The following is a 70,351-nucleotide window of genomic DNA, read 5'->3' on the forward strand; positions in this document are numbered from 1 at the left end:
CACCAAAACAAACCAATCCAACCCCCCCAGCCCAATCCTTTTTCTTACAAGTGGTTTTATACATGGCTTTTTTTCAGCAGGAGACACAAAACCCCCAACAAACCCCACCACAATCTCTTCTGACTGGGACCAGAGTACAGGGATTTAGAAATGGCGTCAAGCTCAAGGAATGGTACCTGAACTTGTGAATGTTTGCACCTCACTGAGCACTGGTGACCTGCACTCTCTGCACATTGTCAGCCTGCCATGAGTCTGCAGCAGACCAGACTTGGCTCAGGCCCAGTTTAACTTGTACATCTTCTCCAAATCATAAACTTCCTAAAGCAATGCTTCAGCCTTAGCAGGCTGTTAAAGTTCATTGGATTTCCATGTGTTAACTGAAGAAAAATGGTCCTTATAAGTACAGATCAAAGAGAAAAGTACTTTTTAACAGTTGTTTATTGACCTTTCCCTATCTGAACATCCTCTCAAGAGAGCAAACACATCCAACTTCACACCACATCACATATTTGTTAACTTCCCTAATTTGTGCAGAAACATTCCTGTTCATTTACATCTCAGATAAAAATTACATTTTTTTTTAATCTTTAAGAGTTTCTCAAATTAGTAAAAATCAAACCCACACCACTTTTCATGGGATACATAACAGAGGGGAACAAGGAACAACTGCTTTCTGGCTTCCCTAAGAGCAGAACCCAAAAATATTGTCCACCTTGACAAAGATTTCCAGCAGTCTTGGACAAACTACTGGAGAGCATCTTTGTATCTCCCTGAGCCCTGCTGGTGAAGATCTGCTACGAGCCACCAAGTGAAACTCCAGAGATGTATTTGTCTACACTGTGCATATTTCTCTACCATACAGATGCAGCAAATGTTTGTGTTCCTTTCTGTGCCCTTCCCAATTAGGGTTTTATGTATTCCTAATGAATAAAATTAGCTTCCTTTGCTTTAACTTCAAAGTTTTCTTTTTTTTTTTAATCTTTGTCTGTGACAAGTAATTACTATATATTGTAGAGTTGGTGCATGTTTTTCTATCAAAATATTTATTTTGATAAAAAAACAAGGAAAGTGTGGGTGGCAGGAAAAAATGCATTTTCTGCCCAACTCTAATTATATATGTATATACACACATATGTGAAGAGTAAATGCACTGTTTTGCATACTTTGTTTTTGCCTACCCATCCATGGTAATTAAACCCATGTGTATTATATTTATTCCCTTGAGTTCAACCCTCCCTTTTGACAAATCAAATGATTAAACATATACTTTACTTCTAACAAGACTCTGTGCAACGCTAAACTGCTGCCACTTAGTTGCAAGAGCTTTCCTTTTTATTGTAAACACTTTGCTTTCTTAAAAAACAGCCAAATGTCTGTGTTCCCCCTCCCCCTCTCACTTGTGCTTTGATGAGCAGCAGCTCTAAACCAGCACCACTGGGTTGCTCCGGGGAGAGCATCTCCCTTCCCTCAGCACTGGAACTCCAGTGGCAGCTGATGGACACCTGAGGGATTGGAAGGGAGTTAAACAGCATTTTTGGGGCGATGCAGGAATCCCTAACTACACCCAGAGCAGAATGAGAAGTAATGGTCACCTATGCAGGAAAACCATGGCACAAAAGGAACTGTGGCCATTGGAAAGGCCCTTCCTTCCCTGAGGAGGCACCTGTACAGATCCCTGTGCCAGAGCCTCCTGCCAGAGGAGGACGAGGGGAGGCTGGTGACAGCACTTCCTGCTCACCCTCAGCACGTTTGGCTGGTTTCAGTTTCCCTGAGGTTGGTTATAATTCCTTCCCTTTCTGAGGAAGCTCAAGCAGCCGTTGGACTGGCAGGGCAGCTGGAGCACGGGGCTGCCAAAGCAGTGGTGCTTCGGGAAGCCTTCTGCAAAGGAATTATGCAAGAACTTCATACTTGGAGACAGGCTTTTCAAGAAAACTCACTGTGATTCTGGAGACAAACAGAAGAGCCTCAATGGCAAATTAAATGCCACTTCAAGCTAAACCAACACAGCCCACTGGGATCCAGCTCCTGGGCTGGTGCTGGAGCTAATAATGCAGGGGCAGAGCAACCAACACAACTGCCAGCAGGAGGGTGATGCTGCAACTCCTGGCCACCAAACAAACCAAGGAAATGTTTGCTCCCATCATAGATAACCAAAGCTGACATTAAAATAAAGCCTTGAGATCCTTAGAAAATTCTTTATGAAGACAGCAGTGGTTATAAGTTAAAGTAACCAAAAATCTGTATATCCTTCCTATTGATTTGTAAGACAGACAGTGTGTGGAGGGAGTTTGCATACTCTGAACATTGTAAATTGGCAGAATATTTGCCAGGCAAAGAATGAGAACATAGCTTCAGGCATTCATCCTGTAAGACCTTTCCTTCCAAGAACAGAATAAATGAGGGGGTGGGGGGAGTTGGAGAGAACTGACAATTTAAGCATTCAAGTTCCCTGTATTCCCTACTTTTATTGGGAAGGAAAGTGGCCACATTCTCCTTTTTACACTTCCTCTCTTTTCCATGCAGGGTCAAGGCCTGCAGACCCTTTAGCCCGTCCCCCTGACATGTACAAGGTTGGCAGCCCAGCTGACCAGATGGTCCATAACAGCAGAGCTGCACCCACAGCTGTCCCAGCCCGAGCACAGCTGTGGCCTCTGCACCCCACCAGTGTCCCAGAGCGGGCTGGGGGGGTACTAGACATGATCCATTCCCAAATTCCACACATTGTAGAAGAAGACATCTTTTAGATTTGGGGACAATTACAGTTCACGTGATGGACAAACACAGGTAAAGGTTAGAGGAAAGCCAACGCTTGAAAAAATCACAGGTGTTTTTAAAGTAGTGACACAGGAATTTAGAAGTCAGTAGTCTCAAATAATTGCCTTATTACAGGCTGCTGAAAATCTCCACATTTCAAATCCTCTGCTAACAGTTTCCTGGTTAGTTCCTAGTACAGATTAGAATGTATTACACTAACTACAGCTTTGACACTCGATATCCATAAGGTTCTATATACACATCTGTAAGGCAGGACAGGTTTGCCTCCTTGAAGTGAAACACACAGGTGTGACACTCCACAAGGATTTGCCTTTATTTACAGACAAAAATCCCAGACACATCCCATGTGCAGCAGTGGCCCTGATCCCACTTTCCCTGAGATATGTTGTCCCTTTGTTTGCTGCTGACAAGCGTAAAGAGCCACTTTCACTGCAGATAATAATGGTTAATTTATCACACAGAGCAGTGCTGACCTCTGTGCGTCCCTGGCCCTCCATCACCTTCACACCTGCTCAAGCTAATTGTTAGAGCCAAGTGTAAATGAAAATCAACTGGGCTAATAATGAATGGAGGCCATTACTCGCAACAGCACATTGCTCTACAGAGGTTTATCAAGCTCTGAGAGAACCAGGCCCTGAGCCACAGCTCCCTGTTTATAAATGAGAACAGGGCAAATTCTTCAAGCCAGGAAAGAAGAGGCAGAACCCCTCCGTTTGCCACTGTTTTTATAGACCCTCAGCACAGCAAATAACACACTGATGGGAGCAAATGTGAGCCAGGAATCCTGGTTCATAAAGCAACAGCAGTGTTCCTAACATTCTGGAACAGGGAAAGAGTCTCCTGATTGGCCATCTGACATGATCCTGGTGTCCTGAGACTCATGGGTACATGTATCCTGACTGATGAACAGGCAAAACACAGGGGAAAACCCAACCCACAAGTCCCTCATAGATCACACAAGAGACTTTCCCTGCACAGAGAACCTCCCACTTCAGAAACTAAAACCTCAAGCAGCATTACTTTGCTCAAAAGAAAACCTAGAACTCCAAATAACTCGCTACTTTTCAGCAAATCCTACATTTTCATCAGTTTATCTTCAGACAACAAGGACAGAAATTCTAAAAGTATCACAAATACTCATTCTCATGAATAAAAAATAATTGTAAAATTCGGGACGGGGAGGCTGTCTGTCACTTCAAAACTGAGAATATAGAGGATATAAATAAAGATGTAAGAGCTACTAAATACTCTTTAGGATCCCTCCCCTATAATTATATTCTCATACAAAAAGAATTGCAAGGCCATCAGTGCATTTTATGTCTCCTCCAACCCCCCAAGAGAAAAAAGACAATAGTTACACTCAGAATCATGCAACAGATAAACAAACAGCTCGATAAAGATTAAAATAAAACCCCAAACCAAATAAAATTCCACTTCCAGCTTCTCATCCACATTCAGATTATTTTTCAAGCAAAAACTCAGGACTCAGAGCCAGCAAACGCTGTGTAAACAAGCTTTAAACACATCTGAACTGGGTCCTGCTGCCTTCAGTGATTACAGGAAGAAAAGCAAACACCTGTCTTTCTGTAAGGCTCTCATTACTCCTCTGTACACACCATCACAATTCTGACTTTTACTCATTTAAAAGGAACAAAGAGTATGTATTAAAATTGTCCATAATCTGGCAAAATAATTTTATTTACCTAGCTGAATCATTTGTACTGAAAGCAAATGCATACTAGTCCTTCACAGAGAGTATCACAGAAGTGGAGCTTCTGATTAATTCAAAAGCACTTTTTCAGAAAAATTAATAAAAAGAACGAAAACTTGTATAATACTTTCCACCACATATACTGTATTAATAATCTGCTAGATGCCTTCAAATTAGTAAAATAAAGTGCTTTCTTGCCTGGATCTACAGGACAGAATCCACCATCCATAAAAACACATGGAGGAGCTGCAAAGAGTTACTGAACACCAGATTGCTTGTGGGAGGGCAAAGGCCAAAGAAAGAAGGAAACGAAAACTTGAAGGTGTGACATTTGGATTTTGGAGGGGATTTTAAAAGCCAACAAGGTCAGTAGTACTGTTGAAATCTCCTGCACACCTGTCTGGGAGAAAACTGTCTGTATGTGCTCACATTTCACAGGTTCACACTGCTGGCCTGATTCTCCAGATTCATTTAGTACATTTGCTTGGCTTATGGTTTTGCTCCCTATGATATTTTCTCTTGTTTTTACACCCTCAGCAATACAAAGCCAGCATAGAACTGTGCACTATGAGTGTGGCTTTTATTGCACTGCAAGGCAAGAATAAGAGCAAATCCATCCAGTCCAGCCTGGCCAGCTGTGGCATGGACAGTTTGAACGGAGTTCATGGGATCTCAGCACACCAAACACCTCCATGACACGCAAAACAAAAGCTCAGACTGATGTTCCCTTTTCCTTAATGGGAAAATATTTTTCAGTATTGCCAAGTCTTATGAAAAAAATGTAGTTCACTTTGCCCTTCTTGTGGTGAGACCTGTTTTATGACACAATATTGTACTCTACACTAACTAGTGCTGGTGATTCACTGCTGAGGGTCCAAAAGTTGGTTTGACAGGAAGGTATGAGGTGCAACACTTTGATGGAGCTGTGCCCTTTGCCTCAGAATATGTGAGTGTGTTTATGAATAATACTGAGCTCTCTTCAGTCCTTTCCAGGAGTACCCTAAAAGACTAAAGAAATGTCAGCACGTGGAACAGTTGCTGATTTCCAGAGAAGGTTCTTTGCCATTTCATGTTGGTTTCATATGGGAGAGATTTTCAGAGCCCCCTGTCAAAGAAAGAGGTAATTATCTTTTACAAAAAGGGATAGCAGACTGCTATTCTCCATCAATTGTTCTTAGACATCCTATTCCTTTCCCACATTTACTGACTGTAATATCTAGCACATTTTCTATAATTCAGTTTAAACTCTGTGTTCTTTGCTCAGTTTTAGCTGACAACTAAAAAAAAATTGCTATAAAAATGTTGAAGGAAGAGAAAAAATTCTGCAGAAAGTTGCCAACAAACTTTATCCCAAGCCAGCATTGCCTAATTCCCCCCCATCCCTGTGACCAGCCCTAAGGATTTTCCCCGTATGTAAAAAATGCTGAATCAGGATGCAAGGCAAAGTCACTTCTGTACAAGGAAAAGGCACACACATTCCATTCCAATATGGAGATCTCAAAACTTTCTCAGCATAAGAACAGGTCTTTATAAAGAGCATTTAAGCAGCTGTCTCATGATAGACTTGATCGTCCTTTTGAACCTGTTAATTGGTAAATCCACAGACTCCACCCACTCTATAAACCACATGCTTAAAAAAGAACTTCCGTTTTTCACCATTTTCCCTGGGATTGTCACACTGACTGACTGATGACACCCTTGACTAGGGGGTGGGGTACTTTCCTCCCATCCCCTCCCACCCCCAAGATGCACATATTGCTATCTGAGAAGGTATTCTGATTTTAGAGGTCATCTCAGCATCTCCTCTGGCCTCCTCCCCAGCTCAGCTGAGGAACAGTCTCTGCTCACATCCTCTCCCTGCTCTGCTCATGCTCTGGCAGCAATGCTGAGCAGGGAGGAAAAGGCCAAGTTCATCTCTGCAAGTCCTTTCTCAGACATTTTTCAGGAAGACACCCAGGCCAGATGAGGATCCGCGAGTAGAGTAGAAAAACTCTTCTGCACAAATGCCCAGGGCACTTCAAACACCACAGCAAGAATTCCAGCCATCCACAACTTATGGAACCCAAATATATGTGCCACAGTGAAGGAGTCTGATAAAGCAAGTGCTATGCTCGTGCTAGCAAATATTTTGTATTATATTCCAAGAGCAAGATCATTCTGAATATATAATCTGATTGTATTTTTAACTTTTATACCCATTAAAACTTCAAAGTATTTTATGAATAGAAAATTTATGCTTCATGTCCCATGAAGCTGTGCTAACCCTTTGGAGAACTGATCATTCCACTAAACAGAATTTTCCCTCTCAGTAATATTTAATACAGTAGAGAGCCTGATTGTGATAGCAAAAATATGGTTTAGTTTTCTAAAAGGAAAAACACTCAAAAAGTTCAGGCTTGAGCAACTGTTTTCCTACACAATCAAATTAAAAAGATAGAGAATAAAGCTTAGAGCAAGGTTCTATTTAAATAGCACTGCATACTTTCATATTAGTGAAAAAATGTATACTTTGAAGAGGGAAGCAAAACAATCATTTAGATAATCTATCTCAGAGTGTGTGATTCATTAGTGGTGGGGGGATTCAGTAAATCCAGTGAAGGGGGGCAGCCAAACCAGCTGATGCAATCACAATGCTTACCCATCTAGTAGACACACAGCATTTAAGAAAATTTACAGGCAGCCACATTAGCCAGTGTTCCCAGCCTTTACCATTTGTACAATGAACTCAGCCTTCAACAGACAGAATAATTATGCTAATAGAAGGAAAACTTTCCAAAAAAAAAAGGCAGCCAAATCTAAGAGACCTGTCAATGCCAGTGTCATCAGTGGAGTGATAACTAGTAAAGAGCAGATATCAAAGGCTGTCTTTTTCTTCCCCTCCATGCTCTGTTCTGTTTGAGCCCATGGTGGTCACAGCTCCTTTAACAATATTTATAATGAAGGAACAACGTTGGAGATGTCAACCCTGATTATTCATAAAGGCTCCTCCTGCCCAGCTCTCCCCTCAGGCGAACTGTAAAAGTACCTGATTCCCAATTCTCAAACACAAAAGCTCACAGAGCTTGAAAGCTGAGCTGACTAATAAAGTTTGCATATCCCTAAGAACAAGAGCACACAATGAAGAAGAAAAGGAATGGCAAGATTAAACAAAAACAGTAAGCTTGGATGGGAAATAATAAAAATTTAAAGAGGCAAGAACTTGGATACCCCCCCCATACTCCTATTCATTTACATTTCAGCATGTCCTAAGAAGCATCTGTTTTATCTCCTGACTGCTGCATCAAGGTATAATATACACCACAAAACTTATATCAAATTTTGGAGTTGGAATGAGGAGAGGTTGTGAGCAATATAACTTCTAGGTCATTGAACTTCAACTCAGGAGAATCTAGAACAAGGGATAAGACTGACCCAGCAAATAACTCAGGCTTACTGTGCCACTTCGGGCCTTTACTGGTATTTGAAACACCCAGAAAGGTGGGAAATGCCTCCAAACAAACAGGAAACTGGGCTTACCATAGTACCAGGAGCTGGCTTTGCCTGCATCTCTGGTCACCTGTCACCCAGCAGCAGCTTGGGGCTACCCTGTCAGAGAGTTTTGGTACTCACACATGGGACTAAAAGAAAACAAGGCTTTGTCCCTCTGCTCTGCCTGGCTGACAGTGAGACTGACTGCTGGAAAGGGTGGGAATCACCTGCCCAGGACAGGCATGTGGGAAGGAAGAGAAATAAGGGGAAGAAGTCCATGCTAGTCCAAGCAGCCAGGCAGCTGCAGGGAGCTGAGCCTCTGACAGCCCATTCTTGAAGGTGACTAACACTGCAGCATTGCCCCACGTTTTTAGAGGCCTGCCTAGTCAAGAGGTACAGGGGTCTCATGAGCCAGCACCTCCTGAGGAGTGTGGAGCTGTTGGACTGCACACAGGAAGGTGCTTCAGGCAGACAGCAATAATAAAAAAGCTACAGGGGCATTTTGAGGCAGGAGTAAAAAAGTACAGAATCATCCAGCAGAGAAGGCTCTGGGATGAACTTTCTAAACTGGAGGGACTGGCAGGAGATCACGTCTGCACAGTTCCCTCAGTGGTGGTACTTGATGGCACAGTGGTCCCAGGGTTCAGAACTCACAAGCTGCCCACACACACACATGAGAACTGCTGAGAGGCTCCCCTGGCTCCCAGAGCCACAGCTGGGACAGTGTGTCCCTCCAAAGGGAGCCCAGTGGTACACACATCCTATGTCTCTGTCTGTGACTGCTCTGCAAGGTGTACCTCTAATAAAAATTGGCTGTCACCTCATTTCACAGACTGGAACAGTAATGGATGATGGGAACAAACTGTATCAGCAGGATAACACTTCCAAAAGACCTTCAAAGCTGTGTGAACAAAATGGAAACAATGAAGCAGAAGATATATTAAGTGGTAACGTTTTAAAACAGATGTTCCAGTGCAAATCCACTACTAGTGATTTATTTTTTTTGAAATCACACATGCACCAGACAACCCCTTGAAAAGCAAATGACACAGAACTAGCACAGCTAGTTCAGCACTCAGGGTAACCAAAATACCACACAAAAGGCAATGGGGAAACACTTGATCCATGTATTTCCTTCAGAGCATTTGGGAGCAGCTGCCCCACTCAGCACAGGCTGTGCTTACAGAGAGCCCACAGCTCTGATCCATGCACAGACATGATCCCAGAGTAGATCTCATCACCAACCAGTTTAGACCTTGCCAAGAAAAGCATTTGAGCTTTACAGATGGAAGAGATAGCACTGACAAAGTAAGCTGAGTAAAAATTGGTAGCAACTACACAGGCTCCAGACAGACTAAAAAAAACCCCCATTTTTAAATAAGAAATTCACATTATCCATGACAACTTTTGCTGACTGGAACAGTCTCTCTGGAACAACTGGAATAGTCCTTCCTACCAGCAGCAACCAAGGACCTGCTCTTGAAGTGCAACTGGAGATATTTTCCTTTTTGTGACAGAATCTCCTGTTCTATGAAAGGAAATAGGCCAGGCCTGTCTCAGCTGAGTTTGCCAACACACACACATAACCCTTGGGCATATTTGGTTGGAAGGAGAAAAAAACAGGTAAAATTTCAGACTCCCACAGCCTAGACTTTGTTTTCTGTTACCCTTAGAGCTCAAGTTATGCCACCTCAGATGATGGGGAAGCCAAAGTACTGTCTCTGGGACTCAGCAGCTTTGCCTTTACACCAGCACTGAGCTGCTGTGATTTACTGCAAATCCCACAGGGAGGAGGAGGATGCTGTGGGTGGTTTACCCACAGAGGGCATATTCTCTATTGGCTGTGTAAGACAGTATTGCAAAAGGTCAAACAGAACCTTCCTCTGAAATCTTAATTCATTGTTTGCAAATGTGTCAGGGGAAACTGGGTTTCTCTCTAATGCCCTGTGCCTTTGAAATGTTGTAGCTACCTAATTTCAGCCTTCCAAATTCCCTCTGTTGACTCCCCTACATATAGTGGAAGATTAAAAAAAGCATTTGTATCTCATTATCAATGAGATACTTTTTCTATCACAACTGTGTCACCCTGATCTAAATGAGAGACAACTCCAAGAACAACTTCAGCATTGAAAAGTCCAGAGAGCTTAGAAACTGGTGAAGCATCCTGGTTACATCTTCCAAACGAAAATAACTCTGCTCAAGGATCAAAATGACCCATTTAAAACATCCCAGTTGTATCTTTCCAACAGTTTTTCTGGAATGACAAGAGTCTGCCATGCCTGGTTCCTGCAGGAGTTACGGGCCTTTGTCTGGCTGGGTAAACAGCTGTGTCCTCACTCAGTGACCTGCCTGTGTTCACCATGTCACTGTCCTCCACAAGAGGAATTTTATTCATGTACCTTTGTCATCTGAAATCAGAACAGAACACATTCATCTCAACATGATCTCAGTGTAATTTTAGGAGGAACGTGTCCAGCCCAGTGTTCACAACACATATCTCACATCTCCAGCAAGAGGGCACTGCATGGAATGATGAGGGACATGAAGGACAATACCTGACTCAGCTCACCAGCCATAAGGCCATGGCCTTTTTACTAATTAGCATGATTTCAAAAATAATTGGCCTTCTTGCCTGTGCCACAGTGCATCAAATGAAGTTGAGTGCTAAGAAAGCAGAACAGTAAACTCATTACTGTTTACTCATTCACTGCCAAATTGTTAAAAGAGGTCGTGTAAAAGGTCAAGAATGATACTACACTACATGAGAGCTTTAATCTGAACACATAAAAATAGGCAGCACCTAATTATGAAACCAGAATTAATAGGGAGATGGTACAGAAGAAGATAAGCACAATACAGTCAGAGAGGAGTAATTAACCAAAATAGTCATATATCTTGGAACAAGATATATATATATACCTTTCCAGCCACTGTAGTGTCCTGCACATGGATTTTATAGCACACCTCACTGCCATTCACCACACTGAGACCTGCAGCTATTTGTTATTCTAAGCCTCTGTAGCCCAGGCAGTAGTAGCTGAGGACAGAGCAAGAAACTCATGGAAAGCTTCAGTGGGGAAATGAAGTAAGTTTTTAAAAATCATTAATTTCCTGGTCAGTCACTGTTGGTAAACTTAGCTTTATAGCATCTGCAGCAAAACATGCAGACATATGTGACTGGAGGAGCCAGCTCTCCATTTCCTAAACCACACATTCAATTTAGATTTAATAAGACAGTAATTGCACATTAAGTACTCATTGATTACCTAAAATATATTTATTAAGAAATAACAGCTCTGTAACGCATCTCTTAGATACATATCTATTACAAAGCTGTTAAACAGCAATAAATGTTTATCTAAAAGATTAGCATTCGGCTACACAAAGTACACATCCTATTAAATAAATTCAAGGGAAATACATGGGGAAGACAATTAAAGCCCCTGTCTGCTGGCCTCAGTTCTTCTGAGCAATGCTGCTCTCCCTGTGCCTGAAGTCACAGCACCAAACCTTTGAGTGGCAAGCCTTTTCTTGAAAAGATGTAAGAAATTTTCAAGAAATCTCCAGCCTTTCAAGAAATGCTTCCTAGAGCCTCATTTGTTGGTGAGAGAACATCACCCTTCCCAGCCCTGACTCTGGGGCACAGGGGAGAGGGCTCTTCCTACCGTATTCCATCCCTCAGTGCAGACAGGTCCCCAGGTTTCCAAAGGGGCTCAGAGTGAGGACTTTGGATGCAGAAGGAATTTGTGCCTTGTACCCTCGTTTTTGCATCGATGAGGAAGGTCCACGTCTCTGCTGAACAGGGACACACCAACGAGGTCAGCACAAAGGGAGGGGACAGTCAGTGAGGTGAAGAACATTGCAGTGCCCAGGGATAAATCTCACAGCCACAGAAATAACACTCCAGCCACACCTAACCTGGATCAAAGCCAACAGACCCTGGCAGAGGGCTGGCAGAGCCTGGTGAAAGATGCCAAAACAAGTGCCAAGGAAGAGCCTGTGGAAATGAAGTGTGTGTGACAGAGTGACAAGGTCTCCACACAGACATGAAATACTGAGCCAACACACACAAAATGGAAACTTCACTCTGAACATTTTCTATAAGCCCAGAGAATTGCTTTTTAGATACAAAAGAGCTACTGGAATGAAATGAGGTACATTCTGTCCAGTGGGCACTCCCTGGAATCACATCTGAAGCACCTATGTAGGGCAGCATAATGAAACTTTATTTCTGCTGCTCACAATTCATCAATTTTCTGGGTAAGTCCAAAACTCCTACAGACTCACTGGCCTCCTGCTGCAGCAATTAACTCACTTTTCCTACTAAGTTACTAATTAATTTTAAAAAGCCCTTGTTATTGAGCAATGCATATACATCATTAACATCAGAGAACTCTTTTATTGCATTACTGTTTATTAAAACACAAACTTAGAAAAAGGAAATTGGAAAGAATGAAGATTATAAAGCAAAAAACCCAGAGATGGGTCTGGAACATAGGCAAACTCAGTCATGGAAATTCTGTTTGAAGCTTCGCTGTCTGTTTTATTATGGATTCCATAGGCAGCTTCTAATTTAGTGCAGCTGTTAACACTCCTGCTACATCAAAAATTCCCTCTGCTGAACTTTGGTAGAGGTTTTTGTGTTAGACGAGAACCAGTCCTTTCCAATCTCACAGTTTCCTAATTACGGTGTTGCAGTTCTCATTTGTACTGTAAACCTGACCAGATTTTAAAAAAAGAAAACAGTGGTGATTTACTCCTGTTGGTAGCAGTGTTTCTAGCAGCAGTTTTTACCTGCAGTCACCCAGTGCTACATGAGAGGTGTGCAGTGCTGGTCAGTCCCCAGACTGGAAATGGTGTCTGGGAACATTGCTGTGAAATGTGTTGCAGTACCTTCTGTGACAAACCCCTGTGAAAGCTTTGATCTTCAATCACTATCCAAAGCGTTAATACTCGTTTCTTTTAACTATGTACTTTTAGAAAAATTAAGATAAACAAGTTACCTCAGTTACCAACAAATGAAGGGTAAAAACCCACCAGAAGGATTAACCCACTAATTGAATGTTTAAAGCTTTAAATAGTCAACTAACTCTAAATGACTGACAAAAAGGCTTTGTTTTAGAACGGGGCTGATAAACAAGGCAGATCTGTTTTTGTTCTTCTCTGTTTGCAATAACCACCTTTCTTTCCAGTGATATCCACAGAAGTATTTCCCTTTGCTCTAACAGAGCGAGTTTATTGCAGACAACACAATTCATACCTTTTTCCAGTAAAAGTGGTTCAGGGCTCCTCCAAAGCATTTGTTCTGCAAAGTGACATATTGTGACAAATCCAATGATAATGGGGAAATATGGGAAATCTGACAGAAATATTTTACTCCTCATTGCCACTAATGAGAATAATAACAATGAGAGACACCTATCAAAAAATTGCAGTAAGCAATTTATTTGGTTGAAACACAGGCAGTGCTTTTTCTTTCCCCACTCCCCTTTCTCTTACTTTGCTCAGAGCAGGCTTTTCATTTTTTTCTTCATTTTGCTTTATATTGTCAACCAAGAACAGAGTTCCTGAGGAGACGAACAGGGGGTAAAGAAGACAAATCTGTCTCCTTTGTGTGAGAGCTGTAGGCCAGAGTTATCAACTCCTCTGCTATTCAAGACAGATTTGCATATCCAAGGCCACCCGAGGCAGGGAAGGCATTTGGAGTATGATATTTTTTTTTTCTACAAGAACACATTAGGGAGCTAAGCAAAATAAGGAAAATCCAAAAAAGATACAAGTAACTCCTAAAAAAAATCCCTAGCAAACCACCACAAAACTTTGTGGAGGGAAAAAACCCTCCCATTCAGGAATTTCTTCCTTGAAAAAAAGGACATTTTACACATGATCTCCAAATATAATTTTTTCAGAAACTTCACGGACAGCAACTTGGCACCAACCTGCACATTGGCATCCGTGTGCTTCTGCCTGTGTCTTAATCCAACCCCACTTCCCAGGAGTCAAGGATGAGGGAGCTCACAGTCCCCAGAACAGGTGAGTTATTCCCAGCAGCCTTGGAGCACAGACACAAAGCACTGTGTGGGTACATTGTGCATCAGCTCTCCCACCAATACCTGCTATCTGGTGATACTGGAGCAATGCCACTGGTAGGGGACAAGATTCCAGAGCAGTCAATCCCTGGTCACAATGCTTGTCTTCCTACAGGTGTAATTCTGGAATTAATGACCACGTAATATCAGTGCAGTGTTTGCAGAAATTATTTTTAGAGAGGTTCTCAAGAAAAATCACAATTAATACAAACATATTTAAAGTTAACTTTCTGTATATCACATACATATACTATATACATGATATACATGATGCTATATGGAGACAGTGTATACATTCAGTACTTTTATTAACTAACAAGAAGTCCCAGCTAATTAGCTGCTAATCTATTCTGCTGCCATATTACCCATTTTCACACTTGCTTTAGTCCAATATAGAGCTACTTTTGGACTTCATTTTGCTGTACTTCCTCACAAAATCAATTTTTAATGCAAAAAGCTGTCTCTCATAATGGCATAGGAGAACTCTGGCAAATCAAGGTGCAATTAAACCTGAATAAAGACAGCAGAATTTCCTTCCACAATACACAGCCCAAAGACCCAGAGGTCCCAATTCTCATCTAGTGCCCACATTGCAAAGCCCTTAAAAAAAAGTATTTTGACTTCACCAGAAGATGATGTGCAACATAATTGGTTCTTGATCTAATGAATACTATAACCAACTACCTTAGCTAGACTTGAAACCCTACTCGCTGCCCAAACTGAAAATGCCTCCTCATGTACCATGAGACAGCGTATTACAGAACAGTATTTAGCAAAAAATAATACACAAAAGCAAAATTTGTTTCAGCAATCTAAAATCAATGTTCTGAGTCCAAAGCTTTTAGTCTGGGATTTGCTTGGCTTAATAAGGAATGGTTGTAGATGTAATGATTTTATGAACATTTATCAGTAACATGAGAAACTAAGCACTTCCTAGAAACCACTAGACCTAGTCAGAGCCATATTTTCCATGACAGAATTCTTAGTGCATTGATTATTTATTAATTTATTTAGACATATTTCCCAAAACATATAGACAATAAGAACAGTGATGCTTTTAGTTCCAGTCCTCTGGTTCCACCTGCAGAGCCAGTATGCCCTGGTTTTTTCAGTTCTGGAGCTATTTTCCCAGGCTTTCTCTGTACAGCATTATTTCTCTGACATGAATAGGCACAAAGAGTGCACACAGAGAATATGAAGCAATTATACCCATCTCTCACCCCTTCAGGAACTACCCCAAATCAAAAGTATCACACCAAATGGTCTCTGCATTTGATACACTGGATTTTACTTTAGTATGTCACTTAACAAACATTGCTATCTCTGCAACAGGTTAACAGAATATGAGCCCTATTTAAATTGATAAACTTTGCACACAGGTGGTGATCCCAAATTTTACCCTTAAAAATAACAAAGCAAACAGACTGAAATTAAAGGCTGCAGTACAACTGCAGCAAATTTGGATTAAATTATCAAATACAAAAACAGAGGTTATTGTGGTAAAAACCAGGACCTGTTGAGGAACAAGGCATGAGCTGCAATTCAAAAGTTAGAACAGTAGAGTCACGTGAGTCAACCCCCAAACCAGTTTGATTTTTTGCTTTGGAGGTTTTTTTGTGTGTGTGTTTTTTAAACCAGATATTTTTGTTTCTTTTTATCTGCATTTTGGATTCTTGGGTTTTATGGGGTAGTGGGACACATTTTTCAAGTTTTTCTCTATAACAGGAGTTCTGAAGGAGTGTATTAAAGATATCTCCCATTCAAAACCAAACAAAACCCTCAAAAGCCTTCAAAATCACTGACATACATGGTACAGAAGTGGAAGAAGAGAAAGAAAGCCCCACCACACCCTCAGAGACCCACTGAAATACAAGTCACAGGTGTTCACAGCCCAGCACATGATCCCCAGGCTTTCTTGTATGCCCAGGAATTTTAGTGGTGCCACAAACACCAATGTGAAGGTAAGAGGAGAGGTTTGCTGTCATGCCCTGGCAGGGAGCAGTGAAGCAGCACAGCTGCCCCCTCTGACCTCTCCAGTTGCTGCTGGCACAAAAAGCTCCAGGCTGGCAGATGTTCATATGCAAGAGGATGAGAAACTGCAGCAGAACAGAGGAACTTGGAGCAGCCCCAGCTTTGCCTCACCTGTTTATCCACCACCACATTCCTTCTCATACCAGCCTTTCTCACAGGGCACATTGACATGAAGGAAGCACCAAAATGCCCCTGTTCTCTCTGAGAAGCTCCCCAGGACTGGTGTGAGTGCAGTGAGACTCCTCCTGGGGTGCCCAGACTGGACTCTCCCAATCTGTTCCCTGTCTCCAGGACTTCAGTGGCTGCAAGGGAAGAACGTGGCCTGGAGCTCCTGGAACTAATTGGAGGGCAGGGTGGAAATGAAACTCTGCCAGAACTTCTCTGCAATCCTACACTGCATTCAGGAGCAGCAAAAGTAAAACTCATATCATTATCATAACTGGTTTTTAAACCTATCAGATTACTTCAAAGTGAGGAAAGGTCTAAGTTCTATTCCTATTCCATCTGCATTATGACTTTCTAGGTATTAAAAGACTCATTTTAAATGGCAGAGAAAAAATATTCAGCAGTGAATCACCAACAAGAATACACAAGTCTTATGTTAGGCTGTTCTGCAGGAAAAAGATAAGCAAAGACCACATATATATTAAACACTGGTTCCACAAATACTTAGCATTCTTTTAGGATAAAGAATACATCATAGTGCCAGGTGGTAAAATTGTGCAAGTGCCACAAGCCACACCCTTAGAAGTACAATGTCACAGAAGAGATGATATTTAAGGGCAATTTGGTTCAGTTGCAAGTAATTCAGTTCTCACTATAAATTAAAACAAACCAGTTTATAGGTGTAATAAGGAGTTCTCACTGGTTTTGTTTCCATTGACTATGGTTAGCTTTCAGAACAGTTGATTCCACAGAGCACATTTTATCAGTCCAGAAGATCTGACCTAGAGAAGAAGCTGCAGGAGAATGTAGGTCCTGAAGGACTGAGTGTGGCAACACCTGCCTTGGTTTGCTGCAGGTGTCACTGCTGGGGCTTTTCCAGCCAGTCCTTCGAGGAATGGAACAATTGTTTCCCCCTTCCTGGCCAGAGGTGACCTGCAGTGATTAATGCAATCAATAGTTTAGCACCTACTGGAGAATTGCAACACCATCAACTATAAAGTTTACACCCACCATGGGTTTGGTATGATAACTTGTTTGCTATAAAATTCCTTTCTTTTGTCAGCTCTTAAAACATTATCTCACCTGCAAGCAAGAATTTGGGTAGAAAACTGACACTAGAGTTGGAGGCTCTAAAATTCAGTCCAAAATATCTTGTTCAAGAACTGGTGAAGTGGTGGCATTTCCACTTCCATATGCTCCTTGAGCATATAAAAATGCAGGAACTTTATTGGTGTTTAATACAGTTTGAAAATATAATGAAAAGTACTATTTTTGAGATAGCACAAATACAGTCTCCCTATTTCTTCCCATCTCAAATAATTTTTTATAAGCATTTGCTCAACAGCAGCTAAATGTAGAATTGGGAGAGCTTGAGGAGAATTTGAAGATATATGTAAAATTAAAGTCATTCAGTTGTAATGTTACTTCAAATATTCAGATGTTCAAAGACAGTAACATAGCAGCAGAAAATTAACTTTTTTAAAATTCATGTCTTTTCTAAGCTCAAATGGATTAGCAGAAGATTTGAGGTAATTAATTATAATTACAAGTTTCCTAGGGAAACATGGTATAATAGTTTCATTAACTGAAATGTTACATTTGGTCTGTGTTTGACTCTCAGATTATTTTAACACAGTACAACATTTGTTGGAAGTTTTTTGGGCCAGACATCTTTACTTATGCTGAACAGTTGCTCCCTCCACGAATAGCCCCAGCTGACTTCAAAAAACCCCCACCTGGACCCTTAATTAGACATTTTCAGCCTATGAAGGTAAAATTCATTCCTTCCCTGACAAATTCCGTGGTCTCTATTGAACATGAGTCAGTGGGAGCTTTTCTCTGGGCAGGACCATTGAATCTGGCCTCACAGTGATACCCTCCTCACTCCTAACAAAAGATATACCAAATATCCAACTAAATAGCACATGCTACTTAAGAGTGCACAGTTTTGAGGAGTGCACAGTCTAAATAAAGGGCTCAGTTATATTTTTAATTTCTCAGCTATCTTCTATTTGATGCTATGGCTAAGCAGAGGAGTATTTTACATCCTCATTTCATTATGAAGATATAAATGCCATTGAACTCCTTATGAACTGAACACAGAGAAAACTCACCACAGTCGTTAATACATCCAGCACAGAGAGAATTCCACAGGGCTGGTAATAAAGCTCCTCACACAACCCATGGCACTCCCAGCCTGGACAATGCCAGGAACACGAGAGCTGCCTGTTGCTGCACGCACAAGATCCCTCTTTGATGCCCTCGTGTGAAAGTCAAGGGAAAACAATGATGCACTTGTCAAAGCAGCTGCAAAAATGAGGGACTGGCTAATTAAAATAGGAAGGACTATTTATTTTATGGTCTTCTGTGCTGTCAGGAAGTTCTGACGCACAGAAGAGAAATTAAACAACTCTTCCTTTCGTCTCTGTGCTTTGAGAGCCGTGCCCAGCCCGCTGACAGATAGGACAGGGATAGGTGCAGCAGGGATTTCTACCAATTAGGCCTCCACACTCTGGGGGGGTGGAGGTGTTTTGTGAGCCCTGAGTTATTTTTGTACCTCTCCTGGGCCGCGGTGTCTCGCCACAAAAGGGCTGCACGACGAGCGCTGTGACAGGCTCTGCTCAGAGCTCTCGTGTGTCCCTGCCAGTCCAGACCTCTGAGAGGATTTCAGTGAGAGAACTGAGAGTGCTGAGCTCTCTAATGCTCTCAAAAGGATGGCAGGTGTGCTTTCACTCACCCAACCTTTACATGTCTGCAATCAAGAAGGAACAAAAAGAGCTGACACGGTATAATTAACAGCAGATACAGGTGGATGGTGCCAGGTTTTGTTCCACTGCGTGCTCACTGTTTTCTCTTACCTGCCACCTGGCATCCCAAGAAGCTACAACTCATGGTCTGTTAATATGCACAGCTAAACCACAGCTTTCACATTTCTAAATGAAAGGCACAGCTTATGTCTCTTCTACGTGGACATAACTGTGGCATTTTGGGTATTTCTGTCACACAGTTCCTTCAGGAAACAATGAAGGGAGCTAACTCAGACTGTATTTCACAGTGTTATGAATACCCTGCTTGGTAGGTTGATGATTCAGAGTAACACACACACACACACAGAGGATTCAATAAAGGTAGTTTTCCTTTGATAGTTCTACAACTCCACCAGACCACAACAAAGGTATCAATTAATGTCTCCACAGACAGTATGACATATATCTGGAATATTCCAGCTTGTCTTTAGAGGATTAGGATCATGAGGCAAAACTTATTTTTTCCCTTGTACAGAGCAAAGACCTGTGTTTGGCATAGCAATATTTTGGCTTAAGTTTCAAGCATATTTTGAAGCCCAGATGCTTTAGCAAAAAGTTAAACTTCACACTAATGTAAAAGTATTTTAAGTATGCGCTTACATGATTTTCTACAACATGGTGTTACAGACAAGACTGGCATATATTGTCAAAATGGGAAAGGATAATGAAGGAGAAAAACAAAGTTACTTTGATGCAAACTGTACAAGATGAGAATATACTCTATTGAGAGACTAATGGAAGCAAACATTTACTGAGTATCATTCAGATAGTTGCCTTGATTTCAGATTTCTGTGACTAAAGAAGGTATGGAAACAGAGATTTGAAGGGAGAAAAACAAACAAACAAAAAAGAACAGATAGAGCCACCCTGCCTGAAACCATCACTTTTTTAAATCACAAAATACCATTTCAAAACACATGAGAGAATTTATTAATAAAACCTTGATTTTAACCATTCATGCATTAGCCAGTCATAATTTCCCCTTCTCAGAAAGGCATCCAAATAAGAAACAGAGGAAAAAAAAAATTAAACAGAATGTGTCTAAAATTTCCATTTTTCACAAAATTTTCTACTATTATTTTGAACCTTTCTTTAATGCTAAGTGAAATCTTTAAAAGTAATTTAGTCCTTTTGCTCAGCCTCAGATTGGTTTCATGGTAAAAATAAGCCAGGACTATTCATTTCTTGTTTCCCCTCATTTCACACAGGTTACAGAAACACAGGCACACCTCCTTTGGCTTTCCCCAAGGCCAGAGGGGAACCTGCAAATCTGCTGGGATTCATGTTCGTCCTACTGCCCGAAGGAAAAAACCTTCTTCAGTCAGTCTCAGCACAGAGCTGTTTTCCTAAGTTGGTACATAAAACTAGGCTTTCCTCCAGTTAAACAACAATGATTTGTTTTAGTTTGATAGGTCCTTCTAAATAATGGTGTCATCAGTAAACATCTGGCTTCTTCCTCGCAGATTAGGCCTCCAATGAGGAAAGTGTGTTTATAATTCTAATTTGAAACACAGCACATTAATATGCTGATTCTCATAATGTTTGCCTTAACCTGTTTGGAGAAATTATGACTACAAATATCTTGTACACAACACCTCTAAACTACCAGCTTGTACAAACAACACAGAGCCACTGCAGCCGCACACAGATGATTAGAACACTTCAGAGGCAATCATGATTAGCACTCTGGCTTGAAGCCATGTTTTACACATAAACAAAGCATCTGTTTCTGAATTCTGTCCCAGGCTAATAGACCCACCTCCACTATTACTAATAAGCTCATTCAAGAGAGCCAGATGGCCCATCTGAAACAGCCCCTGCTTCTTCCTGAGCTGAGCAAACCAGAGCCGTGCAACCAGAGCTGGCTCCAAACCGTATTTCCTTGGGCTCTGGGAGCCAGTAAAACAACTCATAGACTGGCTCCACAAAAGAAGAATATAAATGCTGGTGCCATCCATTATTTAGGGTTGGTATGAGGCCAACATCTGCCCCTGCAGAAGCTCCTTTCCTGTAGGTGCAGTGAAGGCAGACGAGCAGTGCAGTTGTGCAGGAGGGTGCATTGCAGGGCTCTGTCACCAGTCCTGGAGGGATGTTTTGGCAGACTTGGCAAATCCCTGCCTGCAGCCCAGAGCACTGCTCAGCTGTCCTGGTACACTGGATGTACCTGACAATGGGGTGGTTTTACATATTTAATAAAAGTGTTGTATTTCATTAGTAGCACTGGGCTCTAAAAAGGATCTTGTGCTCCGTAGCAGCAACTGGAAGTGTTGAGAGCCAAAGAGAGCAGCACTTGGCTGGTTCAGTTCTAAGATGTCCTTTTTATTCCTGTGACCCAGGTTCTCATTTCACCAGTTCAGTTTCTAAGGAGAGGAGAGTCAAGACATTCCACCAGGCAAGGAGTTAATGCTGCAGGGAATCCCATAGCTGACCTGGCCTAGGAAGACTCCTTGTGTTTTATTTCAAAGCAGACAGACTGGTGACAGTTAGTGACAAGGAGAGATGGCCATTTAGGTCACCTGCCCCATCAAACCACATGTATAGAGAGAACTTCATTTCCCCCCCTTCCACTATGAGGCATAGGGTGCTTTGTTCCACTGTGCTGAATGTGAGCAGAGTGTCTGTCTGCAGGAACTATCAAAGACAATTCACTGCACCAGGAGCAAGTGAGCCTCAGTGTAGGAGCAGCAGCAGGTCACATCACCCCTGCAGAAGGAAGGAAGTTTTGCAGAGAGCAAGTCCTTTCAGAGCAGCACGGCCACAGTGAGCTGCTTCTCGTGCGCTGCTATCCCGGAGCTGCAGACAAAAAATGCTTTCCCTGTGTCTCACGGGGATAGCAGCAGAGTTGTACAGATATAAACCTCCCCAAACACAGCCATCCCCCCCTTCCCATCAGAGATAGAAACATGAACCACTCTGTGAGGGGAAAAAACCCTCATGGAAATGTGCTGAAACAATTGAGGCCTGTCACTCTCTTTATTAAAGGCAGGTTCCACGGTAGTTATTGAAGCTCTCTGGGATCTCTTGGGATAAAAGCCAGAATAAAAATGTACAAAGTATTGTTCTTCATATCTTTTCCCCATACTGCCAGTCTTGTGAGCTATGCACACAGGGCATTCCCTGATTTTAAAGGAAAGCCCTGAAGAAGTCCCGTGTCACCGCCCAGGCCCAGTGTGATCCTGCCTCTGTGCCACTGTCCACCCTGGCAGCTGAGAGCTCAGCCTGACTTTCCTCCAGAGCACAAAGGATTTGGTGCATAACCACTGTTGTCCTGCTCCTGCAAGGATTGCAGCTGTTTTCCCTGGAAGCAATTGTGTCAGTGCAGGTAAGCAGGAGGATGAGATTTGAATATAAAAAATCCCTTTCTGCATATCTAGAAATGTAAGACTGCACTACCTCGTGCATATGGAAAGAATGACAAGTGTGTTCCAGGTTTTCCCTCTTCATGTTTTGAATTGCACAACACCAGTCATTTTGTAGGGGGAGAAAGAGAGGGGGTTTCCTTTTTCCTGCTGAGGGGTAGAAAGAATGGTCTAAGTAAGAAAAGGAAGAGGGGAAAAGTGATCAGAAGCAAACCCAACCCCCTTGTTTCAAGAGGAAAAGCAGGCACACGGTTCTTGCAAACTTCATACAATTAACAAAAGGCATAACACTGATACCAAGCACTGCCTACACCAGGCTTTACTGAGACCAGCACTCTCTTGCAGGCTTTACCAAATTAAGTTATTTGGAATAAATCTTTGGGATTAATTTTACCCTCTGAGTAAGTTGGTTTAACAGGACAATTGGGAATGAAGTCCTAATCCAACAAAACATCATGTGTCCAGAGCAGCCCCTTCCAAAGGGCACTAATGGAATTACCAAAGGTTTTAGAGTAACTCACATCTGCAAGCCCACCCCAGTCTGCTACTTATGGAGGGAAAGGCAAAAAAAAGCCCTTTGTCATTCTGACAGACTATGAAATTCTCTGTATCACTGCTGGACAATTTCACTGTGACAGCACCCTCTCTACCAAAGAGAATTCCCTCACAGTGCCACTCAGGCTTTGCTTCCTCTAACACTGATCAGAAGATCTTTCCAATTTTATCACAGCAGAGGGATTTTCAATCTAATGAGAAGTCTCAATGTGTTGCCATTTTCCCGAGAAACCTTCAAACACTATTTCCACTATTCATCTATTGGAATAAGAGCACACCAGACATGTCGTGGAACAGTGGGAAACGTGCACTATCACTGCTTTTAAGCTGAAGACTTGAGATCTCTTTGCTTATTACTCCCCACCAAATGGTAATGCACAATTTATTTAATGTCTACCTTGTGTGTGCTGAATTAGCTCACAAGGCTGCTGAGTGTCCCTTGTGAGCAAGTGCTCCATTTGCACATGTCAAGCATCCCAGTCTATTTAGTCCTATCCCAACTGCTTAATGTCTCAAACAGAAGCATCCACTACATTCTGCTTGATCTAAACAGATAATTTAATACCCTTGGACAAAAGGGACCTGGTGTTTTGGTAAGCTCCCATGGGCCTAAGTATCACAAAGAAGGGATTGTGGAATACACACACACAAAAAAAAGAGAGAGATAGGAGGCAGGCAGTCTGATCTTTATGACCCACTGATTATTCTATCAGTAAGTAGGAGCATAAATCTAACTCCCGACCTAACAAAATACTATTTTACTTCCCTTTACTCTATATTTTATCTTTTATAGCCAATAAAACATTAAGCATTACAAAAGGTTATGTTCTCCCCAATATTTACACTAAATGACAATAAATTCCTGGTAGAGCCTGGCAGAGGGATCAGGAGCAGCATCCTGGCAGTGGTGGGCACATCCTGCCATTCACTCTGAACACACCAGTGCCACTAATACCAACAAAGCCCAGCTGGAAAATCTGACACTGAATTTGAATCAGTCTAATGACCCTCTTAATGGTCTAATGGCAAATCTATACACTAATACAAAGCTGAGCTCTTTTCAATGATCTCGTGTGGTATTTACCATGGAAAGGAAAATTCGTTCCTTTACCTTGTCTTCTCAAATATCCCTAAATACCAAAATCAGCATTAACCTTCTTAACTGATATTCCTGAGCTTTAGATCAAGACTCTAGACTCGTTCCACTTTTTTATTCCACATGAGTTAAGAGGGGAAAATTAAAAGAATCATAGGGGGAAAAAAAGAAGAGAGGTGAAGGTACTTCAGAAGGATCAGGAAGGGAGCAGAGAGCACCTTTAATCTGTGCTCAAAACTTAGTGCCCCTGTTACCCAGATTATGTATATGTGTTTGAAAGACAGGTAGATTGGAAAACAGGTCTGAAAAACTATGTGCATTCTCTGGTCCATTGATTTGGGACAGGATGGCAGAGGATGCAGTTGTTCTGAAATGGATACAGGAAAACCCCCTCGGAACCACTGATGACAGAGGCTCCCAAACACTGAGACCAGCACAGACAGAACAGTTCTATCACAAGACAAGCCTTGCCCAAATCCTTCAGTCTGACAGGTGCACTCCCACCAGCTGTTCCATTTAATCCACAGAACTGTGCATTCCCACTTGGGTGCCTGCTCCCAAGTTTTCAGAGGTTCACTCTCATGCCAGTGCAAGACCCACAGCTTGGACAGCTGGGAAAGTACTTGTGCACCTGGGAAAATCAGCTCAGATACACAGGCTATAAAAATTGGATCAAAGCTTCAAAACACATTTCCCAGGCAGCGTTTGAGCTGAAACATAATCATTAATGTTAATCAGTCCTGAAGAACTGAACTTGGGAACTGAGAACACTTAATGAAAACAGCACATCAATTGCTGTAGAAGGTTTGCTGTATCAGGAATTACTTAAGAATGTATATTTTTTTTTTAGTTTAAAAAGAAGAAATTAATTTCTAGTTTAAAAGGGAAACTGAGATAAATTGAATGACTTGGATAATGTCATGCAATAGATGAGGAACACAAGGGGAACTGCAATCAGATAGCTCTGTCCCATACAGTGTTTCCTTTTTTCTTCTATTAGTGAGTCCAAACTGCTGCCAGATTAATGAAAGAGAGAACAGTACACCTTGGTAAGACTGTTTTAAACTTGCACTCATGTCTGCACTGGGAAAATGTAGAAAATGTTACCTAGCATCTTGTTGGGGGGGAGAAGAGGACAGCTGTACTCACAGAGCACAGAAACTACAGTATTAATCCTGAATTAAGAGCATTTCACACCCCAATTAATGTCCATTTATAGTTGCTGACAACTTCTTTCAGTTATGATTTTTTCTAAAACAATGAGATTTTCCAGTGGCATAAGAATATGTGATGCCAAGGATGAAGCTCAGAGACAAAGGAATTCTGGGATCAAAGAGCCAGGGTGTCTGCAAGCCCAGGGTCTGCCCTGGTGAGGAGACCCCCTGAGCAAGGGCAGTGGGGCTCTGTCCTGGCTGGAGGGCCTGCAACCCTCCAGAACCTGGGCAAGGTTGCTGTGAGGAGGCAACATTTCCCTTCCTTGGACAGCTCGGGGAGGCTTTTAGGGCTTGGCAGACACATCTCCCCAGGGATCACAGTGTTGCTGTCCCATCTCATGGGTTTCCTTTGATAAACTGCACACAACATTCCCCTCTTTTCTTGCTAATATTTAATCAGAGGAGATCAATCTCTATATGTGAATTATCTGCTACTTACCCAACTTCTTGTCCTTCTAAAATCCAGTTCTCACACACAGAACCTCGAGAGGCATCTCTGCAGTTTATTCATCTCACATCTAGGTGTTTTGTGAGCTATGACCTGCACTAATCCAAAATACCTGTCCACAACTCCTTGAAACAAAGGAGAGAGAAAAGCAGATTGCAATTTTATTTCCCGTGTTCTGTTCTCCTAAGTCTGAGCTCGACTCGTACACACACAGAGCCTGAATTTTTTTGTCAGTTCATCAGTTACCTTACTGAAGTTCATTATTTTCAGCCTTTTGGCTTCTACAGAGTTCCAACAACTTGTTTTAAAACACTACATTAACATCACCACCAGTTACAGATACAGTAGTTTATTTCTGAAATAACTCCACTTCTGATTTCTCTCCACAATCCTCTCTCCTTGTCAATGGCAAGAAATGGTGGAAGGAGGAAATAACTGAAAAAGTAAATCCCACCCTCTTAATCTTTTTAAATTTTCTTCTACATGGCACACAGACTACTGCAGCTCATACCCAGGTAGGTTTTGAACTGACAGGTTATCCCAGTTTTCTCAAAGTAAAATAAAATAGACCAAGACTGTCAAAGAACAGAAAAAAGAGGAATATTGTCCCATCTGCCCACATCAAACATGCAGCATGTGAGAACTGAACACAATGAGAAAACAAAAAGCAGTTGTTTCATTAAGACTTCCTCTACTAAAAAAAAAAAAAAAAAAAAAGCACAAATAACACCAGGGTGAAAAAGGTCTGCCACTGTCCCAGATGTAATTCCAACGTACATCGCCCTCTTCTCTCCTTGATTTACCCCAAAGATCCTTTCATGTAAAGGGTTTAAAAACAAACTATTAAAACTTTGAAATCCTGAGTGTGTTTGTAATAAAACAAATTTCCAAGAGACCCAAAAATCTCCTCCTGTAATTGCTCATTTGCAATGGTGGCATTGGTGCAGTCACAGAACCACCACACTGCACAACCTGCTCCCTGCTCACAGGGAAAAACCTTCCCGCAGCCAGGCAGAAAATTCAGGACTAAGAGGTCACAGTAAAACCCAAAACACACCTAAAGAGCTCCTACCACTTTTTTTTTTCTCTAATGGGGAAGAAAAAATAGAATTTAGATCCCCTGTTATTAATGTATTTATTATATAATGCCAACTGTTGCTCTACTGACATATTTAAGCACATAGCTGTTAATATATTTGTAGGAAGTTAATTGCCATACCTTCTCACAGACAAAAGGCAATTTACTATATATTCATAGAAAACCTGTAAAGTAATATTAATTTACTATTTTTTACAAAGTATTTAAAAACTATTTTCCCAAAATGTTTATCCATCTTTAGTGCTTCATAAACCTAAAATACTTCAGCTTTTGTTGCATTTATTTTAAAATCAAATAGTATTAAAGCTACTTTAAATAAACCTTTCTCTTTCAAGCAACATAACTGCAAAACACTGCATAAATTCAAAATTTAATACAATTATTATTTTGAATCAGATAATTAATCCTGATTTCTACATGTAAGCGATAAAATAGATTTAGTGAGTATCTTTACTAATAATAATATTAAAAGCAGATTTTCAGATAAGTTCTGTGTATGTTTAGAAATAGCCTTCACAAGTCTTAAAGCTTATTTTCACCTTACAAGTAAACCATTACCTGAAAATAAATACGTATAAACCAGCCAGAAAAGGACACTTAGTAGAGGAGAGAAGAGTATTGGCCACATCATTTAGTAGTTATTCAATCAGGAACCACCAACACTACAGTCTGTGTTCCAGTCACCCTCTTTAGATAGCCAGATATGGTGGTGGGGTTTTTTTGGTGTGTGTGCTCAGCATTAAACAGGATCCTAAATAAACTGTACTAAAAGGAAGTTTAATAAATATCTCCTTTTCTTGTCACTAGCAATGCATAAACTGAACATAAACAAAGTCACCCCACATAACTGAACAAATTCTTTCTGTATCATAATTTTAAAAACATTGCCTGTTGTGAACACATCAGTTAGAGTGAGAGGAAAGGATGGTTAATACACATGAATACCTGGAAATATCTCCTTTAGAAAAATCTAATTTAATGGCACAGGTGTTTTATTATTAGCAAAGATAGTGAAAATGCAGAGTGTGCAATGCTAGCAATTAAATCCTGAAGTGCTAGTATGAATATAGCAAAAGATATGGTGATGTATTTCATTTTCTACTGAGAAAATAACAACGTGTACCTGTTTTAAATCAGGAAGCAGCAGGTAATTTCAAGATCAAAACCACTTCTTGTTAAAGAAAAGGGAGAAAATTCCTTATTCGCCCACTCTTTGAAAGGTTCTTTGTAGAAAACCTTTCGGTTTTGGAAATTCATAACATGATTAGAACATAAGAAATCGTTCAGTTTGCTGTGCCTAAAGAGAGCAATTATAAAAATTGGGGAATTTTTTCAGAGCAGATGGTGAGTTTTATATACCGGGAAAAATACTGGAAGATGAAACTGAATTTTTGACATGAAGGCTTCGAGTCGGGGAATGTAAATGTTTGGAGAGAGCAGAGTTCATATACAGGGAGCCAGATCCCGATTTTCTGTTGTGTTGCGGCTGCCGAACCTGCCGCTTTCTCGGAGCTCCCTCTCGTGAGCAGCCGCTGACACTGCCGGCAGCGCTCGGAGGACTCCAGTTCGCTCCGAGTTACTCGTGTGTCGGCGCGTCCTCAGTGCCCCAAAGGACCCTGCGATAGAAACGCCTGGGGCCGAACAGTTCCCCAGGCACGGTTATCCTTGCCTAGAAGGTACAGGATGTACACAGAAACACACCCTTCCCTCCCAACCCAAGCCCCAAATCCGCTTCTCTGTGTGGTGCTTCTGAAGAGCACAGCACTCCTCAGGGCAGTGTCAAAAAAACTGCACTGAAGGAAAGTCCTTATAAACAGTCACAGCAGCGTTCTGAGAGCAATCACCCATCTGAGCAGTAAAACGATATTCAGCTTCTTAACATTAATGAAAAAGGGATTTTAACAGCAAGGATTTAAAGCTTCCATCTTGCAAGGAACCCTATCTTTCATCAGCATGTAAATGTTGGCTTAAGTTTTGACTGAACTACATTTTAATCTAATTAAACCATTTTAAATGTGCTTCTCACTTGTAAAACCTCTTGCATGACTGCTTGTCAATGCACAGCACTAACAAACCACTCGTTTTTATAAGATGTTGAGATGCTGTGCAAATGGAGTTAGAAACTGCAGAAATAAGGATTTTTGCACCAAGCACCTATCGTGTCCTAGTACAGGCCTGGCAGCTGCTCCACACATTATCTTAGTTAGACTGTTTAGACTCAGATTAATTCCTCTGAAATACGAGTGAGGGAATTCTGTAAGGAACAGTAAAAGTCACCCTTACACATTGGACAGGAAACCACCTCACCATGTTGAAAACATCACTATTTCTTAGTGGGTTTAAGTTGATACCTGCCCAAAGGTACAGTTCTTCAGCTCTGTATCCCAATGTCTGTGTTAAACAGCAAGTCTGGTAAGAAACGAGGACATATCCAATTAAATCCCGTTGTTGCTATTTGGTGTGTAATTTGGGAAAGTTAAAGAAACAGTGCCAGTGAAGTGTAAAAGTTTTTGTTGTTGCATGTGTTTGTTGAAATGGGAACACAAGAACAAACACAAGAAACTGAATCAAGATCTGACCTGGAAAAAATAAAAAAAAAAGGAATTGGACCCTTTCTTCACACATTCTTGGGACAGCAAAGATCGGGAGAAGCAAAGCTTAATTTTTGTTTTTTTTTCTGAAGGTAAATAGGTCTTAGATAGAGTAATGGTCTGAATTATATTATCAGCAACTGAAAGTTTGATTAGGTTTTCTGATTTGTATATTCAATTTGCCAGGTGGGGATTTACTAATACAACATTGCAACATGGTCAAACACCATTCTTCAAGGTATTCCTGTCTTTCAAAGCCTAGGAGACCTGATTTTTGCAATACACCTCCATGGACAGCGTATTAGCAGGCCTGCAAGCAAATGACAGGACCAACACCAGATCTTGCAAATTTGTTCCTATCTGGAACATCAGTAATTAAAAAAAAAAAAAAATCAACAATGCCAACAGATAACTTGAATTTCTAGAAAGTTTCTCGATCTTATAGGAGAGTAATTTGCTTTCTAGTCTACAGTCAGCAAAAGTGGTGCTGGCCTTTGAAATCCTGCTGGTTTATTTAACATGGCTGTGCTCCTGAAGAAAGACTGCCTGCAATTGTGACCCTCCTGCAGCAGCCAGGCAGAGCGTGCCAGCCATCAAATTCCACTTGTTCATTCCACTGACTGCAGAAATGCTTGCTGTTTGATTTCTTTTATAGGGCCACATTTGAGCAAGCAACATTTATAGAGATGACTTACCTAATTAGATTCCAAGAGTGATTTGCTACCTCAGCAATAGTTTTTAAATGTACAAATCTAGGCAGAGAGGCATTTTATAAACAGGTGTGAATGACACTGCTCCATCAGGCATTAAATTGGTGCTGCTCCTGAAAAATTGTATCATTTGTGCATTTAAGTTACCTATATTTTATCAACGGCAGCGTTTTTACACGAAATATTTCTTGTGGTCTACAGCCAGTGATACTTAAAGCAAGATCTCTCACTTTTTTAAGAGTGGCATGAAACAGAACACTGTGTGCTTCTCCTGTCTGAAAGGTGATTGAAAAAGCCTCAAAATCATCTCTGAGGAGCACAACAGCCTTGGAACAGGGCTGCAACCCGGACAGCGGCTGAGGGAACACAGCCGGCACTCGCAGGCAGCGCTGCACTCCCAGGGGAGTAACAGCTGGGAAAGGAGGAAATAATTTTATCTTGTGACAGCTCTGCGATCTCGGTGTTACAGCTGTGCTGGGGATGGGGGTACCCGAGCCCAGAGAGCACCGGGACAGCCCTTGTACCGGGACAGCCCTTTATCGGGACAACCCTTTACCGGGACAGCCCTTGTACCGGGACAGCCCTTTATCGGGACAACCCTTTACCGGGACAGCCCTTAACCGGGACAGCCCTTGTACCGGGACAGCCCTTAACCGGGACAGCCCTTGTACCGGGACAGCCCTTTACCGGGACAGCCCTTGTACGGGGACAGCCCTTGTACCGGGACAGCCCTTGTACCGGGACAGCCCTTTACCGGGACAGCCCTTGTACCGGGACAGCCCTTTACCGGGACAGCCCTTGTACCGGGACAGCCCTTGTACCGGGACAGCCCTTTACCGGGACAGCTCCTTCTCCGGGGGGCGGGCGCTGCCTCAGCCCTCACGCGTGGCGGGCACGGGCACCGCTCCCAGGCGGGAGAAAGGAGCAAAGCTTTTCCCGAACTCAGGGCACGGCTTCCGCAGGGTGTCAGGAGACGCTGCCGCAGTGAGGCAGGAGCGCTGCCCCGCGGCCACAGCCGGGCACGGACCCGCCGCGCCCGGAGGGGAGCGGGAGCTCCCAGCGCGCCCCCGAGCGCGGCCCCGGCCCCTGCTTTCCCTCGGGCACCGCCCGGCCCTGGCCCTGGCCCTGGCCCTGGCCCTGTGGGGCTGAGGAAGGCGGGGAACTCCCCCCTCACGAAACCAGCAGCGCCCACCTCTTTGTCTCGGAAGGGGCCGGACCGACACCCGGGGGGCAGCGACTGCAGGGAACGCTCCGGTACTCACGGGCGCTTGAGGAGGGTTCAGAGTGAGGGTTTTCCCCTCGCGCACAGGCTCAGGAAGGGTTTAAACGTTGGGGAGTATTTGCCCCTCGCACACGGCTCAGGTTTCAGTGGCGTTTATTGGGGGGAGGGGGAATAATCACGGGATCGTTAGGGTTGGAAGGGCCCTCCGGAGATCCCCCAGTCCCAGCCCCTGCCCGGGCAGGGTCACCTGGAGCGGGTACACAGGGACACGGCCAGGGGGGGTTGAACGTCTCCAGAGAGGAGACTCCACGGCCTGCCCGGGCAGCTGTTCAGGGCTCTGCCACCCTCAGTGGAAAGAAGTTCTCCCTCCTGTTGAGGTGGAACTCCTTGAGTTTTAGTTTATGGCCATTGCTCCCGGTCCTGTCACAGGGCACCACCGAAAAGAGTCTGGAGCCATCCCCATGGCACCCGCCTGGGAGATATTTATAATTATTGATAAGATCCCTTCTCAGTCTTCTCTCCAGACTGAACAGGCCCAGCTTCTCATAAGAGAGATGCTCCAGATCCCTCGTCATCTTTGTGGCCTCTGCTGGACCCTCTCTAGTAGCTCCTTGCCTTACTTGTCCTGAGGAGCCCAGAACTGGACACAGCACTCCAAACGGGTTTGGAGCAGTTGAGAAATCGAATCATTAAACACATGAAGGGCTTGAGGGAAGAAGATAAAGTTTCAGCCACAAGCAGTGAACCCTAACAGGAAAAAAAATACACAGAAAATGGACGGCGAAGTCTAAATACGTATCAGCTCTTCACACAGTTTTCAAATCAAAGTCTGAAAGTAAAAGGTCTTAAAGTATAACTTCATTTTAAATTCTGTTTTATTAGAAACATGGCACAGAGAGGCAGGGCCTTTCACAAGCACGTGTAACCTCGTTTCTCTGGAAGGTTCCTTGGGCAGAGCCAGGCTGAGAGGGGCACGCTCAGAGCGGGGAAGCACAAGGAGCACGGCTCTGGCAGGGACGAGGGCAAGCCAAGGCTAGCTAGGCAACTCAGGTTTTTCTAGCATTACAGTAAAATGAAGAGGAAAATGGCATGTCTCTAGGTTTGGGTGTCTTCCATCACCGTTTTCAGTCCTCTCCACCACACAGGTTCAGCAGTGCCCTCTGGTAATCCCCCTTTGTGTCTTGCTGTAAAGCAAGGGAAGAAAAATACAAAATGCATATGAGGAATAGTCACAAAATACGATAGTATATGCATTATATTCCAAACCTGTGGGACAGTCTATGATTCACAGGTCTCCTCCCTGTCAGCCTGGAGGAGACTATCTAGACTGAGTTCTACTTATGTGTGAACTGAAATTATTTATCATTCTTGCAAGGCCAAGAACGGAGAGAAATTTTGGTATAAAAAGAAGAGTAACACAATGAAAGGAAGCTGAAGGACTCAGTTCTGTTTCTTGTCACTGATCACTGCAAAACTCATACATCAAGTTCACTATTTAAAAAATCTGTTTATTATCTGCAATTGACGTCTTTAGGAAAAGCTTCTGGCTTAAGATTTTTCTTAAATATTTTCTTCAACTTCATCTACACAAGAAAAAATGTATCATATGCTGTTGTGAGGGCGGGTAGAAGGCTAATTTCTAAACAGATGCACAAGCTCTTTACCTGTGCACCAAGTCAAGTGAAACCAAGCACCTATAGCCCCTGTCCACTCACTGAAATGGAAAAAAATCACTCTAGCTAAAAGTCACTCCTCGAGCACTGAAATGAAAGGCAGCAGCAGTTTAGATGCTGTATTTTCCCTCAGCAACCACAGAGGAATTCTGTTTTTCTTTTCTTTTGATCTGAGGATTGGGACAGGTGAGCAGACTTTTCCTTCAGAACACACCAGGTGATTGCACAAAGCCTGCATGCATGTCAGGTGGCTGCCAGGAATTGTACCAGCTGTCAACTGTGAAGTTAAAGGTGGGTTTTTCAATAGTGCAGCCCCTAAAACACCCCCCATGAACTCCAGTGGTACAACTAATCCAATGAGGACTGCTGCAAAGGTCCACGATATAAAGCAAAAGCTGAAAAACTTGCCTGGATGAAATAATAGAGAGATTTTCCATATTTCCTCTTGAATTCACTCTTAATTTTCAGCATGTCAACCTCGCAGCGGGAGACCATGATCCTGATCAGCACCTTGTCACGGGTTCCCTTGCCCTGCAGGCAGAGACACACTGAGAGCTGCAACAGCTGAGAGGCACAAAAAGCCACTGCATCTAATGGTGAGACAGCAACTGAGATGTAGAAATAAAAGATATCATGAATTAAATCTTCTAACTAAGGTGGCTATGATGACCCAGGAATTGGAGCATGAGTATACCTTTCTCATCAGCAGTGGCTGACCAGCTTCCAGTCACAAATGGAGCTTAGACTGTAAGCAGCAGTTTGGGTTCACCAGGAGGCCTTCCTGGTATTGCCCAGTGCCTGTCACCAGGCCTTTCTCTTTCATCCCTTTTCTTGGGAAAATGTTTTGAGACAGCTTTTTCTGCTATCAGCTCTCGGTTACTTGCAAAAGATGTGTCTAACTTTGCTAATTATAATCAATTGATCTAATACTGGTCATTATTATGAGACCCTTCCCTATATTTCCCTGTACCAGATAAATCTGAATAGATTATCCAGTGTTAAAAAATGCTTTTGAACAATATTAAGTAATTGTTAATTTATTCACGTGCCAGTCATACATCATATGAATAAAAGTGCCTAAGGAATCAAAATTTGATGAAACAATGGCAAAATAAAAATAGCATAACGAAAGAACAGTCTTCCCTACCTTCATGGAATCATACAGTCTGTCTGCAAAATACAGCTGCTTGTTCTGAATGCACTGGACTGAAGAGAGAGAGAGAGAGAGAATAGTTAAATATCTGGCCCATACCCAGAACAGCAGGACACAGAATGGAGCCATTTTGAAAGATGTGATAAGTAGTCAAAATAAGATTTTCAGCAAAAGTTCTTCCAAAAGAGGAAATGAAGAAATCATTTTTACCTGAGCTGTTACTTAGAAGTTGTTCGGCTGTGACTGAGCCACAAATGTTTACATTCTGAGATGGTATTTCCCTCCATGGATGGTGTCATTTCAGAATGCTAAACCTCCTCCACACATTCCACAACTCCTTCTTCCACTTCTATAAGCAATCCCTCTTCTGGAATCACTCCTTGTATGCTAATCCATAGGAAGCCTCCCTTTCAAGGCTGAGCTCTGTTTATACTCCATTTGCATTTCAGAGCTCCCAGTTCACCCTTAGTCCGCAATGGATTTCCCTCTTCCAGAGCCCCCTCTCAGACACGGTGACATCCTTGTCATCCCCACCCCATGGCACAGTCCCAGCCTTACACCTGCCTCCCCCTTTCAGAGAATTCAGTGTCAAACCAGCTCCCCCATCAGCCCCTCTCATCCCCCACTGCCTGTCTGGCCTCTCCTCTCACCCCCTGTTCCTTCTCCAGCCCGTGTTGATGTTGAATGCTCATTGTGCTCAGCTACAGTTTCAACCTTTTGGTTTGCTTGGGGAAACAAACATTAAGCCTCTGCATCAAATAAAAGTGGAACTACAGGCAGATCACAACACACAGGAACTTATTTTAATCTCGAAAGCAGTTTGTACTTTGCAAAGGGCAAAAATAAGCTACCTCTCAATACCTGCAATATCCTAAAATACACCAGTTGATCCAATAACACCAGCACATCCTGAATATTTCCCATCCAGCAGGGTGAAGCTGGGCCCCATTCCTTACCAGGATACACTGCAAGAGCACTGGAAAGACCCTGTATAAAGACAGACTTTACCTCAGGGCAACTCACCAAGATTAAGAAAGGCATTCTCCAAATCTCCCTTGACCTCCTTCTTGATGCTCTCCAACATATCATAGGGGCTGTAGCTCTTGTACCTGTCAAACACTGGCACGAGAGAGAAAATGGGTGAAACCAAAACCAGGCCAGGAACTGGCAGAAATAACCACCCAAAGCAAGAACAGAGACAGCAGTGCAGAGACATGGGATCAAAAAATATCTATTCGAGTCCTTCTGAGAGCTTTATCTTAAACACAGCCCATGTTTGCCAGCTAATAGTAAAGCTCCCATGCCATGGCCTTTTTGTTTTCCTTGAACACCTCCATAATTTGGACACCTCCTTAATCCTGTACTAGTATTTTTTGAAACAACAGGGATTTAGGCCCTGAAGGGTCTTCCAATGGCTTTTCCCATGGGCTGCTTACAGCAATCTCAGAGCAGCTTTGGAGAGCCTGCACTGTCAGAGTTAAACACATGATGTAGACTGAGCTACCCTGGCACAGAGGGAAGAGCTAAAGGACTTCTCAAGGTCTCCTGCATCCATGTTTTCTAGATTTGTAACATTTTTGTTTTCAGCCTATGTGACATATAATTGAGCATTGCTATACCTGTGTAAAAAAGACCTGTACACAGATGCAAAATGTGAGAATAATACATCCACAGAAATAACTATTTTTTGAAAAAAATTAACATCTTTGAGATTAATTAAGATTTACAACATCTCATATGTTTCATGACTGCTTCTCATGCTCATTTCAATCATACCTGGGACAAAATAGTTCCCATTTCATTGTAACTTTCTCTTACAGAAAAAAAAAAATCTTCAATAGTACCTTTCTGCAGGTGGGGGACACTTCTTTCAGTCATAATGTTGATCCACTTGGGAACATCAGTTCCCTTTCTCTTCACACCAGCATCATAGAGGTCCTGGGGTTAGAAGGAAAAGCAAAATTGTAAAAATCAGGAGTTATACAAGAAGCCATTGCAGATGTGAATAATCTCCTGATTGGAAAAACAAGCACTACTGGAACTGTGGCTGTGGGAGAAACAAAAGAACACGTTTGGGCAGGTCACCAGGACAACATCTATGGATCTAATCTGAAACTAAATACTTTGGATGTACCACTACCTACAGTTCTCCTCCGTATTTAGCTCTGTGTCCCTCAGCAGAATTGCTCCTGGCAGACACAGATGTACTACACAAGCATCAGAAGCCACTGAGCTCATTGCAATGTCCATGTTTCCTTTTGTTAAAGGTTCTCTCTTCATATTCTTAAGGAAATACCAGAGAGCTCCTGCAGAGGTTCTGGTGGGTACGTAGCCTGTGAAAACTGCTAACTGCAGTACCAGGATTGCAGGTGATATCAATACATTGATGCCAGGCCAACATCACAGTGCAAACAATCTGACACACCCCCTCCTACTGCCACAAAGGCTCTCCACTGCCACAGGATTTGTACATTCAGTGTCCCCCAAAGCTTGAGCCACTGAAGATATTTAATAACCAGCACTTACCCTGGCATCTTGGTCAATCAGCTCATAATCAATCACAGAGGTATCTTCACACCTTTTGCCCTTCAAACAAGGATATCAGTATTTAGAAGAGGTTTCACAGAATGTAAGCAGTGTGCTATGTGCATATTCCTTTCTTTTTAATTTTTTAATCTAACTTTGATAAATGAATAAAGAATGCTCCATCCCCACTATGAAGCTGCTGCTATTCATGCTGCATTTCTGTCAAAACAGTTTGCCCTTCAACTTGGAATAGTTTTTCCCCTAAAGTCAGTGAAAATACAGGGAAATTTAAAAGTAAATTTAAAAGTGTTTTACTGGCAGCCATCAGGCAGTTACCAAAGAGCAGGCATGTTTAGGAAATGTGGAAAAACACGAGCAGACCCACCTTGGCCAGGGCAACCATGAGCTTGCGGAAGTCACCAGATGTGTCTGATATGATGTCCTTTTCCAGCTCTGTCTTGTACACTAGAAAACACAACATTCTTCTCCAGTAAATGGTGTCCTACAAATACACCTTCACAAGGAAGCCAGCTGCTAATTCCTGTGTTTTATGCAGATAAATGAACAGCTACAACCTCACATGGAGGTTGATGCAGTCACACATGGAAGATGATGCAAACGAGTGCAGGCTTGCCTACATCAAACCCAACGCTGCCACCAGCCAGCCATGAGGACCAGCAGTCTGCCATGGGAAGAGACCAGGAGAACCTGAGACTACTAAAACGAGGGGGAATATTGTTTTAAGCTCAGTGTCCTGCTAGATCATTCTTAGCTTGATGTTTGCTTGTTTGATAAACAAAGCATTTAGGCCTTCTCATCTCATGGGTTTATGACTGGACAACTACAGTTACAAGTTGAATGCAAGAGACCAAAAGCCTTTAGGATAAATCCAAGGAATGCTCTGTGTGATTCTGCTCTGGTGTCTAAACATTTTCATTGCTTTCCAAGCGGTCATACCTTATACTGCTCCAAAATTACAGTCTCTTTCCAACAGCAACCTCATCTACAGCAGCAACACTCTCTGTGCCAATACATGTTATTTCTTTTGACACTGGCCCTTATGATGATTGGTTTTGCTTGTCCTTTCTGGCTCAGCCAGCACCTCACCAGCAGTGCCTGACAATCCGTGTGTCCCAGCACACGGTGATTTGCTGCATTTCAGGCTGCTTGTGGGGAAGCTCAACTGGAAGCTCAAGGTAAAAAACAGGACAGCTGAATTGTGATAAATCCAACAAGAATGGGCCCATGTAAAAACACCAGGAATATTATAGGACAAGTAATCTTTCTGAGGATGGATCTTGGAGCACTCATACCTACTTACAATCAACTCTGAATTTTAGTTTCCATCAGGTAACATGCTTTAGAAAAGTTGAAAAACAGAATATATGCTTTAATGAAGTTTTATTTCATGTCTTTTCTGGCAGATCTACCCAACAAGCTTACCAGCATGCTTCAGTGGATTTCAGATTCACCTACTTACTACATAAGTGATCCCAGAATCCACAAATCTAACATCATTATTCCTGTCACTATGCATAGAATGCTGGTAGCTTATAAAAGAAATTCATTTAGACAACTTGTGTGAGTGGTAAATATTCTCTAATCTGTTTGCTACCAAGCAACAAGATGGAATTATAAAACACACAGACACCCAGGACACCAGTACAAGTTATGTCCAACTGCCAGAGACTGAGCAGATTTGGGTAAGCTGTCTAATAATGACCCACTGACAGGAACTCACCCAGGAAACTCGGTGTAAAAACACAGGACATGGACACTTGCACAGTGAACTTACTTTCCCTGTAGACTCTGTTAATCTCGCTGAGCTCCTGGTTTGTTCGGGAGCAGATGATCTCGATGAGTGTGTCTTCATCAGTTCCCAGGCCCTGCAACACAGCCCAGACTCAGTCAGGAGCTACAAATGAACAGGCTTGCTGGATGGTTTAAAGATACTGTACAGACATCCTTTCTTCCACTCCAGCAGTTTCACAGTCATTCAGGGATATTTTTTGCCAGCTGCTCCCAAGAAGCAATATATGGAACACTTTTAGTTACCACTACTCCTCCAGTGGCTCTGAGATCCTGCAGATCTCTGGGCAGTGAGCATTTGCTGTGTCTAACACCCAGTGGCCTCCCTACCAGCACAGCTGGGTAAGATCAGCTTCTCATGGCCTAATGTGATTGTGTTCTGTCCACTGGGAGCACAGGAAGAAAGTGTGTTTAGAAATCCTGTTAGGATGCTGTTTGTTACGCCCACTGGTAACAGAATGTCATTTGTATGTGGCAAAAATGGGCATCATTTCCACAGGACTCCAAGAGCAGTAACATCTTGGGAAAAGATCTCGTGATGCAGTCTTTAGCATGTGGAAAATGGAAGCAATTAGGTGGAAAACTACCCTTTGGATAAAGTGTCTCTACTGAAAGGAGAAGAGAGGGGGACAAACAAACAAAAAACCCCAACTTCCCCCCCCAAAAAAAATAAAACCATGAACAAACAAACAAAAAAGAGTAAACCCAAGTAATTTTATAAAAGTGGCTTAAAGCTAAGAAAAGTAGGACAGCTTGCCACAGAATGGTTCTTGTGGGTGTCTGGTGAAGAAATGAAGGCTAACAACAGGTATGGTTTTCTAAATATTTTTAAAATATTTTGCAAGAATGTGTAACAGAAAAATAATTAACTCCTCAGCAATAATTTTGCTTTACCCAACTCTGGTGCCCATGTCAGAGCTTATAATGCTCTCATGCATCCAGCCAAACTTCAGCTCAGGCCAACTCCGAGCACCAGAGCAGGTGCTGGGGAGCTGGGAACAGCAACCCATGGGAGAGTAGAACAGTCTACATTTGGGGCCACTCTGAGGCCACTGCTTGGTCCTTGGGCTGTAAATACAACATAAATGGCACGTGGTCACCCTAAATATCGTGTATCGGGTGTAAGACATTAAAACAAAAAAACCTCCCAAACTAGTGATTCCCAATAAATTATGGATAACCTGTACTTAAGCCAGAAGAGGGCAGCAGCTGATAACTCAAACAAGGGGTTTGGCCCACAGTTGAAGAGTTACCATCTCCACAGTGGGTTTGGTTTTTGGTTTTAGGAGTTCAAGGGGTTTTTTGGGGCGGGGGGTGTAGTTTGTGTATTTATGCCTGTGTTTAGTGGAGGGGATGGTTTTGTTTTCTTCTTAGTTTTTTAACTTCCTTCTAATTGTCTGGAGAAGTTAATTACTTGGGTTTTTGTCAGGTTCTGAATTTCAATAGACATACCTTAGTACTTGTTCTTAATTATTTAAAGTAATAACCTGATCAAGAACATTCAGAATTCAAATGATGGTTATAACTACAAGTTCCCAAACCTTAGTTGGGTTAAAAAGGTGAATGTACTGGCATGAGCACCTCCCAAGCCTTGTTTCAGTGGCTGCAGAACAGGTATTTCTGACCCAGCAATCCCTGCCTGTGACTGCAGGGGGGGAAAACAGGGACTCCCTGCTGGGCTCTTTCTCAAAAGACTCCTTTTGATGCCCCTCCTCGTGTTCTACACAGGGGCAGGTCTGGTACAGGATGTTCTTTCAAGATCAGTGATAAAATAACCCAGTAACTGGAAACAGCTGTTTAAGCCTATAAATGCTAACAGAGGATTTAATGCTCCTCTAAGAGCTGCTCTCTTAATGGTTTTGTGTACTGTGAACCTGTACATTGTTTCTAAGAGCAGTCAGCAAAGCAGCAACCAGCCAGAGCAGCCTATCAGTCACTCCTGAGCTGACAAGAATAATTTTTTCCTTAAAGAGATTTATTTAACAGTTTAAAAATCACATGGTTCCAGAATTTCTGTCATTTTGGATGCCTTGCAGTTAAGGATGCTTAAACTGCAGCACTAAAAAAAATAACAATCAGTGTACCCGTTTGGAAACTGCAGCCTGGGGTATGAAGTCCATACTCATTCTTGAGACAGTGACATCAGACTGAGAACCTTAAATTTCAAAGCTTATTTACCTTCATGGCAGCTTTCAACTCAGAGGCATCGTACTGTGCTGGTGTCTTCAGCAAGCCCAGGATCACTGCCTCCAAATGACCTGACAGAGCAGACTTGAGTGCTGCAGAAAGTTCCTGGGAAACAGGAGGGACAATGGAAGAAAAAAAATTAAAGCTCACTTCTGATCTCCAGAGAATTTAACCCGCGGTGCTTAAGTCTCCAAGCCTGCAACAGTGTTTCTGACACAATTGACAAGGAAACAGAACACAAAGAGCTTTCCTTCTGTGAAAGCCTAAGAGAGAAATTAGGGCAAAGAAGCTTTTTTCTAATCCTCTGAAAATAAGAAGAAATGCACCAGTGGCTGACAAAGTGTTGGGAAGCACAGTGCAGACACATCTGAGCAGCTCTGCCCCAGTGCTGAAGCACTGATGCTTTGTTGGAACTAACAAGCCCAGCTGGATCTGAGTTTGACTCCCTGTGGTCAGTGCTTCTCCATCTTACTCCCAGAGTTTTCCCAGTGGCACTGTATTATTTGTGTGTTTTCATCTATTATCCCAACCCTTGACTAGCTAAGACATTAGAAAACTGACTGCACAGTTATTCCACTGCAAGGTCCAGCTCCCAAACAGCTCAGCTCCAGAGAAAAAAAATCATCCCTGAGCACAGAAAAATGACTCCTGTCTTCAAGGAAACTCTCAGAAGATTGTAGCTTAAATCCCTACTGTTAATTGTCAGGCAATCCTAGGGAAAGAAACAGTCAAGTATGTTCACTCACAGGATGCTTGCCAACCTGCACCAAAGAAAGCCAGAAGCCACATCCTCTTACAAGTTTCAGATGCAACTAGAATAATTCTAATTATCAGCTTTACCATAGTGTGTGTTACAAAGTTGAAACCCCTTGGATCAAGCCTGGAGTTCACCCAGATCCAGGTATTCCCCAAGCTGAAGTTAAATCTGCAGCATTCAGAAGGGAATTGCTGCCTTTCAGTTGCTGGTTTCCCCACTAACAGTGTGTGAGCTGGGGAGGCAGGGGAGCAGGGGGCAGAGAAAGGGAGCTCAGCTGGATTGCAGGGAAGTTTGTGCCAGAGAGATAAAGAGCCAAGGCATTGAGTTAATCTCCAGAGTCACTCATTTAATGCAGGCACTAATCTGTGTAATACTGTGTTCACTCCCTGCATGGATTGACAAGGGACTGAATGTGGTTTTGGGGAATCTACCTGCTTTAGTCTAAGACACATTTTAGTACAACAATTGGATACAGTGCTCCATCCTTTGTGTGACAACAGGTTCTTCAGACGTAAGATGAAGCAGCAACACCACCACATATCTCTGGAATAAATTGTAGGGAACAACCTGCCTGAGAAGTTGTGCATGCTCCACCCCTGGAAGTGTTCAAAGGCCAGGCTGGCTGGGGCTTGGAGCAACTGGGTCTAGTGGACAGTGTCCACCTTGGGACTCCAAGATCCCCTCCAACCCAAACCATTTGATCATTTACTAAAATAACTGCAACTAAACACTGTAACTGAGCCAAGAACGTGCCCTCATATTAGCATCCTCCTGGAGGAATAAGGTCTTCTGCCCCTGCCAGGCCAGCAGGGTCTCCACCCTGCCATTCTTTGCCAGGGCTCAGAGTGCTCTAAGGGAGAAGCAGAAAGCAGTGACTGACAGCAATCAATTATTTATAAATAGCAAATGGAAAGTGTTTTCCTAAGTGTTCCAGGGGAGTATCTGGATATCAGCAGTTCATTTCAGGGCCAGGGATTACTGGTGGCAGTCAGGACTGACCAGACACACCTGAAGACACACATGCAGAATGCCCAGTCTGCACTGGGAGCTCCACTGACACTGGGGATGGGGAAAGATTCCTCAAGCTTTCCAAGAGTTTCCATCAGACACTGCTCAGCTCAAAAGAATTAAAAGACAGGTGACATTTAAAAACTGTGATCTATTGATAAATCCTGCAACAAACAAAACAAGCTGCCTAGAACAACACAAGACTTTGCCAACCAAAACTGCACAACCCATTGGCAAAGCAAACCACGAGACACTGTCCCTAGAAGATGTACCTACGTGTCTTTTCATATCCCACTGCCTCCTCTCGTGTTTATCTCTCTCAGTGGTTTCTACTGCAAATTCCCATTGTTTCTACAGATTGGCTTATTCTTTGGCACTTGTTAAACTTGATAAATTCAGTTTGCTCTTGAGTTGCAGCAAGAAAAAAAGGTGAGAGAGAAACAGATGAAAAAAGTTGCAGATTTTCTTGACTGTGCATTTCTGTGGTCATGCAAAATTTAACAAAGCTTTAGGTGACACATTTCACAATTAGGGCCCACTTTTGTGCAGGACTCACTCTCCCAGTGCCCAAGGGCAGGACCACAGGGGTGCAGATGTGGGCACACATGCACGTGTCCAACCCCTGTGTGCCTCTGCATGTGCCTACACCACTCATGCAGCAAAGCTGGTGAACTTCCAAAATTTAACTCTACATTTACATTTGGGTTCAGATGAGTGTTCTGGGCTGCTGTTGGAGGACTACCATTTGGGGTCTGGCAAACCTGGAAGAGATACATCCATCACAATCTGAACGCTATACAAGGTTCCTCTTTATCGTGGGCATGAAATTTTGATCATGGTAAGATTCTGACAACTTCAAAAGAGAAGAGTTCCTGCCTTCCAGATAGCAAGACTCATTGTGCAGAATTCTACACACATTTTACAGATTTCTCTCCATCAATAGATCAGTATCCAGGTATTTCTGACAGGAATTAGTGACAGTTAACTCATCATATCACTTGGCTCACATCTGCAGTGCTCATAGCACAGCTGACTGCAGTCCTTCCTCAGCTAAGCCAGCTCTGAACAGAAACAGAATACTTCCCTTATGCTGGGTTGTCTTAATAAAACAAAGAATCCAAATATCCCCCCAAAAAACCCCAAACAAAAGTCCAGGCCCAAAAGCATCTCCCTTTCATCTTTTCCTTCAAATGGAAGCATTTCACACCAATGACTATTCAATATTGTTTATCATATTGCACCAGGGAATCCTGTGGCTCCCATCGTGACTGCTGGAGGTGCTGGGAAACCACTGCCTCCAACAGACTGCAGTCCCAGTTGTGCATAACCCAACACATTTGGAAGTTCCACCCGTCCTAAAAGGTGACAGCATGGGCAAAGCCAATGCAAGTTTTTTCATTTCAGAGAAAAGATAAACCCTGAAAAAAATCGAACTGTCCACAAGAAAAAATATTGAATAATTACTATTTGTTTATATTTGCCTACCTTTTTGGTTCTCCTCTGATAGGCAAAAGCAATGTCCTGCCTCTGCTCGTTGCTGCGGTTGGTCAGGATGTTGATGATGGTCACCTCGTCCACACCTACAGAGACGTGAGACAGAGTCAGAGCAGCTTTCCTGGCAAGGTTCTCTTTGTATCCAGACGTTCCCCAACACTCAAAGCACAGCACTGTGCTGTCTGCATCAGAGCCAACACTCTCATTAGTATTTGTCATGTCCTGGCCTTGGAGAAAGCACAACCAGTTACAGCCCAGGCTCTTGAGGAGATGCAGACCTTGGTGTACACAGGCAGCAACACACCTCCAAGTCTGCTTTGTGACCAGCTTTGCTGCTCTGTCTTCTGCCTCTCTTGGGAGTCTGTGCACTTGTGTTCAGGCACACACAATTCTGCAAAAGGTTGCTCCAGAACACAGTCCTTAAAACTGACATGAACTTGTACTTATTAAAGCCTGTCTCGTCATTTCAGTAGAGTGTTTTCAACTAAGGCTTATATTTTCTACTTAACCCATTTAATCTATCATTCCAAACATAAAAATGTGAAAATAAAGTGTATTTCATTCTCTCAGCAGCTCTGAGGCTCAGGAGACAGAAGGGGGTTTTTGACACTGGAAGAATATGTGCTCCTTTTTTTGAAGTGCCCACTGAAAGATCCATTCTGAGCTGTAACCAACAGGCCCAGAGGACTTGGGTCCCAACTTATCTTTCAGACAAGTGAACTACGTGTCAGTGAAGGTTTAGTTTCGAGTGCAGCATTCCCAATCCATGCACTTCAATGCAGCTGCAGCTGAATGCAAGGAGTTCATTCAGATTTATTGCAAGTTAAGAGCCAAAGCAGCATCCAGGGTTAGATCCTCTGGCTGTAACAGAACCTAATGCTCACCCCAGCTCCACATCCTGCAGTGCCATCAGTGCAGGGCAGTGCACATGGAGAAGGCTTTGCTGTTGCAGGGGAGGCAGGATTGCCCAATGTCCTTTCCCACACACAGCCACTTGCCACTCTGTTCTTTCGCTGCAGGCAGCACCTTGGGACTTTTCCTCTTGCTCCTCCTACTGCTACTGACTTCCACATCAGATTCCCACTCCTTTTCCCCACTTCACTTGCTGCTTTCTAACTGGATTCTCCCGAACTTGAATTCTTTGGGCTGGTAGTTCTTCCTCTGATCACAACTCTCACCTGCAGCTTGGTCTTGGCAGCTCAGTGGATACCCCAGAGCCTCGTTGGACTGGAGGCTCTTGAGCTTCTTGAGATGAACCTGAAGCATCTGACTTGCTCTGTATCCTGTGATAGGGCTCTGACCCCAGGGGCATAAATCCCCACACCCTGCAATCATCCCTGTCTCTCCCAGTGCTCTCTACAAGGACAGCCACCCTTTGTTTATTCACACCAACAGAGAAGCCCAACAAGCTGATGCACATTCCCTTAACTAAGCATGCAAGTGGTATTAAACACTTTCTCTTACTATGAGACCTTACAGGAACTGTCCTTGCAAGAAGTCAATCTCTATCAAAGGAACATGTTTAGAAAAGCAAGCTCCCCTGCCACAAGATGAAAAAAAAGACTTCTTAGCCACAGATACAAAATAGCCAGGGAAAAAATAGTTGGAATAACAAACAGGAAAAGCAGCACAGCACACTTTTACACTGAATGTGTCTGAACAGAACTGCAAAGGTCAGCCCAGGTACATCTGTGGCAGGTGACTGGAATTTCCAAAGGCCTGGGTGAGGACACACCAGCTTGCTCAGGTAATACCTAATTTTGCATTTAATTTTCTAACTTCACTTAAAACAGCAAACACAACTCTGTTTTTGTAGGCCACTTATAGACTTTTCTTAGAATGCTTTGTAAAAACGAACAAGTTAAAGAATTTGAGTGCCCTTCTCCAGTTCTCCAGTGCATGTTTGTGCCTGTGTCACTGATGTCAGCCCCCAGGTAAAATGTCCATTTGTATTCATGTCCATTATTGCTTAAACAAAGCTGTGTGGAGAATGCCAGCACAGCTGGAAGTGATGGCCAGGGAACAACATCTTCCAAACAGAAGTCAGCAGGGCTCATAAACGGCTGCACAGAGGAGACACCTGGCACAGCTCTCACGCTGCCACTCAAATATCAAGCTGAACCCTCAGCTGTGCTGTGGAACCACCTGCTCTGGACTATTTCCACATTGACTTAGAAGTGGCAAAACTCTTTCTAAATATTGCATGTCTAATGCAGTGCATATTCTTCTGCAACAGAAAGGTAAAGTGTAACAGGTAATCTGTTTTCTGGCGAGGTTTTGAAGCAAACAGGGGGCTCCAGAGGTCAGAACAAGCCCAGAGTTTGGCCTCGGGTCTCTCCATTTATTACAAGTCTTACGAATAGTTTCTTTAACATTTGCACACAGGTCACTACAAAAGATGATTTTTTGATTAAAAAAAAGCCAGAAAGTAAGGACTGGATCAGCAGCTTCCAGCAGGACTCAGATCCCTGCCAGAATCCAGCTACATTTATTTTCCCTATTACCCAACACAACCTCACAGCAACTTGAAACAAAGAACTGCAACAGATATTATAAAAAGCAATCATATCAAGTGTGAATCTTGCAAAAGGCCATCTAGCCCCTAGCTGCATGATCTAAAATTATGAGTGAAATCCAAAATTCCTTTCTTCTTCTTCATCACATTTTTCCTACTGAAATACTACACTCAGCCTGGTGTCCTCAGCTCGTGCCCAGGGCAGACCTACAGCACTGCTCTTACTCACACAGTTTGACCTGCAAATGATGTCAAAAGGCCCTGGACAGTATCATGTGTCTAAGTTACAAATTTTGGGTTGCAAACATGCTGACTGCACATGTCAGCCACAACCTACTCCTGCACATTTTCAAGTGTTCCCACTGTATAAAAGAAAACAAATTCTCTGAGTCCAGAAACGGCCACACACAGACATTGGGCCTTTCAGCACAGCACAGAGCAATGTCTTAAGCTTTTTAATAAATTCTAAATGTAAGCAGCTCTTGGCATTGAAAAGAGAAATTACATTTTTGAGTTTTCTCATATCACAATTGTGATAAATTAGCAGGCCCCAGATGACTGCAGCCCAGTTTCTTATGCTATGCTTTGTGGATGGAAAAATGAAGTGAACTCATTGCTCTGGCACTCAGGGGAAAGTGAGTGCCTGTATCTCACACTTGGGAATGCTGCTGCACAGACAGGATGCTGACTCACATCTGCTGAGGTGGGGCAGGGCAGGACAGCAGCTCAAACACTTTCCTTTGTTCACTAATATCTCTGCAAGTTTCAGGGCAATCAAACAGAAGTTTATCTCCACATTTATTCTGTCTAGGCAGATTTTATCATTGCATCTCTATCAATGGGCCATGGAAAGAAAAATTCTGATGAATAACACCTTCTCTTTTGAAAGAGGCAATCTGTGGCAGTGTTGCAGCTCAATCAGCAAAGGAGAGGAAATAAATATAACCAAAAGGATCACTTGGAGTTTTTCATTTTTTGGTTTAGAAGACACTGCAGTTGAATCTCCATGGGCCACATCAAGAGCACCAGCATTGTTCTGGATGGTATGGACAGTCATTTAACTTTCCAGGACAACAGAGCACAGAGCTGACATATTTTCTGTCTGCACCCATTCACTCAGCTCATTTACTACAAATCTACTCTCTTGAACTTCATTTTCAAACACAGCATGGGCAGAACACCAGAACTGGTTGTGACCCAACAGCACCCAGGTCCTACAGAGATCAGCAGTGTCCAGGGATGGATGGGATGGGGAGCAGCTCCCCCATGTGGGGGATGTACATGATCCGACCCTGGGAGGCCTCAACTGGTACCAGCACAGTAATGGCACTGTTTGACTGAGCTCATGGTCTGCAGGGTCTTATTTTCCTTGGAAAAAACCTGATCCCACTGGAGTCAAAGGGAAAAATTTAGATAAAACCAGATGTCATTTCAGCTCTGCTATTTTGCTTTGTGAGATTTCACCAAACCCAAACCATGTTGCAGTGAGATATTTCTTTAGTGATACTTCTAATACCTGGAATATGTGACTGATGCACTTTGGGGGATTATTTGGCACTATCCTCCCTCACCAGCAGCCAGTAGGTTTCCTCTAAAAACTTTTACTCCATAACAAAACTCTGCTAAAAGGTATGGGCATGTTGAATATACCACATAAACAGAAGACCTTTCTGTAAGACTGAACTCACTGGTTTACATTTTGTCATTGTTTTACCAATGTCTAGATAAAATGAATTTATTGTAGATCTGTTGGAATTCTGCCAGTCATGGGGAAAAAAGGTATCCCATGAGACCTCAATAAAAGGTTGCAAGTGACTTAATTATTCACAACCTACTTTGACAAAATTATTTAACAAGTACTTGAGGCACAGAAAGTCTCAGTGAAAGGGAATAACTCTGGAAAAGAGAGACACTTCAGCAGTTGTCTTTGCTACAAAAGAATGAAAAGGAAACCTAACATAAGCTCTGTTAGTGCTGTTCTACTTAGTTTCCTCTGTTTAGGCTCACGTACATCAGCTAATCTATACACAAGGCACAAGAGAGCATTGTACAGAAATTAAACAGCCTCTTGTCCTATACAGCAAAAAGCCAACGTTCACAAAGGACATGCTAAGGCCTGAGATGAATTTCTACAGAAACACTAAACAGCATAAAAAGGAAACACAGCCAAGACATTTATTACAAAAGGAACAAGCCAGGACTGTAACAAGTTATTTGCATTATTCAACCTCTGGGTTGCAGGATTGCTAACTGCAAACTGGTTTGACATCACCTGCAGCCATTCCTGCACATTCCCCTTTCTGGGCTGTGGGATATATTTAAACCCCCTGCACTTAAATCAGCTCCACTCAAAGCCCAGCAAAGGGCTGGACAATGTCTTTGTCCAGTACAGTTTTTGCAGATAGATCTGAGCCCAAATAAACACATCCCAGTATTTTCCACAGATCCTGCAGAGGTACACAGATGGTCAACCAACCTCAGAGGAAGGAACCTCAACAGTGGGAATGAATGCTGAAATATTTAGATATTATATAGAGCAGAACTGCGCCCTAGATCTTTGTCTAAAACAAACATACAGCTGTTGTTTAGGCAGTAAAATAAGTTTTACCCATTTCACACACAATCACCAAAACAGAATTGATGACTGATTCTGGGAGTTTCCCTGGCTGAGGAACAGCTGGATAATAATTTCTGGGGCCAAAGTAGCCTGCTCTGATGGCAACCCCCCCTGTTTATATAGGCACTGTTTAGACAGGGCATACCCAGAGATCAGACTCCAGCAGGGCTCATTGCCACAGCACTGCTAGAAAGGACACACCTGGCTGCTCTGATGAGACCCACAGAGCAGGGACACACCTTGGTGTTCAGAACATGGGCTTCAGATACCAGGAGTCCTTTATCCTGCAGAGAGTAAAGTCCCCCAAATGCTTGGTTCTGACGTGCCTGGTTTTTTTGAAGTTGCCACCTCAACCACAAAACAGCTTCCATGTGTATTTATAACCTGTTATCTCCCTCGATGTCTTAAAATGAACAGGTCGTGTCACTCTTTACTATTCTAAGATAACTTACACTGCTTATTTCCACTTTCCACACACAGTGCAAACTAATGGCTAGGAAAATGGGAGCTGCTTGGATATAGAGTTTGTTCATTATGGGTGTTATGTCTCTGGCTCAAAAAATACTTTGATATTTCTCAGAAATATTTTTAAACTTGTTCTTGCAGAAGAATTTCCCTGTGTAGCTCTTTACACCACTATCCACAGGAAAAAACAGTTCTTGTCCAGATGATTCAGAATTTTCATTTAGGCAAAACCCCATGTATATTTTAGAGAGCACACATTGTAGCACATTTTCTGAATTAGCAGATGAAAATATCCTTTCACAAACCATTCAAAGTGCAAGGAAACAGTACCTGGAAAAGGGTCATAACACTACTTCTTAATTTTCCACAGGAATACTTCCCTTGTGAAATTCTTTAAGGTGGAAGATTCAGTGTCACAACCATTAAGAGATTCTCACCTTTAAAGCCACCTTCCCCAAACAGGTTCCGGACAACAAACGAATAAGCAGAGATCAGCTCAATCCTACAAACCACCAGGTCCATGAATAAGTTCCCCTATTATTTGTTCAGAGAGTTGAAAATCATCTCTCTGATGAAATGTTTCCATTTACCCTAAAACCAAAACTCAGCAAACTGATTATTTTTGCTGGAAGAAAGTGAAAAAACGACATGAACTTGACTTTCCTGCCTGGAAAAGCTTTTGTACTGCCTGGGACATTGCAATTTCCTTTTGCAGTAATTAACAGCTTGAGTGTTCAAATGTATAAATTTGTACTATCCTGCAGGCCTGATTTGACAGGTTTAGTTTTGCCCTACAATCAGAGCTGCAAAAAATTATGAAGTCTAGACAAAACTCTACATATACACACAGCCTCTTCTGCCAAACCTGATGGCATGTACACCTCCCTCACAAGAGGATTTCTGTAAATAAAAGCAAACCATAAATGATTCAAAATCACAACTGACCTCAGTAAGGTATTTCTCCAGTTAAATTAAGAAATCTTTTGAAAGGAAGCCTCACTGCTCGTTAGGGTGGGGAAATATTTTACGTTTTAGAGCAAGTCAACCATGTGCTTTGTTGGCACTGATGGAAGACTTAGCATTTCTTTCTGATGAGAAACTATTTGGCTTTTAAATGTCTCCCTTTCCTGACATGTAGGCAAAAAACTTGTCAGCTGCAGCTCCACCCAGCTGTTGCCTCTCTGGCCTGAACAAGCCTGGAAGGTGTGGCACCCCCTCTGTGTCCCAGAGCAGGACAAGGACAGGATCACAGCCCTGGGAGTACCACCAAGGAATGCTCTCAGAGCTGGAGTTCGTGCTCCCTGCACTCCTGATGGTTCCAGCAGAGCAGAGAGAGGCCTCCCAACAGCCTGAACTCTCACAGTGCCCTGAGCCTGAAGTACTGCAAACTCATTTCACAAACGCGTTTTTAGGACTTTCTTTGACCCCAAATTAATACAAGATACATCAGCATTTAGTTCAAAACCCAGGAGAAAAGTGTTCAAACCACCCCTATGCAGCTGTCTGGAGAGCTGAAAGGAAGAAGAAACGTCCAGTCCAATAATCCAGTAGAAATCCATGATTCAGAGCCTGGTCCCCAATCTCTGCCACAGAAGCTGACACTTCATTCTCAGTGGCAGAAAAGTAGTAGAATTTGAAGTACTGATGAGCCAAGAAAGAGAAAAAGCGGACACTTTCAGTGATAACTTCAACAACTCATGGCTACAAACTCAAAAGCACATTCAAAGCACACATTTACAGGGTTCAAACTCCAGCTGGGTCAAGATTTCATCAGTGAGGTCTGAGAAATCCAACACCTCCTAAAACAGGTATCCTTGAGAAAGGATCTGAAAACACTGGTCTTGAGACACAGTATTTTTGTGTTTTCCTGCAGGCCAGCCTTCTGTCCTGCAAGGGAGCTGAGGCCCAGCCCTGCTCTCACCTTTGGTCTTGATGGCCGTCTCCAGCGCCGCCGCGTCCCGGTCGGCATCGAAGTTGGAGTAGGCCTTCACTGTGGCATAAGCACTTGGTGGGAGAGAATGCTGGAAGGAAAAGGAGGAAAAGAACTTCCAAGTTAAATTGTGTAATGTGAAATTGCTGCAGTTAATAGAACACGTGGCTCTCAGTTAACTGGTATTCGGCCAAATGTTTAAATACAAGAACGTGAAAACAGAATTCTACAAAGAGCCACCAACTCTGTTCTCCTGAAGTGTGTTGTCCAGAAATCCACTCACAGCCATGCTTATCATAACACAGAATATAGACAAATAGATATTTTATTGCAGCAAAAACCTACCACGTTCCAAGTTTACTCACTAAACCTCAATATTCTAAAATCTGGAGTTTTCTGGCTAGATCTGAAGGAAATGCAAAGAAAATGAAAGTCTGAAGTATTTTAGATTTGAAGCCTATACTTTACTTTGGATTACAGGCTACAAACAATGATTAAAAAAAAGTAGAGGGAGATGGAAGATAAATGAGTAAGTCAGAACAAGTTTTGTGCCCTATCTCATGGACTTTAAAGGTAACACAAACAAAATCTTTTCAAGCCTATAGTTCTAGAAAGCAAAAGTTACTCACAGTGTCCTTTTGAAACTCTTTGCTTGCAGATTCTTGGTTTAAGCAGCATGAGGATAACAAAACCAAAGGACATTTCAAGTTACCTCTGCTAAGAGTAAGAGGACTTGCAGGTAACTTCACTGAGTAAACAGATGCAACAGTTTAGAAGTTACGAGATTGTAGCAGTGTTTATTATGGCCCTCTCCTGAGGATTACAGCTTCAAACAGAGGGTCACCAGAATAAAGATTCAAATCTCCTCAGCTGCTTCAGTGTAAGCCAACAGTTTAGCCTGTTATCACCTCCCACGGGCAGGTTCAACCAACCCACAGATTTTCATACAAATAGATGAGAAATCTTCACAAATCCCACTCTGCTGAGTTCAGTTTAGAGATCCAAACCTCTGGCAGAAAGGTGTAGTGACCAACACCTGACACTGCCCCCGCTGTTTCCTAAGTGAATGAACAGCTAAGCTTTCTTGGCAAAGAGCCCCAAAACTCTTGTTTCTGTCCCTAACTCCAACAGAAGGCTGTGTTCATGAACAGGACTAAGCTATCTTAATATCCCTGGAGAATCTTTTTACTTGCAAATTTTTAAGAGGACAACCTTTAACTAAAAATATTCCATGGTTTCTGACTAGGTTTCTCTCCTGCAGAGGTCAGGCTGTCCTGGACAGATTCCTCTGGCAGCAACCACTGTGCCCTCTTGAGAGAGTCTGTTTTGTGCTGTGGGGATGGGGAGTCAAAAAGCACTGATAAACTGAGCCATTCTCTTTTGTCTCTTACCATCAGCTCAGTCCAGCAAAGTGGCCCCAGCTTGGCCCAGAGCCACACCACAGAACACAGAGTGGCCTTTCAGCAGAGCAGGTTGGTAACAGAGACAGTAACTGGAGATGTGCAGGGAGCCTTGGAGACCTCTGTGTGCCTGACAGATCCCTCACCCAAGGCACACCCCTCATGGCACTGCTAACTAACCACACACTGCTAACTAACCACACACTGCTAACTAACCACACACTGCTAACTAACCACACACTGCTAACTAACCACACACTGCTAACTAACCACACACTGCTAACTAACCACTCTGCAGAACCTGAAGCAAGTCACCAGGCAGAGCTGGGCACCTCTCCTTCCACCCACTCTGAGTATTTTCTGAGTGATTTGGATGGAGTATTTTACTGTAAAGATGATGCCATACACTAACAAAATACAGTGTATTTGCAGTTGGCAGCCACATTTTACTGTGTCCCTCCACCCAATGCATGCAACAAGTTAGATTCACTTTCCCTGACACCTGACACAGGTCTTAGCAGGGTGATTGCCTATGAAAAACAGCCATTTAAATTCCAGACAATACAGACTCAAATTACTAATTTAGTAATCTAATACCATAGTACTGGTACTGGATGTTTTCAGACAGGAGCTTTCCCAACTGACTTTCCATTTAGTTCAACATAAAATTCTCTACAATGTGGCAGTAGAAGTCCAGCTGGAGTGTAACTGCACCACAGCCTGGGCCAAACTAAAGCAGAGAATGCTTCCTCCCCATGTATCTAGTGTCCTTCAGAGGTCCTCCAACTGTTTTACCTCCTATGAGCTTGACTAATTTAATTCTATTGGGAAGAATAAAATTTGATGGAGAAGCAAATATCACAAACAGGAAAGCTGAAGAGACTCAATTTCTTCTATAAACACCAGGACCCTTTCAGAACACCTACATCTCAGGATTCTGAGAATCTTTCTCTGCTCTTGGCCACAGATGTAGAAACTGCAAGCACAGATCAACCTCAGCTCAGCTCCATCCTCTCCTTAAGGGAAGGAAGGTTGAAGAAAGCAGGGCAGTTTCTTCCCCCTGACCCAAATCAACCTCTGTACCAGTGATGCAGAGCACACAAGTTCCTTATGGCACAGGACAGGACTTGGCTTCAGCCACGACCTTTCTATAACATTAAGACTAAAAACTTGGAGTTTTTAAGAGAGAAATGGGTGGTTCAAACCCTATGTTTAATGTCAGTTAACTTGCTGAATCACTGCTTGGGGAAACTGGTCCAATGCTTTATGCATGACAGCTGCTCAGGGAGTCCAGCTGCCAGCTTAGGACCTACACAACAAACCAGCTGCCTGACACTTCTTACAGGATTTCTGGGGCAGCATTTCTGAGGAAAATGCTGGCACAGAACACTTTCAAATTTCACTTTTTCAACTATTTGCAAGCATTAAGGAATAAACATTTCTGCCCTTGAGAATAGATTACTTAAATATTATTCTGCAAGTAACTCTCCATTGAAGAGCCAGGAAAGCTGAAACTTGACTGCTTTTGCACTACAAAACCAGTTCTACCACTTACCTCCAGGGCACTGGCCAGTTCATTGCAACAGCTCTTTCACAAACACTGTCTGGGATCATTCATTGCACAACAAGTAACAAAAACTGGCCAAAAAATGTGCTGGTACCAAGCTCAGAGCTGGAGTTACCAGCTCTAAGATTTACAAGTACAGCAAGTTTAAAGGCAACATGATGAAATAATGCACAGATAGGATTCACTTCCCCTTCAGTGCCAATCACAGAACCACAAAATCATGGCATGATGTGCTGATACCACACTGGTAACCTACCTTCTAATGCTGCAGCTTAAGAAATCAAACAAAGACTGTGGCTTTCTGGCATTTCAATAAAACCATAAACCAAGTGCAGATGTGGTAGAAAATACACAATCAAAACTAAAACAGAAAACAAGTTTGAGAAAAGTCTTTTTCAAGAAATAGTTTGATTTTGGTGATAACCATTACAGGAATAAAATCCCCAATATTTTTATTCTTATTAAGTAATGTTCTCCATTTTTAATTTTTAAAAAATAGAAATTCAGAGGGTATCAGCAAAACCAAACATATTTCCATCTGCTCTTATCATCCTTAACTCACTTGTTCCTCATTAAATCCAGTCACCTCATATAACTGTCCTATGGTTTACAGCTGTTTTGTGGTTTTTAGCCAATGGAAGTTTAAGCAGAGGAGATGTGTGGAATTTTATGAACTGTACAGCTCAGGACAATTGTTGGCACAGAGTCCTGTAAAAGAAACAAGATGCGACATTTAAGTAAAACAAACTTTTCTTGTTTAGATAATAATACTTACATCCCCTTCCAGGCTGAGTTTGCTTAAAATTTCGTGAACAGTAGACATCTTGAAAGGATGCTGGAAGGAGAGAAAAAGAGACAAAGTAGACTTAAATATATTTACAATTACATTTGTGTTACAGAGTCTTGGAACACTGCAGTACTTAGTGACACCATCCCATGGATCTGCCAATCCCAAGCAAGACAGAAGATTTAAAGAGTTTCCAAGCCACACCACCATTAATAATGCAACAGTGAGAGGTCTTCAATCTATTGTACAATAAAAATTCCTTAAATAAGCATTTCTTCTGCATTTTAAATACTTAAACTTGTGAACTGGAGAATCTCTATCGCAGAAACAGAATTGACTAAGCCCACAAATCTTCCCAGAAAAATGGTGCAGAAACATTACAGCCTGGGCCAGCTCAAAGCCAACAGGCAGCAACAAGTCAGACACAGTCCCTGAGGCACTCATGGAACACAGTGGGACTGTTTATTGTCACACAGGCATTTTACACAAATGTTTGTATCTGTTTGATCCTTAACCCTGGATGCACCGTCCTGTGCTTTTGTAGTGGCTCCCCAGTACAAACACCAGTTAGTAACATGATTGTCAGACACCAGGTAATAAGGATTCCCTTAAAATGGCAGCTCCAAAAATAAGAGCCAGTGAGGCAAGAGAATCCTTGCCAGAACCCACAGAACATCTCGCTAACGTGCATGAAAAACCAGAGCAAACCCCAGGTTGAGACAGATGAGACATGCTGCAGAAATGAACTCTGATGGGATATGTTCATGATACAACACCTTGTCTTGTTTAAACTCTGCTTTCTGGTCGGGGAAGTTTGCCAGAGCTGTATCACTGTTTTACTGGAAGGGTCTCTCGACTACAGAAAGGTTTTCCAAAGGTTATGAGCCAGGGGCAATGTTTCAGAGGCTTGATGCTTTCCCAAAGCTCTGCTCTCAAATTTCTCTGTGAAAAGGACAGGCATTACCACTCACACAACCATCCAGTCCTCCAGGATGGCACCTGCAGCAAACATTACTTTGCCTGTTGGAATTCAGCCTTGTTTCCCAGGATCTCCACAGTCCAGGTGCAGAGAGCACTGTTCCACAGGGAAAAGAGCTGGGCTTCAGGAGAGTGGAAGAGAAGGGCAGCAGGACCTCAAACCCAGTGACTCTGCACTGATACCTGAGCCTGGCACCAACCCTGCACAATGCCCAGCTGGCTGCCATCCCTTCCCTGCCACACTGTCCCTGCTCCCCAGTCCAGCTCCCTGGCACCTGCCCTCCCACCACCTCCCAGCACTGTGCAGCCAGTGCTGGCCATGTCCTTCCAGCTGGCCTTCAGGTTTACTTTTTATCCTCCATCAGTCCCTCTCCTGATGGTATGGGGGCTTTCTCAGGCCACCCAGGCAAATTTCCCAGACCAATCTCCTCTCCACTCAATGATCAATCTGAAATTAAGAGCTTGGAGAACCAGAAAGAAGTTTGAAATAGTTTCTTAATAATGGAGATCTGGTTAAAACTCTAGAACAAGTGTTTATTTTTTATTTTAGCTCCTGTAAATCAAGAAAAAGGAAGAGAAATCTTTTACTTTTGGTAGATATAGCAAGTGCTATAACCATAAAACCCATCTACACAATTATACAGCTCTTGCAGTGTAACTGCTGTAATCACACCTTTCCTCACTCAGAATACAGAAAGAAACCCTTTCATCTACTGAAACAATCCAGGTTTAAGTAACTAAAGCAACTTAACTTCAAACAGAAATTAAGATTCAAGGGGATGAAAAAATAAGACAGAGAACAAAAATCACAGTCATGCATCAATGTATTTGAGAGTAAATCTTTTTTCAGACCAAAAATCCAACCCAAGCCTTTAAAGACAGGCTGCAGAAGTTGTAATAAGCTGCTACCTGCTGTTGGCACTATTAATCATGCTGGTTAGAGGGGACTGATATACTACTGCATTATGAAAGTCTTGATGTTTACTCTTAATAAAATGAAGAGCCTAAGCAGAGAAACCTTTGCACTCTGACAGTATTTCAGCCAACTCCAAAGATGGGTGACTGAAGTCCTTTGGTTTTGCTTGTCACAAAGAAAACACCGGTGAGAGTGAAGCAAAGCAACTGCAGTATAATCTTTCACATTAAGAAGAAATAGAATCACTGAACAGCTTTTAGTAAGGCTTCTGTTTCTAAACCCATTAAAAACCACACTGAATCAGGCTTGTTGGAACAAAAACTTGGTCAGAGTCCAGGAACAGGCCTACCACACCCTCACGTAGAGCTGGAACTGGGAGGTTCATATCACCACACACAACAGTGCCAGAGCAGCCCACTGCCCAGGAGCAGAGAGTGGCAAAGGGGAAATGGGAGGTTTGGCAAGAATCTTTGGAGAGAAAGATCTTTACAGAGAACAAACACCTCTCTTGTCTCATCCTGCTCTGTAAGGCACTCAGATTGGAGAACAGGCTCTCACTGTTCCCTGATGGACTGATTCTATCTGATATACTTTGGACAAGTTCTGGATGGGTTTGAACATGTAAATAGAAAATACCTGCACTAACTTGTTCTTCCTCATGCTGGAGAAGAACCAAATTTTACCTTCCAGCTGTAAACTAATACTTCACTACCCTAAGGCAAGTTTCTACAACCAGTTTCCAAACCCACATTATGCAATCCTGAATTACAACAATATTCTGCTAAAAGAAATGGCATGTTTTGGTCTCGACCCCCACAGAAGGCACTGGTTTGCAGGTCTGTTATTACACTGGCCCAGTCTCTATTCACTCCCTTATCCCCATAACTGTGGGGTAACAGAAGAATGTGTGTTTAAAAGCAGCCCCATGTCTCGATTCCCAGGGGCAGCTCCCAGCCATTACAGCAGAAAAACCCCCATGGGATCCATGGAGAACACTTTCAGGTATGCACAAACAACCGCATTGCTCAAGGAGCAGAGTTAGCATTTTAAGAAGCCCTTATTATAACTAGACAGAGATTTGACCAAAGGGTGTTCCCAGGGATCTGAGCCAAGGAAACGGCATCCCCGGAATGAGGGAATGGAAACTCCTTCACTGGGAGCACATTTGTGCTGGGTTTCCAAAAACTAGGGCAAGGCCTATCACGAGAGGAGATGAGAGAGAGCAAGGAAGATCCACAATATCTGTTGTAAATGAAATAAGGACTCAAAATCATCCATTTATATACAGTGCTAACCAAAAGTACAAATAAGCCAGGCTTGTATTCCCCCAAATCACCCAATAATGTTTAGCAAATCATTTAAAGCCACTTTTTGGAGGGGAAAAATCAGCTTTAAAGGAAAGAATTTCAAAACCCATTAAAACTATGCTACCACAAATATACTTTAACCATTCTCTTCCACAGACACTGCTAACAAGACCCGAGATGTTCCATTCCAGGGAGCTATTATGCACATACGAAATTCAGGATTTCTGTTTCTTCAAATACAAGTTATTCTTACTTCTGAAACTTTACAGAAAAACCTGGTTTGTTGTGTTTTGTTTTTTTTTTAATCCAGGCAAACCATACCAAATGTAAGCTAATGGAAGTACACTCCCTAGGGCTGCTTATCACAGATATCTCCACCAACAGCAGGCAAACACGGGGATGAATCACCCAGGGGCACAGACCTTCCAAGAGTCTTTCACTCTTGACCTGTATGTCGGGGTCTGCACATCTCTTTGCAGACACAGCACACGAATATGAGCACAAGAAGTAACGTTAAATAGAACTAGAGCTGCCCTGTGTAAGCACACAACTCACTTCCGCGTGACTGTCCTGAAATCATTTCACTTCTCTTTCAGTTAAAATACACGGTAACATTCCTTTGCCTACCACCTCTCCTCACTCGAGGAGGAAGTGGTGTCCGAGCTGACTCACAATCCAGCGAGACCTCGGCAATTCTGCTCATGGCCAGGGCAGGGTGGGGGGAGAGCCGCGCCCAAGGCTGGCTCAGCGAGCGGGACCCGCGGGGGGCTCCGTGGGGAGCGGACAGGCAAAGCTCGGGGCAGGGCTGTCCGTGCCAGGGGTCCCTGTGCCCCCCGGCAGCACCGCCCGCGCCAGGGGTCCCCGCTGCCCGACCCAGCGGCACATCCGCAGCCGCACCCCGGGCAGGAGGGAAGGGAAGGGGCCGCTGCCCCGGGCTCGGGCGGGTCCGGGCTCCGCCGCGCCCGCGGGAGTCATTCCAGCCCCGCTCCGGCGGAACGACCACCGCCCTCAGCGGCCGGCACCGCCGGGAAGCGAACTGACAGCACCGCGGGCAATCCAGCCGAGCCCTCGTGCACCTTAGCGAGGAGCAGGAATGAGTGTCCGCGGAAGCTTCACCAAGTTTGGGGCCGGTCCCTCTTTCCTGAGCGCGGCCGCCACACCCAGCGCCGGTGCGGGGCTCACGGAGCGCCCCGGGGACAGCCCCGCCCTGGGCCCCGCAGTCCCACCGTGGGACCGGGCACGGAAAAGCCCGGGGCGGGCAGGGCCGGGGGCAGCGAGCAGAGCGAGGGTGCGGGAGGGCGGCGGCCGCACCAGCCCCTGCCCCGCACCGGCCCCTGCCCCGCACCGGCCCCTGCCCCTGCCCCTGCCCCGCACCGCTGCTGCCCCGCACCGGCCCCTGCCCCGCACCGCTCCTCCCGACCCCGCCCGGCCGCTCCCGCCGCGGGCTCACCTGGCTGGGGCTGGGCGGCTCCGGCTCTGCAGCGGCTCCGGCGCTCTGGCAGCGGCTCTGGCAGCGGCTGTGGGGCCCGCGGCCGCCCGGGCGGGGTTTTGTAGGGCCGGGCGGCCCCTCCCGCCCCTGCGCTGACTCACCGGCCGCGCCCCGAGCGGCACCGGGACAGGGGCAGGGGCGCGGTGGGCACGGGCTGGGCAGGAGCGGCCCCTCCCTCCGGCCCCGCGGGGCCCTGTCCCCGTCCCCGGGGAGCTCTGGGGATGCGGAGGAGGCACCGGGAGCAGCGCCCCGGGGTGCAGGGTCGGGGCTCAGCCCTCGGCCCCCCTTCTCCAGCTGCCTGGGGCCGCCCGCCTTTCCGATGGAGCCGCCAGTGCCCCCGGGGGAGGCAGCCCCGTACCCCGCCCCTGCGGTACTGGGGCAGCGGGTGTGTGGCAGCCTGGGCTCTGGGTTCCCCTCAGCAGGGTGACAGGGGCAGCCCCCGAGCCCCGCTGTGCAGCGCCCGGTCGGGCCCGCACGGCCCGGACCCCGCACTGCCCCGACCCCGCACGGCCCGGACCCCGCACGGCCCCGCCGGGCGCTCCCTGCCACCCTCAGAACGGCTCCTCCCGCCCTGGGCTCATCCACGGCCAAGCCAGACCGAGCCCTCGGTCACGGCCAAGCCCCCTTCCCCCAGCAGGGCTGAGGGTGCAGTCCCAGCTGGGAGAGGGCTCGGTGACGTCCGCCACCAGCAATAAACCCTGGGAGACACAGCCGAGCCTCACTGAATCACGCTCAGATAACCCCAACGGGCCACCACACCCAGCACCGGGCAGGAAGTCAAAGCTTCTGCCAGTCTGAGCAGTGAAAAAGAAATTTCTGAAGCCCAGGTCTTACACCGGTAACAAAAGCAAGATTTAGTTAAGTATTTGCAGATCTTCAGTTGGATCACTTGAGGTGACTCTTTCAGCCCAACAGTGTGGCCAATTTACTGGTGATCGATCTCAAATACTTCAGAAAAAAGGAAGCACTCCCTACTCCCACGGCACGCAGTTATTCCTGTAATTTCAGTGTGGTTTTCTAAAGCCCTTGCAGGTGAACAGATTCAGGTAGTCCTTTCAAGACTATGTTGTCACACAGTGGTTTTGATTCTGCACAGAGATATCTGTTTCTGGTAGAAGGCTTTCTTTGTAGGCATAGACAGATATGTCTTCTGGCAGATGCAGGGAGTAAAAAAGTTTTAGGCTTATGCAGGTGCATAAAAACAGTGGTAGCAAAAGCTGGCAAACACAAAAGAGACAAGAACATGGGCTGACAGACAATGCAATTGCTGGGATGAAACAAGATCAGTGATACAAAAAGGCAGAAATACTAAGAAATATTACACGACTTCAAACATGGAGGCAACGGAGTGGACACATGAGCTGGTCATTGCAGAAGGTGAAAATAATGTTAACAGACCTTTTCATGTGAAACAAAACTGGTATGAAGGGGAGAGCCATAGGAAAAGGCACATGATGGAGCAGTGCTTTGTCAGAGAACACTGGTGCCAGGATTGCACTAGTTTGACACATTAGCTTTCTTTTTGTCAAGGCCACTGTCGTTATTTCTCTGTGTATTAATGAACCTGTCTTTCAAAATTAATTCCCGTTATCTCACTTCAACTACTGTCTGTCACTAACAGTTAAACAGATTATTTCCCCCTGCTTTTCAGATTTCTTAGAAAAAAAAAAAATCACTGACAACTTGGAAATGTGATTCACAGATAAAAAATTCTTAAAATCCTAGAAGTAACAGCCACTCTGCACTGCAATATTCATTAGGGACTTTAAACAGGGACAAGCAGCTCAGCAGAGGCCAGAGAGCCAATTTGCCCACTAATGGCTGCACAATCCCTCAGGGGCAGTTTTTTTAACCCCCAACTCTTGTCAAGCATTATTAAAACAAAAGCAGAAAACCATAACTACAACATCCTCAGGCAAAGAAAGTGTTTTCACATATGCAATGTACTGCCAACATGCAATATATGTATGTTGCACTCTCATATACAATCTGCTGAGTCACATAGTAATGAATTGAGAGGAACATATTCATTCTCTTAACTGAACATCCATTTGCCTTTCAGTCCTCTACCTCAGCCTGTTCCAATGCTACTACTACTCCCACTTCCTGAGAAATGTTTTTTTTTTTAATAATTCAATACCTAAAATATGAAGTAGCTCATCCACCATCATTAATTTTGGCTAACTAGATCTTCATATGAACAGTTTGCAAAAACTTGGATATCAAGTGAGCTATTATCATTATAGCCAACAGCTTCAGAAATGTTGTCTCTAACATCCAACTTAATCATCAGTTATTCAATCTCAGGATCACACATTCACCTCAGTTTAAAATGGACAGCAGCCTCTCTGAACTCACACAAACTTTAGGGACTGTTGAAGTGATTTCAACAGAAAAAAGAGTGACAACAAGAAAAAAAGAAGAGCAACTATATTCAGAGTAAGGAAGATACAAACTTTATATTCCAACATATTACAAATTCCCTCAACTGCTCTCTGATTATGTAGGTCAACTGACATCAAAGGCACTTGTACCAGCTGGGGACTCTGAGTAGGATGAACAGCAGAAAACACATCCACACTTCTGGCAGAACAACCAGCCATCCCCTAATACCAAGGCCATGGATCCTGCCCATGAAATTACGATATATTCTTCACACCTTTAAGAAAAAACTCTGCAAAAGCAGTGAGTCAAGGAAGGCAGCAATCAGCCTGTGCACACAGGAAAGCCAAACAGGGAAAGGAAATTAATTAATGGGAAATCAGCAAGGAAGTGCCTGAGTCACTTGTTAAAATGAGACATGAGGTTGTATGTCACACAGGTTATTTCTGAAGCTTTACTCAAACCCTGGAGGGTTTGTACAGCACCTACCACAAGGGGTTGTGGTCCATGAGCACTGCTCCTGGGCACTACTCTGCAGTAACCATGTCAGCATGAGCCTGGATAAAAGGCTGGGACACCAGTGTCTCTGTGTCTGCCTCACACAAGATTTACTGGAAGCAAACATGCTTCAACAAGCCTGTGAGGAAGGCAGAGCCAAGAAACGTTTTCGATTTGTTCTCGCATTGCTCAGTCCCTGCGCTCCCCTAAAGTACCTGCATAGGAGGTCATATTTCAAATAACCAGCAACTCCTTCAGCTGCAATTCCCTCTCTGTGACCTCTGGCTTCCTGCAGGCTGCCCACAGCAATCAGAGAGAGCACACTGCCTGGACTGGAGCTCCACAGAGTCCTGGGGATGGAAAAAGAAATACAACTGTGCCAACTTCTCACTCACCCTTCTGATTGTTCACTGATTGGGCTTCATCCTGTAATCTATAGACATGCTGCAGGTCCAGTCATTCCATCCTCTCAGACTCAGTGACATTATCATGGCTAACTCTACCATTCTTTTGTTACTGCTTAATATTGTTTGATATTAATTTTATCTTTTTTTCTCCCTCTTCCAATTCAGGACACCATTGTTTTCCACCCCACCACCACCTTTGATTTTTCCAGTCATTACCTTCTTATTATGTTATACTACTGGAGGCTTGACGTGCTTAACTTGAATACTCAACTGAAGTTCCCCTCTGACCCAAACTTTATCTTTGCAATAAAATCTTTGCATTTGGGGTCACTCCAGCTGATTTTTTTTCTCACTTCTGTCTGACTGTTTTGCTCCTTCATCTACACAGCTCTTGCTCACACTCTTTCAGGAGGCTGTCTACAAAACACAAAGTGCATTAACACTGGAGCTAGGAAGGCCACAATTCTGTCAACGTGTATTGCTTACTTAAACCTGCTTCTTCAGCTGAAAACAGGGGGGGAGGGATCAGGAGAAAGGACTTTCTGGTTTAGGTGTGACTGAGCCTCTGTGTACTGTTGTTGTATCCCTGAATGTGTTATGTTGCAAGAGGATAATATAAATTCCATTCTGATTAGCATATGGAGCAGGCAGACCTCTGGGTGTTGTTTTTGCATCTTGATTATCAGGTCTAATTTGGGAACTGCCACGATACAAATACACACAGATTTGTTATTAGCACTTAATCACAGGTTACAGAGAAAGTTAAATATAATTTATAAGTTAGGCTAGTTAGGTTCCCAGGGGAACAAATTGGCAAGTTATTATGTCTATGGCTACAGAAGAAAGGAGGAAGGACTCCTGCTTAACACACCTAGTAAAACTAAACAGTGCAAGTGTTTAACTTGTTTACCTGAGTGAAGGGGAGTTGTGTTTTGATTTGTTTGGCTTTTTTTTTGGGGGGGGGGGGGGAGTGAGGGAGTGTTATTCTAAATATTACAGAACTGTTATCCCAATGCTTGTTTTTGAAAAATAGACTAAATCCCAGAACACCAATGCCAACTTTTATCTAACACAATACCAGAGAACCAGATATCTTGTTAGGTGCTCCACCTAACCACCTAAGCCCTCGGATCAGTTCTATTCTGTGCAATCTCATTCCTACTCTACATGCACATTCCTGCACAAATGTTATTCTCCACTCAGAATTTCATTTACTTGAAATAATCCCTTTTAAAGAGCTAGACTTAATCTCTGGAATGATCTTGTCTGTTGGCCAGATCTCCAGTGTTCCACAAAGGGTAAGGCAGCTGGCATTTGCTGGTCCAGTCTGGGAACAGATAGGCTGTGTGAGATGAGCAGGTCATCCTGGATAGAAACTGGCCCCTGGACTGGATGCCCTGCAGTGCTATGGTTTGCTGGGTGATCTTACACTGTTGCCTTGATCAGGGCCTGTTTTTTGACTGTTGACTCTTCAGGGCAAAGACTAAGTATTACATCTGCTAAAGAAAATGGTAAAGAAAACAAATTACTTCATCAAGACACAAGAATAAATTAGATTAATCAAATTGTTTCCAGTTTACCTTCCTGTGTTTCATAAAAAGTCTACATAACATGAAAGCTGATATAACCTTCTTAAAGGGTATATTTTAGCAGTCATTGTGACTGGCAAAGACATGGCAGGCAGTATGTCCTACAGGTACTTCCCATGCAGAATCTCAAAGTGTCTCACACATAAGAACCTGACAGCAAATGCTTTTCATAGCCAGTAAAACATCTATCTCTATCCTCCACCAGTTGGCTGCATCTTGCACTTGACTTCTGAAAGTTTCCTCTTACACTTTTCAACTCTATATTTGCTAATTAATGTCTGTCTGCTGTTCAGTCTCCCTCTTGTGACACTTTCATGCACGTCTGACCACAACCTTAGTTTGAACTCTCATTTATTTTCAAAGATTTTCCTCCTCACCAGTGCAAACAACACCATCATTCTCCCCCTTTCATCTCTCACTCTCAGTGGCTGCATCCACTCCAAGCCCATGGGCACAAGGAGTTTGCCTCCACAGAGAACCAGATGCCTGGGTGACTTGGGATCCCAAACTAAGACAAGAGAGTAACAAAGCAAAATATTAGCTAAGATTATAGTTACAGTCAGAAAGAAACTCCTTTAAATATTCACAAAACCTAATGATAAATGAAGCTGTCTCAGGGCACACATAAGCCTAAATAAAGTCACTACCACTTGGCAAAAATTGTAAAGTTTAGGTCACTGTGGTGCAACTCATTGTCCACTGTCCACAGAAAACAACCTGGACTCATCTCTGCTCTGTGCAGGTGCTCAGAAGGAAGCAAACCCCTTTGTTACTCTCATCTGGCTGACACGGGGACAAGGGCCATCAACTTCAAAGGTGCAATAGGCTTTTTTCCTTTGTGACTCAGTCCAGGCTCCTGCACCTTCTCTCCTGTGTAGGGCATGGTAATTACAGTAAGCCAGAGAGGTTTATGCTCCAGTGAGACAGAGAGCCAGAGAGGAATATGCACCATGAACAAATGCTAAACCAGCAATTCAGGCACATGTGTAGCAAAGAACAGCAAAGGAACTCCTCTGGCACACATTCAGCATGAGCACTACTAGTCTCTGCAGCTCAATCCCATTTCTAACCTAAACCCTGAATCACCAGCACTTTGGTTTTTCAGCTGCCTCAGAGAGTAATCATCTGGTGAGGAGGAGAGGTCGCCTGGATACAAACACAAACACCAGTGAAACACTTGCCAAACCCCTCGCACTGGTATTGGCGGCTGGAACACTCTCAGCGTCTTCACAGTGAATGAAACAGTGGCAGGATACAGAAACAAACAGTCACTATGTGTGTAACCACGTTGCAGGGCATTTCCTCAGCCCCCCAGGGGACTTCCCGAGGCTGCTTCAGAGCCGGCTGCCTTTTAATGCAAAGATCAGATGGTGTGAGACAAAAAAAGAACTGTAAAGCACTGTCAGATATTAAAGTTTACTTGCTGTTCTCAGATTATCATCAACCCCCTCAATCGCAGTTTAAAGTACTTAGGGTTGGAGAGTTGCAGGTCCATCCCAACCTAGGTATCATGCTGTCTTTAGCTCTACTACTAATCCTTTAGTAGTCCTCTAACAGGTTAAACAGACCCATGTCAAACCCAAACCCACTCTGCTGAGCTCAGCTTTCTCACCAATATAAGCACAATGCTGCCAGCATAAACAGGCTACTTAAGGGACATTTTAAATCCATTTACATGTCCCAGCGTCTAAAACGATCCGGGCTGCCAGCTCTGGAATGCACTTCCCCAGACTGCCCCACGCTGGAAAACACTGCAGGAAACATCACCAGGGCAGGAGGAGCCCCTGACATCACCCAGAACAGAGCAGCAGAAATAATCACTGCAGAGTTGGGCCTGTCTTGCCAAAGGACAGAAACAGCTACAAAAGATGGAAGCTGCCAAAAGTCCTCAGGGAATTTTTTCCTAGGAACAGCGTTAAAAAGGTTTGATGTAAACCCAAGTCTGTTCTGCTTCATTGTTTCCCATCATTATGTGCTCTTTCCACTTTAGTGACTCATAACAAAAACAGTCCCATGGTTTGGATTAATCTCCTGGCCTCTGCCAAAGCACTGGGGAGGCTGTCACACCTTAAATATGTCCCTGGGAATCCTGGGGAATAATTCTGAAAGTTTCAAGCAATCTAATTAAGCACCACCTAAACTTATTCTAAAAATCCTTAAACCACAGGTCCCTATGGCAAATCTGCAGGCTGATAACTGCATACTGCAAAAATTATCTCCTTGTTGTTTAACATCAGGCCACCTCTGAAACGACCCATGGAAATGAATTTGAAAATCACTTACAGTGTAAAGTTCCCTGGCAGAAGTCAGCACACTGTTATTACAGCAATCTGGAACACAGCTGCAAATTTTCTGTTAAAATCAACCACTCTGTGAAATTACAGGGAGGTTTTTTAGCAGCTTATTTGTTTAAAAACATCAACCCTGTTTGAGCAAAAAATCACATAAAACACATGATTTTGAGAAAGTTCTTACATGGCCTGAACTTCATTACCTAAATCAAGCTCAGCTGAGATACTGAGAACAAACGATACCTTGTAAGACAAAGGAACATCACAGATTCTTGATTACACAGGACTGTCTACACTGATGATTTTGTTACTCTTTCGAGTGGCATCTTACAGTTTTAGAGAAAATTTAAGACAAAGTAACTTGACTTCAAAAAAGCTGTAGATTGAGAGAAAGGGAATGGCTGTTATCAAGAGATTTGTTTCTGCCAGGCAGGCTAAGACTTGCTTTTCCAGGTCAGAAGCGCAGGTTTGAATTCTAAAACCAGAGATCTCTTCCTTTAATGAATCAGAAAATAATATATTAAAAGCCTGTTGTTTTAGCATGAAGGAGTACATGTAACACTTAACATTTTCACTAACATTTGCTTTCAAACATGCCTTCAGTAAACACTTGTGCCTGAGCTGGGTGACTTCCACGGCTGTGTCTGCACACCTGCAGCCAGTGCTCACACTGGGGACAGGGGGGACAGAACAAAAGGCTGCAGTGCCAACACAACCACAGACAATTTTCAAACAGGTCTCAGCACTAGGTTTATTTTCCCACTGCTCCTACCCTCCAGAAGTCATTAACACAAGGATGAGCAGCCACCACAGTGTGTGGTGAATGACTGAGCTCAAAGCAGCAGAGGAAAGGAGGGGAAGCCAAGAGGGCTGGTGAAGAACAGACATGGAGAGACAGGCAGGCACCTCCTTCCTGGGACACACAGCCTGGACCACAGAAAGCTGCAGGAAGGTCTTGCCAGAAGGGAAAACGAGAACCCCAAATTTAAGCCTCAGCCTGAAATATATACACACACAGAGTAGCATGAAGCCATGGACAGTTTTTAAGCCAAAGAAATTTGGACAATATTTTACCTTCTCAGTTTGTCTATTTGGGCTGGTGGAAAACCTGTAAATGGAAGACAATGTATTCTTTTGATAAATATGATGTTGTGTGAAATATCTTCCCTGAAGAAGGCAGGAAACAAAACTTAGTTATTCGTGTACCAGCAGATAAATTTACTCCTTTTGTTATTAAAACAACCAACCAAAGAGGCTGCAGCGACAGGTCTACTGACCCACAAGACTGTTTTTCTCCAGACATAATGACAGTGTCAGTACAAAATTCTCTCCAGGTTTCTTAACCTCAGTGTGCTGCTTTTGGATTAAAAAAGCCAGTCTAATCAATCTCACTGTGCATTCTGCTTAGGTTACCTAAAAGAAGCCAAAGAATTTCAACTGTGATGTGGGCACTTGTTAATTTGGAAGTGCCACAAAAGCTGCTGAAAGTAGCACATGCAGCTTTGCAGTAACTGTGCCTCCTTTTTATTTCCTTATTCTGCTATTTACAAAGAATATCCAGAGAGCTGCACAAGATTCCTGTCAGTCAATTAACAGAACTGCAGTTGACTACACGGTTCTGAAATAAATGGGGTTTGACTGCTGAGGTAGATTTTAACAGGGCTACATGATCTGCTCAGCAATGGGGTTCTGGCAGCTTCTCCTTCCCTCTTTTTTAAGCTCAAATTTAATCAGATCATTAAAATATTTGTTGAAGTGCTCTGTCTGCCTGGCAGTATAGCCCACACTAAACAGACTAATGAGTGACTTATTTCAGTAGGAATTTTTTTGGCATTCCTGGTGGTTTTTTGTTTTGAATTGTTTGTGCAAAGCTCTGGTAGGTGGAGCTTTTGAATCAATTGCAGCAGGCCTGGCACAGGATGGCACTCATGCTGTTCCTTAACTATGGGACAAAAAAATGTTAAAGCCTGCATTAAAATTAAGAGTCATGAACAACTTGAGTTATTTTCAAGGTTGCACCATTACTCATTTCATTTATAGATGTTTTAAAATAGTTTCTGAAAAATACATCAGAAGCATTGATCTCAGCACTGATTATTAACATGGATAGTTACAAATTCTTTTACAGAAAATCCTTATGTTCTTCTTTCTATGCTTAAAGTACATCAGAAAGAACTGACGTGGGAAGAGCCAGGGAGTCTCAGTAGGACACTCCTTTAAAATCACAGCACAAATGCTCTACAGCAGCAGCTCTGGGGGCAGCAAACCTTGGGGGAGGCAAGAGGAACAGTCACAGGCAAGACTTTGTGTTAGATGTGTCTGGGAGAACAGTCAAGCTCTCAGGTACACAGATGCACCCTCAAGTCAGGGAATTCATCTAGAAACAAACTCCAGTGGAGAAGAACTGCTGCCAGCAGCAGATTCTGCACCCAGAGGCACAGTTTGACACTTTGTACCTCAGTTCCAGCTCTGAAAAAGCACCAGACTGGTCCCTACTTTCCTTTTTTAATAGATGGTCACCTAAAAGTACTTGCACATGAACCTATGTATAAACTCTGGAAGTCTACTATGAGATCACAAAAACCTTGTAAGGAGATGCCCAAACTTTGACTGTTTGTGCAGAGATGGGCAGTTATACCACTGAGACCTCCCCAGGAACACCCGAGTACATGTTGCATAGACAGGAGAGAGTCTTCATTTGGCACCACTTTATCATCTTTGATATTGTTTTGTCGAGGAACTAACTGGCTCCTTTCCTACCTAAACACACAACTGTAACTATTCTCAGGGTGCTCACACAGGGCAGTGCCAGCAAAGGACTGACTGCATTTAGATAATTATTATCAGCACCACTGGAGTATCCCAGAGAGGTTTGCTGTCCCCCTGGAGGCATTAGTTCCTAAAAGCCTGCAATGATGCAAGAATTCAGGATGCTCTGGACAAGGCAGTGGCAAGGGAATGGACAGGGAGTCTGTAGCTCTCACTGCAAGGTAAAAGTACAAAAATGGAATCTGGGTTACATGTCCTTGAGTAGCAAAAGCCTTGAAACACCTTTGAAACATTCGAAAGCATGTCAAGGTTTATCAAACCCCAGAATTATCTTAAATCCCTAGATTTTTAAGAGTCAGGATCATTACCTTTGTTCACAGAATTGTGACAGTACTGCTGTGGTAGAGCTTGCTCTTTTCTGTCTTCACTGATCACATTCAGTTGGTGGCAGCTGAGCAATGAGAGCACTGACGTGGTACCTGCTTGTTCCAGGGCAC

At 43.4% G+C, this 70,351-nt stretch overlaps 1 protein-coding gene across 1 annotated transcript; it reads right to left on the minus strand.

Annotated features, from left to right (window-relative positions):
- Positions 1-32,197: 32,197 nt before the first annotated feature.
- On the minus strand, positions 32,198-60,036 carry ANXA2 (annexin A2). Its single transcript, XM_064668338.1, has 13 exons — positions 59,880-60,036; positions 55,217-55,276; positions 51,466-51,565; positions 43,939-44,033; positions 40,680-40,793; positions 38,488-38,578; positions 37,078-37,157; positions 36,693-36,752; positions 36,011-36,104; positions 35,190-35,285; positions 34,161-34,219; positions 33,422-33,544; positions 32,198-32,524 (listed from the first exon to the last, which is right to left on the minus strand). Exons 2-13 carry the CDS (start codon positions 55,262-55,264, stop codon positions 32,465-32,467), a joined length of 1,020 nt encoding a protein of 339 aa, XP_064524408.1. The 5' UTR covers positions 55,265-55,276; positions 59,880-60,036; the 3' UTR covers positions 32,198-32,464.
- Between the last annotated feature and the right edge of the window lie 10,315 nt (positions 60,037-70,351).

This window comes from Pseudopipra pipra, chromosome 12 (assembly GCF_036250125.1).
Source record: "Pseudopipra pipra isolate bDixPip1 chromosome 12, bDixPip1.hap1, whole genome shotgun sequence".
In the NCBI taxonomy this organism is placed as follows: domain Eukaryota; kingdom Metazoa; phylum Chordata; class Aves; order Passeriformes; family Pipridae; genus Pseudopipra; species Pseudopipra pipra.

What these genes read in the sequence shown, in the direction of transcription:
- ANXA2 (XM_064668338.1), bottom strand. Translation starts at nt 55,264, where the DNA reads ATGTCTACTGTTCACGAAATTTTAAGCAAACTCAGCCTGGAAGGGGAT. An exon ending in AACTCAGCCTGGAAGGGGAT is followed by an intron (nt 51,566 to 55,216) that starts GTAAGTATTATT and finishes TTTTCCTTCCAG; the next exon opens with CATTCTCTCCCACCAAGTGC. An exon ending in GACTGTATGATTCCATGAAG is followed by an intron (nt 33,545 to 34,160) that starts GTAGGGAAGACT and finishes CTCTGCCTGCAG; the next exon opens with GGCAAGGGAACCCGTGACAA.